This window comes from Lolium perenne, chromosome 6, assembly GCF_019359855.2.
Source record: "Lolium perenne isolate Kyuss_39 chromosome 6, Kyuss_2.0, whole genome shotgun sequence".
Classification (NCBI taxonomy): domain Eukaryota; kingdom Viridiplantae; phylum Streptophyta; class Magnoliopsida; order Poales; family Poaceae; genus Lolium; species Lolium perenne.
This window is the reverse complement of record NC_067249.2, coordinates 51585296-51657384: the sequence shown is the minus strand read 5'-3', so window position 1 is coordinate 51657384 and position 72089 is coordinate 51585296. Positions and strand designations below refer to the sequence as shown.

The following is a 72089-nucleotide window of genomic DNA, read 5'->3' as shown; positions in this document are numbered from 1 at the left end:
TTAAGTGTGTCACCCTACGGTTCGTGAACTATGCGGACATGGTTGAGTACTTACTCCGACTAATAACCAATAGCGGGATCTGGAGATCCATAATGGCTCCCACATATTCAACGATGACTTTAGTGATCGATTGAACCATTCACATACATTACCAATTCCCTTTGTCTCGCGATATTTTACTTGTCCGAGGTTTGATCTTCGGTATCACTCTATACCTTGTTCAACCTCGTCTCCTGACAAGTACTCTTTACTCGTACCGTGGTATGTGGTCTCTTATGAACTCATTCATATGCTTGCAAGACATTAGACGACATTCCACCGAGAGGGCCCAGAGTATATCTATCCGTCATCGGGATGGACAAATCCCACTGTTGATCCATATGCCTCAACTCATACTTTCCGGATACTTAATCCCACCTTTATAACCACCCATTTACGCAGTGGTGTTTGGTGTAATCAAAGTACCTTTCCGGTATAAGTGATTTACATGATCTCATGGTCATAAGGACTAGGTAACTATGTATTGAAAGCTTATAGCAAATAACTTAATGACGAGATCTTATGCTACGCTTAATTGGGTGTGTCCATTATATCATTCATACAATGACATAACCTTGTTATTAATAACATCCAATGTTCATGATTATGAAACTAATCATCCATTAATCAACAAGCTAGTTTAAGAGGCATACTAGGGACTTCTTGTTTGTCTACATATCACACATGTACTAATGTTTCGGTTAATACAATTCTAGCATGATATATAAACATTTATCATAAACATAAAGATATAAATAATAACCACTTTATTATTGCCTCTATGGCATATCTCCTTCAAAAGGGCCACGACAAAGGTATTGGCATCAGTTCTGCTGCCGGAGAATGAGGTTTTGCGGCAAACCTTTGACACGCATCACAGGTACGCACTATGTTTTTTGCATCCTCAATGTCTGTGAGCCAATAAAGCCCTGCTCTGAAAACCTTGGCCGCAATAACTCGACTGCTTGCATGGTGTCCACATACTCCCTCGTGCACATCCTTTAACAGCACCCGACCTTCTTCAGGTGTGACGCATCGCTGCAAGACTCCCGATATACTTTTCTTGTACAGCTCGCCTTTAACCACAGTAAATGCTTTCGATCGTCGAATAACTCGCCTTGCTTCCACTGGATCGTCAAGTATTTGCTGCCTTGAGATATATGAAATATAAGCTTGCATCCACGGTACTTCTACTACCATCACCTCGTGCGATTCTTCCTCATATTCAGCTGCACCTGCCTCCAGGGCTGCCGAAGCTTCCGAGCCTTTCTCGACCTTTTCTTTCTTCTTTGGCTGTTTTCTTGCCCTGGTCGACCTTTCACTTACTTCTTCCCAAAATACTCCGGGTGGTATTGCTAGACACTGCGACCCGATATTTGCCAGAACATCGGCTTCATCATTGCTGAGCCTGCTAACATGGTTTACCTCGCATCCATCGAAAAGCTTCTCGAGTTCATTGTATAACTCTTTGTATGCTACCATGCTATCATTGACTGCGTCACATTGATTAATTACTTGTTGAGCCACCAGCTGGGAGTCGCCGTATATTTTTAATCGGGTCACACCACAGGCCTTCGCCATCTTCATCCCATGTATCAGCGCTTCATTCTCTGCCTCATTGTTAGATGCGTTAGGAAACGTCATCCGTAGCACATACTTTAACTTATCCCCTTGAGGTGAGACCAATATCACGCCTGCTCCTGCTCCTTCTAATCTCTTGGACCCGTCGAAGTTCATGGTCCAGGTTCTCGATAAATCAGGAGGTCCCGTGCTTTGTAGCTCTGTCCACTCTGCAACGAAGTCTGGTAAGATCTGCGACTTTATCGCTTTTCTTTTTTCATAAGTGATGTCCCGAGGGGAAATCTCTATTCCCCAAAGGGAGACATGGCCCGTAGCTTCCGTGTTGTTCAGTATATTTGATAATGGTGCCTCATTGACCACTATTATCGGGTGTGCCGAAAAATAGTGTCGTAGCTTTCTTGCTGTTGTAAATACTCCGTATGCTAGTTTCTGATAATGCGGGTACCTTTGTTTTGAAGGCGATAAAACTTCGCTAATGAAGTATACCGGCCTCTGTACACCATGTAGTTTGCCTTCTTCCTCTCGCTCAACTACAAGTGCCGTGCTGACCACCTGAGGTGTAGCCGCAATGTATAACATGAGAGGCTCCTTTTCCTTGGGTGCCACCAGTATTGGGGGTGTCGATATCGTGCGCTTGAGGTCCTCAAAGGCTCTGTCCGCTTCTTCGTTCCACTCGAACTTTTCTCCTTGCTTGATCAAGGCGTAAAATGGCAACGCCTTTTCTCCTAGCCTGGCAACGAATATGCTCAAAGCTGCGACTCGCCCAGTTAGCTGTTGTATCTCTTTTAACTTTGTTGGTTTCCGCATCGTTACGATAGCCTATATTTTCTCCGGGTTAGCCTCGATCCCTCTTGCTGACACCAGGAACCCGAGAAGTTCTCCTACCGGGACGCCGAAAGAGCACTTTGTCGGGTTTATCTTGAGACAAAATTTGTCGAGGTTGTCGAAAGTTTCTCTGATCGTCGATCAATGTTGATCCTTCCTTTGTTGTTATGACGACATCGTCAATGTATACTTGGACGATTTTGCCAATCTGCGTGGCCAAGCACTTCTGCATCATCCGCTGGTATGTTGCACCCGCATTTTTCAACCCAAAAGGCATTGTTCTGTAACAGAATACGCCATAGGGGGTAATGAAAGCTGTTTTGACTTCATCTTCTTCGTTTAGTCAAATCTGATTGTAACCAGAATATGCGTCCAAGAAGGAAAGACGTTCGCAACCTACCGTGGAGTCGATAATTTGATCGATCCTTGGGAGGGGAAAGTGATCCTTTGGACAATGTTTATTTAAACACGTGAAGTCGACGCACATACGAAGGACCTCTGTATTTTTCTTCGGGACCAGCACTGGGTTCGCTACCTAGGTGGCTTCTGTATGTATCTCTTTAATGAACCCAGCTTCTCTGAGTCGATTGATTTCTGATAGCATAGCTTTGCGGTTTGGCTCCGAAAAACGCCGCAAAGGCTGTCTGATTGGCCCAGCCAATGGATCCAAATTTAGGGGGTGCTCGGCAAGTTCCCTGGGTACTCCTGGCATGTCAGCTGGACACCATGCGAAGATTTCCCAGTGCTCACGGAGGAACTCGACGAGCGCGCTTTCCTATGCGAGGTCCATATTTGTGGCGATGGCTGTCGTTTTCTTAGGATCTGTCGGGTGTATCTGCACTTCCTTTGAGTTCTTGGTAGTATCAAAGGTTGGTTCCTTAAGCGGCCTCCCGATGTCTGGCAACACGTCGTAATCTGTTGTCAGCTTTGACGCCATATACTCTGCTTGCATCCCGAAAGTTTCCGACAGGCGATGGAAATCCTTGTCGCACTTATCCGCTAGCGCAAAACTACCTTTCACTGTAATTGGTCCCTTGGGTCCAGGGAGCCTCCACAACAAGTACGTGTAGTGAGGTACTGCCATGAATCTGGCATATGCGGGTCGTCCCAATAAATCATGGTACTGTGATGGAAAATCCACGACCTCAAATTCCAGCCTCTCGATTCTGTAATTCTCTCGGGTTCCAAACTGAACGTCGAGATTGATCTTCCCAAATGGATAACTTGGCTTATCTGGTGTGATACCATGGAAACGTGTATCCGTTGGTTTTAAGTTCGCCAAGGATATGTTCATCTTCCTCAATGTATCTGCGTACATAAGGTTTAAACTGCTGCCGCCATCTATAAATACTCTCGACACGTCGAATCCCGCAATCACTGCAGGTAAGATTAAGGCTGACTGCCCTGGTCGAGGAACTTGCTGCGGGTGATCCGCTATGGTGAAGCCGATGTCCTGTCCCGACCAATTTAAATACTCTATTGTTGGTGGAGGCATCTTCTCTGCCATGAAAACTTGTCGCGAAATCACTTTCTGAGCTCTGTTGGATGGCCTAGCCTTCTGAATCATCGAGACCGTGCCGTTGGCGTGGGTGTCGATATATGGAGGTGGGTGTGGTGCTGCCGCTATTCTGAGCTGGTGCCGATTTTCGTCCGTAATTGCGGGAGGAGGCGGAAGGTGAACCTCGCTCCTTGGCCCCTGAGGGTATCTGTTTGCTGCCTGTGCATTGGCATGCCCTGCAAATCTGTTCAACGCCTGAAAAGTTCGGCAGTCTTTCTGCAAGTGTCCGGACTGTCTCTTTCCATTGTTGTCGAGATAAAATTGCATTTGGCACGGTCCGTTCATCATATCTTCGGGAGATATGTACGGCCTCTGGAACCTTGGACCATTATTTTGCCTGTTTGAGCGGGGACCATCCCGCTGCTCGTTGCTTTTTTGATAATCATCTCGACTATTTCCTTCATTATTTCCGTGGAAGCCGGCCGATATTTGGCCGGGACCGTTGTGATCTGAGTACTGTCGAGGAAAATGCCGTCTATTTTGGAAGTTTCTGTTACGATCTTCCTCGGGCGACCTATGCCGCTTATTATTGACGGCATCCTCTCCATCTGCCCAACGATTATCTCCATGAGTGTTGCTATTATCTTTGGATTAGTCCTTCCGAGGTCCTCGATGAAGTCCTTCCTTTGGATTCCACCGACAAAAGCATCTATCGCTCTCTCGTCAGATACATTTTCTGCCGAGTTTTTGATAATATTCCACCTCTGTATGTACGCCCTCATCGACTCGTCATACTTCCGTCAACATGCTCTCAACTCCTCTATTGACGCAGGTTTCTTGCATGTGGACAAGAAATTCTTTACGAACAGATCTTCGAAGGTTTCCCAACTGTCGATAGACCCAGGTGGTAACTTCTTGATCCATGATCTAGCTGCGCCACTTAGATACACATGTATGCTTTGCATAGCTGTCGCCTTAGTTCCACCCGTCAGCTTTACTGTCTCAAGGTAATCAACCAACCAATCCTCGGGATCTTGCAATCCGTCGAATTTCTTATAACTATCAGGCAACTTGAATTCTGATGGTACTCGCGTTTTGCGAACTCGTCGTGTGAAACAAGGGAGTCCACACAGATCTTCGTCATCCCCTTCAGGTGAGTGCCAACGTTCTCTCCTTTCTTGCCGCGCCCTGTCAACCCGTGTCTGCGCTACTGTGTCTCTAGCCGATGTTCTTGGGGGTGGTTGGACTGCTCCTGCAGGTCGTGGACTATTTTGTCTTGCGGCACCTTCGGGAGGTGTGCTCGTACTTGCAAACGCAGTTCCCATGACTCCTACTACTGCCAAAGCCATGTTGTACAATGCCTCTCTTGGATCTCCTGCAGGTGGCCTGTTCGCCAGTATGAAGGCCTGTGTCGCCATATATCCTGCTTCCGGGGTTTTTGGGATAATGTTCCCTCTTGTGTCAATCGACATAAAGGACATGTCGAGGTTTTGGATCAAGTTCTCTCTGTCGGCCTCACGTATGTTTTGCAGCCGAGATCTTGCTCTGTTTCGAGCTGCTCTGTCACTATCTCCTGAAGTACCTGATTGTCGGCTCAGCTCTGCCCTTCGCCTGCTTGACTCAGCAGCTGCCTCCCTTCTTCTATTCAGATCAGCTGTCTGTTTTTCTAATTCTCATCCAACACGGGCTAGTCTGTACTGGTATGCTTGGAATTCTTCCGCCGTAGCAGTTGTGGTCAATGGTTCCGTACCATCCATGGCTCTTGCGGCTCTGTCCCATGCTGCTTGTGGGAGTTGAACCCTTAGACGCGGTGTGGGCCCGACATATTTCGTGCCTAAACCTCGTCTGAGATCAGCGGGATCGACATATGGGTTTCCCGCATCGTCGAAAGCCTCCGATGTTTCCGGTTCTGCTCGACTTGCTTCCTCAATGGCATATATTTGGTGATGTGTAGAAGGTTGATTATCGTCGATATCGGTGACACCGTCATATAGATCGGCGAAAACCTCACGAATAGAAGTAGATCTGTCGACGAAATCGAAAACGCCGATGCTGTCGGAGTCGCTGCTTATATCTGAGTCCGCAGACGACCCGACGGATATGTTGCTGAAGATCTTGATGAGTTCGCCGCTTGATGCAATCTTGGTGGAGATTGTCGATGAAATCTCTTCATCGCCAGACTCGAACGATGAAAACGATCCCGATGAACCGGAACCAGCTGCACCCGATCTCGCCGAATCCGATCTTGCGAGACGATGAGATCCTTCCTTCCCGACGCGGAAGTGGAATTTTCCGAACGCCATGTCCATGGGCTCCTCCAGATACGCATATGCATCCATACGGGAGGGTGGGTGAGGAACAAAATCGACTAGAGCGGTTTCGATCTGTTTACCTCGATCCATCGCGTTGCTTGCTACCGAAGATGTTGATGATGTCGAACGTGCCATCGAGATCAGAACCTTGTCGCCTCTAATTCCCACAGACGGCGCCAATTGATAAGGGATTAACTTATCAATGCCTACGGGTTGTAGACTAGGGTTTAGTTGGAAGTAGAGGGCAAGTAGATCTCGAAAGTTTCAGCCGGAAAAGTGCTCGACTGCTATGAAAACTAGGGTTGCGTGGAACAATGAGTCGATCCTTTCTTTGTCCCTCGACTCCCCCTTATATAGAAGGCGGAGCCGAGGGTTTTGTGATGTACAAGTTACAGAGTCCGGGAGGGTTTCGTGAACCGTCCCTCGATATTTACAAGTTGATATTCCTAATACAATTCTATCTTTCCAAACTATGTAAAACTTCGGGTCGTGGGTCTTCAGTAAACCCCGGGTACCTTCTTCGGCAGGCCCATTGGGGATGCCTATGTCACCAGGCGATGACTGATGTCTACGCACACTCCTTTTCCTGTAGACAGTGTTGGGCCTCCAAGAGCAGAGGTTTGTAAAACAGCAGCACGTTTTCCCTTAAGTGGATCACCCAAGGTTTATCGAACTCAGGGAGGAAGAGGTCAAAGATATCCCACTCAAGCAACCCTGCAATCACGATACAAGAAGTCTCTTGTGTCCCCAACACACCCAATACACTTGTCAGATGTATAGGTGCACTAGTTCGGCGAAGAGATAGTGAAATACAAGTGGTATCAATGAATATGAGCAGTAGTAACGGCGGCAGAGAATAGCTTAGTGGCGTGCAGTTGATGGTAGTAATATTGCAGGAAGTAAAGATGCAGCAAAACAGTAAATAAGCGATGATTGCAGTATTTGGAAACAAGGCCTAGGGATCATACTTTCACTAGTGGACACTCTCAACATTGATCACATAATAAAACCACTCTACACTCTCTTGTTGGATGATGAACACCATTAATTGTGTAGGGCTACAAGAGCACCTCAATGCCGGAGTTAACAAGCTCCACAACATTCGATGTTCATATTTAAATAACCTTAGAGTGCATGATAGATCATTGCAATTACACCAAGTACTAACATAGCATGCACACTGTCACCATCACACTATGAAGGAGGAATATCATAGTAATAGTTAACTCCATAATCTACAAGAGATTACAATCATAACCTACGCCAAGTACTACATGATGCACACACTGTGACCGTTACACCATGAAGGAGGAATAGAGTACTTTAATAACATCACTAGAGTAACACATAGATGAATAGTGATACAAAACTCATATGAATCTCAATCATGTAAGGCAGCTCATGAGATCATTGTATTGAAGTACATAGGAGAGAGATTAACCACATAGCTACCGGTACAGCCCTTAGCCTCGGGGGAGAACTACTACCTCCTCATGGGAGACAGCAACGTTGATGAAGATGGCGGTGGTGTCGATGGAGATGCCTTCCGGGGGCACTTCCCCATCCCGGCGGCGTGCCGGAACAGAGACTCCTATCTCCCAGATCTTGGCTTCGCGATGGCGGCGGCTCTGGAAGGTTTCTCGTACCGTGGCTTTTCCGTATCGAAGATTTAGGTCAGGGACCTTTAAATAGGCGAAGAGGCGGAGTCGGAAGGGCTGAAGTGGCCCCACACAATAGGGGGGCGCGCCTGGCTCCTTGGCCACGCCGCCTCCACGTGTGGGCCCCCCAGGGCTCCCCTCTGGTGGCTCTCGGGTGTTCTGGAAGCTTCGTGGAATTCTAAGATGCTGGGCGTTGATTTCGTCCGATTCCGAGAATATTTCCTTACTAGGATTTCTGAAACCAAAAACAGCAGAAAACAACAACTGGCCCTTCAGCATCTCGTCAATAGGTTAGTTCTGGAAAATGCATAATAATGACATATAATGTGTATAAAACATGTGAGTATCATCATAAAAGTAGCATGGAACATAAGAAATTATAGATACGTTTGAGACGTATCAAGCATCCCCAAGCTTAGTTCCTACTCGCCCTCTAGTAGGTAAACGATAACAAAGATAATTTCTTAAGTGACATGCTATCATAATCTTGATCAATACTATTGTAAAGCATATGAGATGAATGCAAAGATTCGAAGCAATGGTGAAGACAATGAGTAAACAACTGAATCATATATCAAAGACTTTTCATGAGTAGTACTTTCAAGACAAGCATCAATAAGACTTGCATAAGAGTTACTCATAAAGCAATAAATTCTTAGTAGAAAGCATTGAAGCAACACAAAGGAAGATATAAGTTTCAGCAGTTGCTTTCAACTTCAACATATTTATCTCATGGATAATTGTCAACACAAAGTAATATAACAAGTGCAGTAGGTAAACATGTAAGAATCAATGCACACAGTTGACACAAGTGTTTGCTTCTAAGATAGAAAGAATAGGTAAACTGACTCAACATAAAGTAAAAGAAAGGCCCTTCGTAGAGGGAAGCAGGGATTAAATCATGTGCTAGAGCTTTTTAAGTTTTGAAATCATATAGAGAGCATAAAAGTAAAGTTTTGAGAGGTGTTTGTTGTTGTCAACGAATGGTAATGGGTACTCTAACTACCTTATCAACCAGACTTTCAAGAGCGGCTCCCATGAAGGACGTTATCTCTACCAGCAAGGTAGATCATCCCTCTTCTCTTTTGTTTACACATGTATTTTAGTTTCATTATTTATGGATGACACTCCTCCCAACCTTTTGCTTACACAAGCCATGGCTAACCGAATCCTCGGGTGCCTTCCAACATTCACATACCATGAAGGAGTGTCTATTTGCAAAATTAAGTTGCTTACTGATGAATCAGGGCAAAACACGTGAAGAGAATTATTAATGCAAGTTAATTAATTGGGGCTGGGAACCCCATTGCCAGCTCTTTTTGCAAAATTATTGGATAAGCGGATGAAGCCACTAGTCCATTGTGAAAGTCTGTCAAAAGTAAATGACAAGATCGAAAGATAAAACACCACATACTTCCTCATGAGCTATAAAACATTGACACAAATAAGAGATAATAGCTTTTGAATTGTTTAAAGGTAGCACATGAAGTACTTGCTTGGAATGGCAGAGAAATACCATGTGGTAGGTAGGTATGGTGGACACAAATGGCATAGTTTTTGGCTCAAGGATTTGGATGCACGAGAAGAATCCCTCTCAATACAAGGCTAGGCTAGCAAGGTTGTTTGAAGCAAACTCAAGTATAAAACGGTGCAGCAAGACTCACATATGAACATATTGTAAGCATTATAAGACTTTACATCGTCTTCCTTGTTGTTCAAACACCTTAACCAGATAATATCTAGACTCTAGAGAAACCAATCATGCAAACCAAATTTTAACAAGCTCTATGTAGTTCTTCATTAATGGGTACAAAGTACATGATGCAAGAGCTTAAACTTGATCTATATGAGCACAACAATTGCCAAGTATCAAATTATTCAAGACATTATACCAATTATCACATGCAGCATTTTCTGTTTCCAACCATATAACAATGAACGAAGCAGTTTCAACCTTCGCCATGAACATTAAGAATAAAGCTAAGAACACATGTGTTCATATGCAACAGCGGAGCGTGTCTCTCTCCCACACAAGCATGATGGATCATATCTTATTCAACCACAAAACAAAAATAAAAGAACACAGACGCTCCAAGTAAAATACATAAGATGTGACCGAATAAAAATATAGTTTCAAGAGAAGAAACCTGATAAATTGTCGATGAAGAAGGGGATGCCTTGGGCATCCCCAAGCTTAGATGCTTGAGTCTTCTTGAAATATGCAGGGATGAACCACCGGGGCATCCCCAAGCTTAGACTTTTCACTCTTCTTGATCATAGTATATCATCCTCCTCTCTTGACCCTTGAAAACTTCCTCCACACCAAACTCAAAACAAACTCATTAGAGGGTTAGTGCATAATCAAAAATTCACATGTTCAGAGGTGACACAATCATTCTTAACACTTCTGGACATTGCACAAAGCTACTGGAAGTTAATGGAACAAAGAAATCCATCAAACATAGCAAAACAGGCAATGCGAAATAAAAGGCAGAATCTGTCAAAACAGAACAGTCCGTAAAGACGAATTTTGTTGAGGCGCCATACTTGCTCAGATAAAAATGCCCAAATTTAATGAAAGTTGCGTACATATCTGAGGATCATGCACGTAAATTGGCAGATTTTTCTGAGTTACCTACAGAGAGGCATATTGAAATTCGTGACAGCAAGAAATCTGTTTCTGCGCAGTAATCCAAATCTAGTATCAACATTACTATCAAAGACTTTACTTGGCACAACAATGCAATAAAATAAAGATAAGGAGAGGTTGCTACAGTAGTAACAACTTACAAGACATAAATATAAAACAAAAGTACTGTAGTAAAATAAAGACATGGTTTATCTCCCAAGAAGTGCTTTCTTTATAGCCATTAAGATGGGCTCAGCAATTTCAATGATGCTCTTGCAAGAAATAAGAGTTGAAGCAAAAGAGAGCATCAAAAAGCAAATTCAAAACATATTTAAGTCTAACCCACTTCCAATGAAAAGGAATCTTGTAAATAAACAAATTCATGAAGCATAATGCAACAAGCATAGGAAAACTAGACAAGCGCAACTTCAAGGTTTTCAGCATATAGAGAGGTGTTTTAGTAACATGAAAACTTCTACAACCATATTTTCCTCCCTCATAATAACTTTCAGTGGCATCATGAACAAATTCAACAATGTAACTATCACATAAAGCATTCTTATTCACATGCATAAAAGTATCATTACTCTCCACATAAGCATAGTCAATTTTATTAGTTGTAGTGGGAGCAAATTCAACAAAGTAGCTATCATTATTATTCTCATCAAGTGTAGGAGGCATAGTATAATCATAATAAAATTTACTCTCCATAGTAGGCGGCACCAAAAGACCACTATCATTTTAATCATCATATATGGGAGGCATATCATAATCAACATAAACTTTCTCCTCAATACCCGGAGGGCTAAAGAGATCATTTTCGTCAAAACCGTCCTCCCCAAGCTTAGAATTTTCTATATCATCATCAATAATGGTGTTCAAAGCGTTCATACTAAAATTACTACTAGCATGCAAATAAGGTTCCATAGGTTTTTTAATTTTCGTATTAAACCATTAATGTCTTGACTCAGGAAATAGTTTAAAAAGCTCACAGATGTTTTCCATTATGCCTTACTAGTGTAAACAAGAAACAAAAAGATGCAATTGCAGGATCTAAAGGAAATAGCTTCGAACACTCACACAATAGCGCTAGAAAAGTACTTAGTTACCTGGGACCGAAGTATGAGTGCCTTTTACCTTTCCTCCCCGGCAACGGCGCCAGAAAAGTGCTTGATGTCTACGCACACTCCTTTTCCTGTAGACAGTGTTGGGCCTCCAAGAGCAGAGGTTTGTAGAACAGCAGCAAGTTTTCCCTTAAGTGGATCACCCAAGGTTTATCGAACTCAGGGAGGAAGAGGTCAAAGATATCCCTCTCAAGCAACCCTGCAATCACGATACAAGAAGTCTCTTGTGTCCCCAACACACCCAATACACTTGTCAGATGTATAGGTGCACTAGTTCGGCGAAGAGATAGTGAAATACAAGTGGTATGAATGAATATAAGCAGTAGTAACGGCGGCAGAGAATAGCTTAGTGGCGTGCAGTTGATGGTAGTAATATTGCAGGAAGTAAAGATGCAGCAAAACAGTAAATAAGCGATGATTGCAGTATTTGGAAACAAGGCCTAGGGATCATACTTTCACTAGTGGACACTCTCAACATTGATCACATAATAAAACCACTCTACACTCTCTTGTTGGATGATGAACACCATTAATTGTGTAGGGCTACAAGAGCACCTCAATGCCGGAGTTAACAAGCTCCACAACATTCGATGTTCATATTTAAATAACCTTAGAGTGCATGATAGATCATTGCAATTACACCAAGTACTAACATAGCATGCACACTGTCACCATCACACTATGAAGGAGGAATAGATCGCATCAATACTATCATAGTAATAGTTAACTCCATAATCTACAAGAGATTACAATCATAACCTACGCCAAGTACTACATGATGCACACACTGTCACCGTTATACCATGAAGGAGGAATAGAGTACTTTAATAATATCACTAGAGTAACACATAGATGAATAGTGATACAAAACTCATATGAATCTCAATCATGTAAGGCAGCTCATGAGATCATTGTATTGAAGTACATAGGAGAGAGATTAACCACATAGCTACCGGTACAGCCCTTAGCCTCGGGGAGAACTACTCCCTCCTCATGGGAGACAGCAGCGTTGATGAAGATGGCGGTGGTGTCGATGGAGATGCCTTCCGGGGGCACTTCCCCGTCCCGGCGGCGTGCCGGAACAGAGACTCCTGTCCCCCAGATCTTGGCTTCGCGATGGCGGCGGCTCTGGAAGGTTTCTCGTACCGTGGCTTTTCCGTATCGAAGATTTAGGTCAGGGACCTTTAAATAGGCGAAGAGGCGGAGTCGGAAGGACTGCGGTGGCCCCACACAATAGGGGGGCGCGCCTGGCTCCTTGGCCGCGCCGCCTCCACGTGTGGGCCCCCCAGGGCTCCCCTCTGGTGGCTCTCGGGTGTTCTGGAAGCTTCGTGGAATTCTAAGATGCTGGGCGTTGATTTCGTCCGATTCCGAGAATATTTCCTTACTAGGATTTCTGAAACCAAAAACAGCAGAAAACAGCAACTGGCCCTTCGGCATCTCGTCAATAGGTTAGTTCCGGAAAATGCATAATAATGACATATAATGTGTATAAAACATGTGAGTATCATCATAAAAGTAGCATGGAACATAAGAAATTATAGATACGTTTGAGACGTATCAATGACCTCGGCAGTGGCCCAACCTGATCAAGTCCCCACTGTGCGAAGGGCCACGCAAGTGGTATCGTCATCAGATCTGTTGCGGGAGCGTGAGGTCTTGGTGCAAAACACTGACAAGGGTCGCACTTCATGACCAGGTCCCGTGCGTCCGATGCTGCCGTTGGCCAGTAAAATCCTGCTTTGAAAGCTTTCGCCACAAGGGCCCTGCTGCCTGCGTGATGCCCGCAGGTTCCTTCATGTATTTCTCGTAGCAGAGTCTTTCCGGCGTTGATGGAGATGCACCTTTGAAAAATACCAGAGATACTACGCTTGTAGAGTTCTCCGTTTACCACAGTGAAGGCTTTTGACCGCCTTACAATTCTCCTGGCTTTCACCGGATCCTCCGGTAGTTGCTGCTCTATCAGGTATGCTAAAAAGGGTTTGGTCCACAGGGGTTCGAGGAGGAGGACCTGCTCTGTAGGTCGAGGCGGAGATTCTTCGACATCTTGCTGCGAGCTAGTCTCTGAATTGCCAGCCGATGGTTTTGGAGGTACCGATGCTTTCTCCTTGCATGGGAAAGAAAAGCAAACGAGCACACAACCCTCACACCTTCCACCAAGAAAAAATAGAGTGAGGGCTAGCTGGGGGTGAGCTGAATATATAGGGCAAAGGGGGGCTTTAGCACCAGTTCGTGACACGAACCAGTGCTAATGTTTACCTTTAACACCGGTTCGTGTCACGTCACCTACCACTAAAAGTAAAGCGTCGATAAATTCTAAAATTAATCCAGATAAATATGAATACCCATGCCAAGTCTAGAACTTAAACCTGGATGAGCTGGTTCCACCACGAGAAATCTAACCACCAGAGGCAAGCTCACTTTGCAGTCGTGTTTCCAGCTTAGTCGCACGTCCCACTAGAGTTGCAGTTGCAGGCCAAGCCTTGACGCTGATTTACGGTTGACATTTGCCTCGACGACCACACGTACCACGTCGCCGTCGGCTAGGCTGCCGTGCGTGTCGCTGTCAAGTCAGAGATTATAATCGTACACGCCGGCTGATAAAGTGATAAAAAAAATCGGATCGTCTATATCAGTTTATTCTTTTTTTGCGGGTACGTCTATATCAGTTCCGGCTGAGTCGCGAAAGACCCTAGACTCTTTGCCTGAAATACGTTAGTTTTCTAGCAGTCAAGATAAATGTTGTTATCCCCAACAAACCTCGAGAATAAAGCGCTCCACGTGTCCAGATATGTGTGGACATTGAAGTCAATGACAACCTAGGTGATAACCTTAAAAAGAAAGGCTCCGGCGAAACGACCTTTATCACCTATATCATCTGGCATAGTGACAGATATGCTGACGCAAAGATTACTGCCAAATGGCTGGATTAGAACCACACCTCGTAGCTGGTGGCTTGAGCAAAACGCGAGGGTTTTTGACGGTGCCGCCAGCAGTGCCACTTCGCTGGCCAACCGCATCATAGACGAGTGGAAGAGCTGGTTGGTTGCCAGGTCCTTAGGTAGGGGTGGTCGGTTAGGGAAATAGGATAGCACGCTCACTCGCCGGCATGCGTTGCCTGCCATGGGTGCTGCTGCAGCCGCTCTTGTAATTTGTGGATCCTTCTTCTTTAATTTTAATACAATGATCGCAAATCTCCTGCGAGTTAAAAAAAGGAATTCTAATTGTGTATCATGACCGCGAGAAAGCTAAGAACTGAAAGTTAGTACTTCCAGCATTCAAGCAACTTTTACGCTTTCAAATTAATTTCTAGAAAAGCAAATTATTCTGTTTTGGAGAAGCTCAAAATGAGGTTTCTCAACGCTCTGAACAATTCGTTTATGAGTAAGGTTAATTTTTCATTAGATGCTTAGACATCCCGATTAACTGTAGGATACTCTCAAGTGCAAATGCCTTGTTGAAAGAGGAGCGCTTCGAAAAGTAGTTGAGCAGCTGGAAAGGCAAAGCTCCTTTCTCCGGTTCTTTCTAAACCAAAAGCTCGAGAAGCGCCCTGCTTTAACTTAATAAAACCATACACCCATAGATTTAAAATTATATGACGAAACAGTTTAGGAAGCCAACAGAGGCTCTACAAATTCGGAACAAATTAGGTAAAGACAAGATACAAGTAGGTACAGAAATGAGATAAATCTGCTTATCCCTAAGGTCGATGAGAAGAGATCGGATCTTGTCAGCCACGGCTCCCAGCGTGTCCTGGTCATTCTGCTTAGCCACATATTTCCATACATCCAAGTAGGACGCCATTTTGTACAACACATGAGAAGCTTGGCTTGGGAAATAAGCTTCAATTGTGAATTTATTTCTAGTGGTCCAAAGCGACCAACACAGAAACACGACACATATCAAGTAAACATGTTTTTAGCTCGGCCTTTGACACGGTTTAGTGATCGGTACACATCATTCACGTTGGGTTCCAAGAACACCCTAGCAGTTCCCTAACTGCGTTCCACATGAAGTGAGCTAAAATACAATTGAAGAAGGTGTGATTTGTGCCCTCCGGATCAACGCACAACGCATATCGGCCGTTGCCCGGGGGCCGTCGATGATGGATGTTATCACTCGAGGTTAGTCATTTGCAAATAATCTGCCACAAGAAGATCTGAAACTTTAGCAGTATTACCATCTGCCACATGTCAACCTTAGAGAAGCTTCAGATAGAGGGATTAGCCCGAGGACCGCCTCGACAGTTCTAAGGCCCAAGACATAACATCTGGCAACTAGTGGAGACTGAATCCCTGAATACACCGCATCAAGTTAGTGAGATCAGTGTGCTCTACTACTGATAATTCACACTGGAAAGGAATGTTTCATATCCCTCCCTACACTGCACTAGCCATTGAGGCCTCCAGCTCCGCAGCAATAGCGAAAAGGGCCCCGAATCTGTCGCGGAGAGGGAAGCTGCCTTGCAACCGGTGTATCCACACCCTTGTGGAGGATCCATTATGAGCCTCGTGCTTTGCCCCCAACCGAAACAAGTGTTGTATTTCTGGATGGCGTTCTAGAATTGAGATCTTGGTAGGTGCTTGTTGATCGAAGATCTTTGTGTTATAGATATTTAGCCTTAAGAATACCCACCCACATGCCATGCGCTCCTGGTTGTAGAGCCTCCAGACCCACTTGAGCATTAAGATGATGCTCATAAGCTTCATGTTAATTAAGACTAGTCCCACGTGGACTTTCGTGCGGCACACCAAAGCGCAGCGTACCATGTGGTATTTTCGCTTCGGACCCGTGACCTCCCAGAAGATGCGGGATGTGAGTTTGCTGAACACGTCGTGAACCCCATCTCCAAGAATATTCACCCCAATTGCACGGAGAGAGGCATATTGGAGATTCATGCATCGTTTAGGGTTAGTCATGATGTCGGTGTAGTGGCACTAGGGGTACCATAGTCCACCTGATGTTGGCCCGTGCGGTGGGCCATCTAAAACCACGAAGGATCTTTGCCTTCATGAGGCCTTCGGCTTCATGAGGAGTATCCCCTTGCGAGGACCCGCTCGCTAGGAAGTTAACACTTGGCTGTTTCAAGGCAAGATAGAAGCCCTCGTGAGGACCCCTTCACGAGGAGTCTGTGCCGAGTGTTCAAGAGGCTCCACGTTGGGCCACAATGCAAGACATGCCATGTGAGTAGGAAGATGAAGATGATGACGAAAGCCATGATGCACGTCGTAGTTGTAGGTGGTCAGGCTCTCCGGTCCGGAAGACACGGGAAGCCTGACACCACCTACACAAAGGCATGTAGCCGTTGCTCCTTTCCCGCAAAGAGCACTGTGGGCGGTGCAACGTAGCATGCAGGGGGTGGCGTCAGTAGTCCACAACTATTCTTGTAGACCATCACCCATTTTGGGGGAATGGACCAAGTCCACTTATACAGTAGGGAACAGCTGGCACCCTCCATCCCCACGCCTGTGGCAATCCCTCTCCCATGTTTCCTTGGGGAGGAGCACGAGTGCCTCTATAAAAGGAGTGGCGGCTGCTCCATATATAGAGGCAGACTCTTTTTCAATCTCTCTTTCGGACTCGAGATTGCCACGAGGCCATCAGGGTCCAATCCATGCCTGCTAGGAAATGCACAACTCCCTCCGAGCATGACAACGATGACGCCACTTCCTCCTATCGTCCCTTGAGGGAGCAGGATGGCTGCCTCTCATACACCGCCACCGCCACATATCACGCAAGCTTGGGAAGTCAGCAAAGCCCGTTGGCGGCGCTCCTCGTGGCACACGAGTTGTTGCGCTACCATCCCACCGATGCCGGCTGCGACGGCTGGCTCCCTCGGCCAAGGCCAAGTCCAAGGATGGGGTTTTTGCACCTCCGGTGTCAGATCATGCATGTGTGCAAGCTAGGTCAATGATTCAAATGTGGTCACTGTAGTCTTACAATGGATTTACCGAACCATGTACATTGTACTAACGGTAAATGTTAGCAATGAACTAGATTCGATAACTCCATCTACGAAACATGTGTGTCCAACAAATGTATGAGGCAGTAAATTTTGACATTGCTTAGCTAATGGATGCTTCTGCAGATGATCACAACTATGAAAACACGTATATCAATAGGATAGTTGCACATTTAACAACTTCTCTCAATCAGGTTACCAAATTGGTTGTGCATGGCATTTGTTAAATGTTCAATTATCTAAATAGACCATGAGCATTGTTGCTATAGTAAATGAATCGTACGCTGCACTTATGAGGCATACATTTTATTCATTGTGTTATTCATATATTAAGCCTGTGATGAAACATGTATTCAAGGGATCCGTGTGACCGAAATTAGAGTTGTGTGCACAAAAAAGTGTGCCTATCTCTTGTTTCACTCACACTATCCCTGTGAATGCTTTCTACCTATATATGAGGCCTTAAATGTTTGCTTCTATAAGGCATTCTTTATTCTTTGTTCTTTGGGCAATGATTAAAATGTGGCACAATGCAAGGCAAGGGATTTTCATGAATCGTAGTCGTATGTGTAAGCACATTGCTTGTACACTAGACTTGGTTTGGGGACAATCCCTTTGCCTTCTGTGTGACCCTTACAAGAGGACTTTTTCGTTCGATCTTTGTTGTGAGCCTATGGTGTAGGTAGATGCTACTTGTTGACCTTGATTGCACCATACGTGCCTGAGAATTTTTTGTTTCTTCTGCAGGCTAAGATCGACCTAGGCGCACCTGTGGAGGTTCCCGACGAGGGTTCTACCAAGAGGCCACGAGGAAGGCCGGACAACATCGGCCACTTCCGTGATGATGTGGGTCTGGAGAACTTTCTCCGTATCATATTCGAGCGGACCTTGGGCATGCTCCCAATACATTCAAAGTTCGTTGTTTTGCACCCATCTGAGGGGAAGATCACCATCCTCACCAGCACATGGTGTAGCTTTGCCGTTGCCCATAAAATGAGGGTTGTCCACTTTCTCACCTTTCACAAGGAAGCCTCGGTATCTACATAGTGGTCATCTTCGACTACACTTGCACTAGGGTCATGACATGTGCCCGGACCACGAATATGCCACTAGGTTGGTCGTGGAGGAAGAATAAGTTTGAAGCCGTCTTACTATGCCTCGCTAGTGTCAATGAACTAAGGTCGATTTAATTGTTTCGGTGATCGTGTTAGTTGTGTCTGAATCTTGTTTGAATTGCAATGTTTTTTTCTTGTGTGTTATTCAGCTATGGCTGGTAACCTCACCATACCAGAGAAGAGGTAACCGAACTCATTTTTGAGGTAGCAACCGAACGGTGGGATCCTGGTATTGGGCTGCTCCATGGCCTTCAAGCCGAGCAACCAAATAACCTCTGCCGAAATCTCTAGTGATTCGAAAAATCTCTTTGGGAGCAACCGAACGAATTGCCAATTCTAACCCGTGGCTCGTTCCGAACGTGCAACGGACCGTGGAGCTTGCCTCAGGGAGCACCAAAACCGGCCTAGGCTACCAAACACGCCCATATAAACCAGATCATGTAACTTGATGAGAAATTAAGGGAACGTTTGATTTGTTCTATCTCGTTCCATGGGTGCCTAAGATACCAAACACTCCCATATAAACTAGATGATGTTTTTAGATAAAGGGAATATATTAATATCAGAAGATTCCAATTACACCCAGCCTCTGCAACAACCCCCACCCTAATGGCAGTACGGATGCACACAGCCAAAAAAGAGTAAAGAATACTAAGAAATAAAAGTCCCGCTACATCCTTCTAGATCTAGCAACAACAATACAACCACCACCGTGACAACACATGAAGTACAGACTCTCCAAAAGCGACGCCTCCAAGAAGGGAACAATGAACCAGCGCCGTCATCGCCCGACCAAAGGTATGAGGTTTTCACCTTGAAGATAGCCCCCACTCTCAAAACAAGGCCTCCCATAAGAACATTGCCAGGCACAACTAGTTAAGGCCAGACCTTGGGTTTTCACCCTAAGAGGTAAGACTCTAAACTTCCCCTGTGTTGCCGCCCCCACATGCATACCACTGCTGCAGAACCCAGAACGCCAAGCAGATCCCTCAACATCACGGAGACTCGAACCTCCTTTAGGCAGTCACCAATCTGGCCTTCATGATATTCCTTTGTCTGACTTCATCATGGAACAAAAAGTCACCTGATGTCAACACAGAATAGAGCTTCGCGCCGCTCCCTCCAGAACCAAATGGCCGAAAGAAAAACATGGGTGCGCGCGACCGAATACCACCCGATCCAGCAAACTGCAGGCGAAAGATGCACTGTTCCATTCGCCAACGGAGCTTTCCGGAACTCATCTCTCCAGCCAGATCAAACCAAACTGACCTCCGGAAGATCTTCATCCTCGCATGCGAGAAACCCGAGGACCGCCACCAAAACAAAGCAAGATCAGCAGCCCCCACGCCGCCAATCCCTTCTGCCGGATCACCAAGGAAGAGGCAGCGACGCGGATCATGCGTACCGCCGCCGAACCGTTACCGGGGACGAAGGACGCCACCACTCCACCGAATCCTCCATGGCTACCGATGGAGAGCCTCAGCCCCCGGCTTCCTCCACTGGCGCTACATCACCTCCCATGGAACGCCGCCGCGGAAACCTTCTTCTCCCCCTCTTTGATTCGACGGAGGGGGTGCTGCCACCACCGCCATAGCCAGGCCGGGACCGGAGCCATGGCCGGGGCCAGGGCCGAGGACAGCGCCGGGGTCGGGGGCGCCGGGTGGCTGTGGGGTGCGGGCGGAGGAGGGGCCTCCGCCGCCGCCCGGGAGGGGGGCGGGAGAGGGAGACGGCGGGTTAGGGTTAGGGGACGGGAGCGTTAGGCTATACAATAAATCTAAACCAGATGATGTAACTTGCTGAGAAATTAAGGGAACGTTTGATTTGTTCTAACTCATCCCATGCGTACATATGTCAGGTCTACTGTAATCTTTTCTTTTTAATTTTGATCCATTCAACACCTTGTACACTAGTCTTTTTTTCTTGTGTTGTAGCCGTGCTCTCTTGTTTTAAAGCAGTGAGGTCTTCCTGAATTTAAGAGAAAATATTCCTGTCCTCACAATGGGTCATGTGCATCTATCTTCATGGCTAGTTTGTTGTATGATTCCGTCGTTGGTGCTGATTGCTTTAGGCTTCGTAACCATCCATGGTCAGCTAGATAGCCATGGTACTTCAATCATGCCGGTTTGAATCATCAACCAGACAAAAATTGTGTGTATTACATCAAACTTTGTTCTGATGTCTCCCAAGGCGACGTCCGCGGCGGCGGCTAAGCCGCCGGCCGAGGCGGTGGAGCCCTGGCGGACTCCGGTACGACTGGCTCGCCGGCGGCCTGGCCATTCTTTCCCTCCGACGGTGTTCCCTTCTCCGTCAAGCGGCCGTTTCGATCCGCTCGATGACCTGGGCATGGAGGATGGGTGTTCGGTGGCGGAGGAGGTGGCGTGGGCTGGCCTTGAAGATGATCCGGAGGTGCTACCGATCGACAAGGATCTAGATCGCGCGGCGCTCCTGGAGGACTTTTGGGTGAAGATCGGCTTCCCTGCGGCAGCGACCAGGTCTTGGGGGAGGAATGCATCGACGGTGGCGGAGGCTGTGCCGCGGGCACGCTCGTCGTCTCCTCCGCGCGTTTCTGCGAAGCTTCGCCGAGCTCTCTCTAGCTCGCCGCCGGGGAGGCGGTTTCCGCGGCAACCGGTGCGCCTAAAAAGCTGGAAAGGCCCGCTTCCCCCCAAGAGGTTCACGCCGCCGGCTGTCTTCGGAGATTTCCTCGACGCAGCCGCCAAGGGAGCGAGGCGGACGCTCGGTGATGCGCACCTGCCGGCGGCGAGCGAGGCGAGTTCTCCGCCTCCGTTTCAAACGGACGCGGCGGGATCTTCGCGCCTTGGGCCGCGGCCGTGTTGGGCCAGATTGGGCCGCGCGCTGGTGGGCCTGCAGCGAGGGGTTAGACGTGGGGGCGTGACGGCATGCGATCATACGATCACACGTCCGTGCTCGCAACGCAGTCACGTCGCCGCCGCCTCGCTCCCATCGTTGCCGCCGCCCCTTCCTCCTGACCCACGTCCGAGCCTCTCGCCGTCGTCTGCCCCCCTGGTGCGCGCTCCGCTTCGTCGCTCTTTCGTCGACGTGGTGGCGTCGGGCGCCTCAGGTCCCATGGCCGGGCCACCCCGCTCCGTTCCACCGGGGACGGCGAATGCTCCTCCGGCGCCGGCTCGCCCGCAGGCGGCGGCTGCTGCGTCGGTCGCCAGAGGGTACCAAGGCCCTCCGGGGTTCCAAGGATGGCCGCAGGGGGCCCTCATGCCACCGGCCCCTGCTGCGCCGCCCCGGCCCCAGGTGGGGTATCGCCCGCCGCAGCCGCGCATGCCGACCGCTCCTTTCATGCCTCTTCAACAGCCGCCGTATCCTCAGCAGCAGCAGTACCCTCAGTACCCGCCGCAGCAGCAGTATGCTCAGTTTCAAGGTCAATTTTTCCCCGCTTCTAATCCAACGCAGCAACCGGTGGTGTCACATTTACCACAGCAGGTTAACCAGCCGGCGCAGCCTGGACAGCAGAAGAAGAGGAGGAAGAAGAAACCTGTCGCAGCGGTGGGGACAGCGGGAGGTGGCAATGTTGTGCCACCGGCTATGCTGCAGGGTCCCATGCAGGACCCGCAACCGGCGGGTATTCCTACGCCAGTGTTGGAGGCGGTTCCTGCACCGCTGCCGATGCCGATTGCTCCACCAGTGGTTACTGCACCTGCGGCGACTGCACCTGTGGTGAAGCCGAAGAAGGCGGGTCGTTGTTGGAAGTGCGCGGTCAACACGCATGCTTCTAAGGACTGTAAGGTTCCTCATTACTGCTTAGTTTGTGACTCTGGGGCACACCCGACTATTCGTTGCCCTGTGCTGAAGACCCCGAGACCTATGAGTTTTTTTGTGGGTTGCGGTAATGACGCCACGCTAGATCTCCAGGTTCCTGACTCAGTTTATAAGCCACAGATGTTATCCAGCGGAGCACCTACAGCTTTGGTACAGGTGTTAGGGGAGGGGACTGTTGCGGCGGCAGATATTCAGAATCTCATGGCTCGCATGTGTCCGGGGAACCCCACTTGGAAGTGGGAGGCGCAGCCTCATGGTAATAACGCTTTCCTGATTGGGATCCCTACCGCTGAGGACTTGTTGAGGATTGACGGTATGCAGATGAGCGTGCTGAAGATTAATGCACAGGCCATGGTTTCTTCTTGGACTCAGCAGGATGTTATGCCAGAGTTTGTGATGGAGCCTGTTTGGGTGCATGTCGAGGGTGTTCCGAATGCTCTACGTCACTTCCTCGGTCTATGGGCTGTTGGTACTTTTATTGGTACTACTATTGATGTGGATTTGTACACCTTGAGGAGTCAAGGGTTAGTTCGTATTGAGGTGGCCATGAGAGATACTTCTGTTCTGGAGAAAGATAAGGCTAAACACGGACCACCATGCTTAGAGGTGCTGGCTCGCTTACAGCTTAATGGATACAGATTCAGATTTCGCCGCGAGTCTTCTGAGTACAAGCCAGACCCTAGGTTTCGTCCTTTCTTTTGGAAGGGTGAAGATGAGGACGATGCGGCTCATGGTGACGATGATGGTTTTGATGATGCCGCGGCAGAGGGGGCACCAGGGGCCTCACATATGGACGTTGATGGCCATGCATCTTTGCCTCCTTCTGGCACAGCTTCGGTACCGGTTACTCAGGTCGCCATGACCCCGTTTAACCACTCGCTGACGACAGACAGGGGCAAGGCGATTGTGGCTAGAGCTTTGTCGGTGTCGCCACACTTGGTGGCAACTCCGCCTCCGTCGCGTGTTCGGACTTTTATGCAGGGGAGGACTCGCCCGGTGTCTTCGTCTTCTACTCCTCTCGGTGGTCCTTTCGTTGCTCCCACTCCGTCTTCTACCACGCCTCAGACGGAGAGGGGGCTTCAGAGGGCTTCTTCTTCGACGGTTGGCTCGTCGGACTCGGGGATGCAGCGCCACGCCGCGGTGGTGGTGGAGCAGCAGCAGCCGGCCTTGGGCTCGGTGCTGCCGTAGCTCCCTGCCGCTGATGCGGCGACGCAGCAGCAGACCCATGGTCCGGTGGGGCTTCAGCAGCTGGCCGGGGGCTCTGCGGCGCAGCAGCAGGTCGTCGGCACGGAGGGGCAGCAGCCACCGCCCCCGGTCTCGATGGCGTTGCAGCAGCCGGCCACAGGCAAGGTGGGACAACACGCAGCCCCTTGCGCGCCTGGGCAGCAGCCGGCCTCTGGCCAGGCTGCTTCGTCGCCACGCGGAGGGCCTGGGGTGGCGCCGTCCTCGCCCCGTGCGCCTCAGGTGGAGGAGCAGGACTGGTTGGGGAGGCGCCCCAGCCGGTCCCCTGTGAGGCGCCACAGCCGGTCCCCGGCGCCCTCTCCGCCTAGGGGGGTTTCGGCGTCGCGGTCGGGTTCGGTGCAGGGGGCTTCATCGCCATCTACCCCTGCATCGAAATCTTCTTCACCAGCGCCTGGACCGCCATCTTCACCGCGCTTGTCTCCGCCTCCGCCAGTTGCCCCCGTCTTGCAACCTCCACCCACTATTCCTCCACCAGTTGCGTAGCCGCCGGTGAGGAGGAGTGGGAGGTTTGCTACGACGGAGGATGGTGTGGAGGCTACGGATGAAGACGTGATGCAGAGGGCTATGCGGCGCAAGGCGGAAAAGAACCTCGACACGTCAGGTACTAGAATTTCATCCAAGTCTTTCACTTCTTTTTCTGATACTAGAATTTCTTCGAATTTGAGTAGTGTAGGTATATCTTTGGGTAGAGGTTCGGATGAGATTTTAGCTTCAGCTCATGTGTTGAGACAGACGGAGCTTGACCGTTTAACGGTTGCTCCAAATGGATCCACTGAGCTGGCTACTTCCACTGTTGACGATGACGAAGATGATGGCATCCTAGATGGTCATCTTCTCTCGGCTTTAGTTGGAAGTGTGACAGAAGTTGATTTAGACCACTCAGAGCTTAGTTCAGTTTATGACCTCTCTGCCTCTGAACGTGGTTCTAGATCATCGGCTGGAAAGAAATCTCGTAGATATGGTAAAAAGTCTAAATCCAAAATAGTTTCTCGATGAACGGCACGTTTCGGAATAGCAGAGGTCTTGGTGACTTGGCTAAGCATTCTCACATTGCCGATGGTTGTAGAGATTATGATTTAGATTTCATTGCTACATCGGAGACGGGTAGGCGAAATTTCACACAAAGTTTTCTCGACCGATTGTCAGGCGGAATTAACTTTCAGTGGTTTTCTCGCCCACCTCGTGGTAGATCTGGTGGCATTTTACTTGGCGTCCATATTGATACCATGACTGTCTTAGCTAGTTCTGATGGAGAGTATCACATTAAGCTCGACATTCAGAATAAAGCAGACGGGTTCAAGTGGAGTCTGGTCGCTGTGTATGGTGCCGCTCAGGATGCGTTTAAGGCTGACTTTTTACGTGAATTGGTAAATCTTACAAAAGATAATCCCTATCCGATTTTAATCGGAGGCGATTTTAATTTGTTGAGATTTCCTCACGAGAAAAGTAAAGGCCACTTTGATGGACATTGGCCTTTTCTATTCAATGCTGTCATTGACAGTCTTGATTTAAGGGAGGTGTTCATGTCTGGTCGACAGTTTACTTGGGCCAACAGCTTGCCTGAACCCACTTACGAGAAGCTAGATCGCGTGTTGATGGACACCGAATGGGAAAATAAATACCCTATGGTGTCTGTCCGTGCACTAGAACGTATTGTAAATCTGTCTGACCATGCCCCCATCCTTCTAACCACTGGGGATCCCCGTCCTGTGTGTATGCGGCCGTTCAAATTTGAACTTGGTTGGCTACATCGAGAGGGTTTTCATGATATGGTTAAGAAGGTTTGGGAGAGACCGGTCGGAGGCAGCTCTCCAATTCTGAGATGGAACAATAAGATGCGGTCAATGCGCAAACATCTCTGTGGTTGGGCTGCCCACACGGCTGGTATCCTTAAAAAAGAGAAGGCTCGCTTATCAAATGTTATTGATGAGCTTGAGGCTTTTGCGGAGGTTAGACCGTTGTCGACGCAGGAGATTGAACTCAAAAATCAATCAAATGTGCAGATGGCGAGTCTTCTTCGTGAGGAGGAACTTAAATGGTACCAGCGATCCAAAGCCCAGTTCATTATAGAGGGAGATTCAAATACGCGATATTTCTATGCTTTAGCCAATGGGAGACATCGGAAAAAACGTATTCATTCTCTCACTCAAGATGAAGGGGTGATTGAAGGCCATGAGCAGCTCAAATCGTACATTACTAATTATTATAAAGGCTTGTTTGGTCTTCCGGAGGAAAGTACTTTCTCTCTTAATGAGGATTTAACAGCCGATATACCCCAAGTTTCCGTTGAGGAAAATGGTCTACTAACCGCACCTTATACTGACGAAGAGGTTCAGAAGGCAGTTTTCCAAATGGAATGCAACAAAGCACCGGGTCCTGATGGTTTCCTAGCTGAGTTTTATCAAACTTTCTGGGACACGATTAAATCGGACCTTCTAGATTTGTTCAGTGACCTACACTCTGGACAACTAGAATTATTTCGTCTAAATTTTGGTGAAGTAATCTTGTTACCGAAAGTTAATGAGGTAGAAAGGATTCAACAATATAGACCTATCTGCCTATTAAATGTAAGTTTCAAGATTTTCACGAAAGTGGCCACCATTAGACTTAATACGGTTGCGGATCATGTAGTCCAGCCATCACAGACGGCCTTTATGCAAGGAAGAAACATCCTTGATGGAGTGGCGGTCTTGCATGAGACGGTACATGAGATGCATTCTAAGAAATTAAATGGGGTTATTTTAAAACTAGATTTTGAAAAGGCGTATGATAAAGTCAAGTGGTCGTTTCTACAGCAAACACTCAGGATGAAAGGTTTTTCTCCAGAGTGGCGCGCTCTGATAAATGATTTTGTGTATGGAGGTAGTGTCGCAATCCGGGTTAATGATGACACCGGTCACTATTTCCAAACACGAAAAGGGTTACGCCAAGGGGATCCGTTATCACCGATGTTGTTTAACATTGTAGCGGATATTCTGGCTATACTCATAGAGCGGGCTAAGGCTGATGGCCAGATTGAAGGAGTGATTCCACATCTAGTTGATGGTGGCTTATCTATACTTCAATATGCCGATGATACAATTCTATTTATGGATCATGATCTTGAAAAAGCTCAAAACTTGAAATTAATCTTGGCGGCTTTTGAGCAATTGTCAGGATTGAAAATCAATTTCCATAAAAGTGAATTGTTCTGTTTCGGTGATGCCCAAAATGATATGGCTCTGTACACAGAGTTGTTTGGTTGCGGGCAAGGCCAATTTCCGATTCGTTATTTGGGTATTCCGATTCATTATCGGAGACTTACAATCGCGGAATGGAAATTAGTGGAAGAAAGACTACAAAAAACGCCTTAGTAGTTGGAAAGGCAAGTTGCTGTCCCTAGGTGGAAGATTGGTACTCATTAATTTGGTACTCACAAATATGGTACTGTATATGTTATCATTTTTCATCCTACCAAAAGGAATTCTGCATAAACTCGATTATTATCGATCCAGATTCTTTTGGCAAGGGGACAGCGAGAAAAAGAAATATCGACTGGTTAAGTGGAGTATAGTTTGTAGTCCCAAAGACCAAGGTGGGCTTGGAGTTCATGATTTGGCAGTCAAGAATTCGGCCCTATTGGGAAAATGGCTGTTTAAGCTCCTCACTGAGGATGGGACTTGGCAGACTATCCTTCGGCGAAAGTATATCGGTTCGAAGACATTATCCCAAGTGGTTTGAAAACCAGGGGATTCTCACTTCAGGGCCGGGCTAATGGCGACAAAAAATGAATTTTTTCGCCATGGCACTTTCACAATCAGAAATGGAGCACAAATACGTTTCTGGGAAGATGCTTGGCTTGACAATGCACCCCTAAGTGAACAGTATCCAGCTCTTTATAGGATTGCTCGTCGTCAAGGTGATACCATTGCTACCGTAATGGCTACCTCACCCCCGAATGTGACGTTCAGACGGGTTTTACTTGGACAAAGACTTGCGGCATGGAATACCTTAATTCAACGGCTCGGGGATATTCAATTATCGGACGAACCGGACGAATTTAGATGGAACCTTCATGCCAATGGTGCTTTCTCTGTGAAATCTTTCTACAACGCGATCCTTCTTTCTGATCTACCAGTTGATAATCATAAAAAGATTTGGAAGATGAAGATACCATTAAAAATTAATTTTTTTGGATGGTATCTTCGTCGAGGGGTAATCCTCACTAAAGACAATCTTGTTAAGCGTAATTGGCATGGGAGTACTCGATGTGTTTTCTGTCATCAGGACGAAACAATCAAGCACTTATTCTTCCAGTGCCAGTTCGCGAGATCTATATGGTCAGTCATTCAAGTAGCATCTACCCTGTATCCTCCGACTAGTGTTGCCAATGTCTTTGGTAATTGGCTTCATGGTGTCGATTCAAGGTTTAAGTTGCTTCTTAGGGTGGGGGCGCTAGCAGTTATCTGGGCGCTTTGGCTATGTAAAAATGACAAGATTTTTAATGATATAAATTGCTCTTTGTTGCAGGTCATCTACAGATGTACAGGTATTCTCTGTTCGTGGTTACCTCTTCAGCGAGTGGAGAACCGAGACCTGTTTACGGAGGTCTGTACACGGTTGGAGGCTACGGCGAGGGATACTTTTTCCCAACATGGGTGGCAGCATAGTCTACGGATAGATGCCCCACCTTCTTCTTAGGCGTTATATGTTTCATCCTGATATGTATCTCGCCTAGTTTTTTGTTTTTATCATTTTCGAACCTGAGACAACATAAACAGCTGTGTGCATCCTGGTTATGCAGAGGCTGGATGTAATTGCTTATAAAAGTAATGAAAACATCCTTTATCGAAAAAAAATGGTAACTAACTCAATTACTCCCTTGATTTGTTTCCATCAGCTACCATGTCTTTGTGCGTATTTGCCAAGTTTGCATCAGTTACCATGTCTTTCTGCAGGTTACATAAGCATCGACTGTGGATATGTGGATACCCAGGAATACACAGATCCAAATAGAGATATAACATATTCAATCGATAAGGGTTTCACTGATGCAGGAAGTATCCACCCTGTCTACGAACAGAATTTGCAGTCTGACCTTGCAGACCGGTACAATAACGTTCGCTACTTTCCCAATGGAGATCGCAACTGCTACACATTGCGGTCCCTAACACCGGGTGGCAAGTACCTTGTTAGGGCTGGATTTGGCTATGGTGACTATGACAAACTAAACAGGCCTCCTACCTTTGATCTCTATCTTGGGGTCAACTAGTGGACGACGGTGACCATTGCTAATTGCAGGACAGCATATGTGTTTGAAATAATTGCTGTGTCCCCTGCCGACTTCCTGCAAGTTTGCTTGGTGAACATAGGGTCGGGAACTCCTTTCATCTCATGGCTTGACCTGAGGCCACTCAAATCAGATCTAGTAGTAGATCTTTATCCGGAGGCTAATGTGACACAATCCCTGGTTTTGCTTAGCTATTTCCGTGACACGGTTGGTTTTGGGCTCAATCGCTACCACTTCGGAACGAATTATGCGCATATTAGGTAAGAACTATTTGGTCATGTAATTTTTCCTTAGCATTGTCTTGAATCATATTATTGTATATAAATGCTTGCTAAGTGTTGTTTCAATTCAAGGTCCCCAGATGATCCCTTTGACCGTATCTGGCAGAGGTATGAAGATGTTCCCAGCTGGACAGACGTACCCAACAAATCCAATGGGTTGATACAAAACTCCACAAGCGATGCATATGATGCACCAGATGCTGTGATGCGTAGTGCATCCACTCCAGTGAACGCTTCAAGAATGGACATATCATGGAGTTCAGATTCATCCATGAGTGTTGGTGTTGACCCCAAGTTCTTTCTTCTACTCTACTTTGCTGAGTTGGAGGACACCCGAGAGTTAAGGCAATTTGATGTCTTTGTGGATGACGACCAGATAGCTACTGCATTCAGTCCAAAGTTCTTGCTGCCAACTGTTCTCTCAAGGATCGTGCAAGGATCTAGCAATCATACCATCTCCCTCGTGGCAACATCAAACTCGGTGCTTCAGCCTCTGATCAGTGCGATGGAGATATACATAGTGCGGCCAGTGAATGAATCTACCACGGACTCTTTAGATGGTATATCAATAACTTCCTGAAGCAATTTTTAAAGTCTAATATGGTAGGATAGAAAAATAGTTACTTAATTCTAGTATACGCATCTAAGGTGATTTACCGATGTTTAAATTTTATCCCTGATTTATACTTGTTTTAGCTTGGAATTCGTTAATTTTCATTCTTTCTTCAGCTTATCTCATGCAAATCCAGGCTTCTGTATTTTTTGTAGCCTCATGTTTCGAGCATTTATAGATGTGATTATTAATGGTTAGGCTTAGTTTTGATGATAACGCTCACAGCGCTCATATCAGAAGTGTTTTGACAAAGGGTTCTTTATTACTCATAAAATAGCATCATGGAAAATACAATTCGAAGGAATTTACACCCAATCTATGGATAGCTAAGATACACACGGCCGCACAAATCCGACAAAAGAACAAAATAAGGCAAAAAATACAAAGCTAAAATAGCTAACGTCTATTGTCTAAGAGCATCTCCAACAGGCGCGGCAAAAGACGCGCGCGGTAGAAAAGCCGTCAGTTTGGCGCGCGCGGGTGCCCGCGCTAACCTCCAGCGGACGCACGAAAAAGAGGCGCGCGCTAAAAAATTTACCGCTCCCGCGCTTTTGCGCTATCCCGCGCGGGAAACTTGGCGTTTCGGCTAGCGCGCTATAAACGCCACGCGGGCGCGCACGCCAACTGCCCGGAGTCTTCAGTTGCGCCCGCGTGTCGCTCCGCCTCTGCCTCCCTCCTCTCGCCGCTCTGCCTCCCACGTCGCGCCCGCGCTGCCGCCCGACGAGATGCCTCCCCGACGCCGCTCCGCCTCCGGCTACCGTGGCGTTTGCGCGCGGCCAAGCGGCCGCTTCGACGCCGAGATCCGCTCCGGCGAGGAGCGCATCCGCCTCGGCACCTTCGACACGGCGCATGAGGCCACGCGCGCCTACGACGCCGTCTCCTGGCGCCTCGGCCGCTCCCGCCGCTAGATGAACTTCCACTATGTGTGGACGCGGGGGCAGGCGGAGCAGCTCGCGCCGCCATCGCCGGCCGTCACGCGCGAGCAGCAACGGCGCCAACGCGAGCTCGAGTAGCGGCTCCTTATCGCGGAGCGCGCCGAGCGCCTCCACCTCGAGTGGGCGCGGCAGTTCCCGGAGGAAGTCGCCGCGATGGAGGCGTTCTACGCACAGAAGGAGGAGCAGAAGGCGGCGGCGGTGAAGAAGAAGGCGGACCGCGAGAAGCGCCGGGCGGAGTCGGCGGCGAGGAAGGCGGCGAGGGCGGAGAAGACGGCGAGGAGGGCGGATGAGAAGAAAAACGGCGCCGAGCCGTCGACGATCGTCCTCTCCTCCTCCTCCTCCTTCGAGTGGACATCTACTCCGGTGTCCGACACTACTCCGAGCACCCACTCGTCGGACTTCGACTGGGACTCGGAGTAGATTTTAGGGTAGTTTTAAATAAAATGTCGCTGTACCGTTGAACTTTTAATATATTTCGTATTTTTAGTTAATTTTTCGTGTTTTGTTTGATTTGTTTCGAACCAAAAAGATCAAAATAACCGTTCGCGCCGCGCTGCGCGCTGCATAATGGCGCGCCCAGTGGAGGAGCAATTTTACCGCCCGAGCACGCGCCGCCAAATGCCGCATCCGGTGGGGCAACTTTCAGCGCAGCGTGCTATCAATTTACAGCGCGGCGGAAGCGAGGTTTAGCGCGCCGATTTTTAGTGCGGAGAAACGTGGAACAATATTTGCAGACCTTTGCATTAACTTGCATAAAGCATGGGGCTGGGAGTGATCTTGAGATCAGAGACATTTCTTTTGTTCTTGTTTGCACATTTAATTAATAGATGTTGAATTCACACAACAAAGATCCTAGAAATATCTAACTTAATAATCATGATTACCACATCACATGAATATTGTTCTGCTGGATTTAGTTTCAGAATGCACGACGTTTGTCATCTTGTTAAGTCTGACTAAACTGTGAATTTGGTATCTGTAGCCAATGCTATGATGGCCATCCAGAAAAATTTCTCCGTGAAACGAAATTGGGTGGGCGATCCATGTGGCCCTATATCTTTGGCATGGGATGGCTTGAACTGCAGTTATACTCCTAGCAGTCCTCCAAGAGTAACTGGCTTGTGAGTTCTAAACCAACAAAATCGCTATATATTGGTGTTGTCACTTATTTTTTATAAACCAGAAACTAGAGACGAAAATCTACACTCCTATGTGCTGATGTGTGATGATTGTTTCCTTTTCATTGCAGAGACATGTCATCCAGCGGATTGGTTGGTGAAATTAATGCTACTTTTCGTCAGCTAACACTGCTCCAGCACTTGTACGTTTGATAGATTGCTAATTTAGTCTACCTCGGATTTAGAAAGTGTTTATGTGTTTGTAGCTAGCCCTTGATTAGGAATCCTTGCATATTTGAACATGCATGTCAATTGACCCCTGAATGCTCCGAGCCTTCCAATATATTTCAGTAAAACAATCAACTTATGATAACTAGACTATCATATTTCTGTTTGAATTTTATCATCAAACTCTATTGCCCTAACCATTTTGAACATAGTATAAAACTTTTGTGAAGTGTATAAGTGGATTGTACTAGCCCTTTACATCAGTTCGAACTTTTGGTTCCGTTGGCTAGTGTATTAAGCTTGATAAAAACATGTTAAATCTCGAGTTCGGTAATTCTAAATGTTCAGTTTCAAGAATCATATATTGCTCCCATAGTTTAAATGTTAAAACATGGCATCTATTCTATAATACTTCACATTTTTTTTTATATATCATCTTACTTTACATTTCCAGGGATCTATCTCACAACAGTTTGTCTGGATCAATACCGGATTTTCTGGGTCAAATGCCATCACTTAAATTTCTGTATGTGTTACTGCATTCCTGCCAATCGGCCTTCCTTTTTTAAAACTTAATAGTATAGAGCCCTTTCAATCTTTAGTTTCTTTGTCTCTGATAGGGACTTGTCGAGCAACAACCTAAGTGGATCGATTCCTTGGAGCCTGCTAGAAAAATCACAGCATGGGTCTTTGACATTAAGGTTTGGACACGTTTGCTGTATATCTGTTGTTCAACATCTTTGTAAATTAATCAACTGAGACATTCTTTGCTCATCAAACTGTTTGACAAATACTTACAAAAAGTTCAATATGCCACGTTTTGCTGCTGTCGTCAAACAAAACTGGAAGGCCAATTTTTTACAATTTGCTTCTGTCCCTAAATTGGTTCCAGTTTCAAGTACGCTGCATTCTTTCACCTGTCAGCATTTCATTTTTCAGGCACGACAATAACCCAAGTCTTTTTGGAAATAATAACTGCAATACAACACAGACTAAAAAAACGAACAAGACAAAACTACTTCAGATTGTTATTCCAATAATTGCTGCAGTAGCACTACTACTTGTGGCTGTATTTGTGCTTGTCATTTGGTCCAGAAGAAATAACAGAGCAGGTAACATATTTGGCAATATACTTCACAAAAGGAGGCATTGCTACGGGAATTATCGTGCTTGCTTGGCATCCACCTTGTATGTATGATTTAACATGGTTCATGATGTATGCTGCCTCCAGATGTGTCTCATTCAGCTAATCTGTTCGAAAACCGGAGGTTCAGTTACAAGGAACTCAAGCGCATCACAAATAACTTCGACACTGTAGTTGGAAGAGGCGGGTTTGGCCTTGTCTATGCTGGCCGTTTGGAAAATGGAGCTTCTGTTGCAGTGAAGATGAGATCAGAAACATCTTCACAAGGGAATACAGAGTTTTTGGCTGAGGTACATGTTCAGTTCAGCAAATTAGAAGTTGTATACTGTGTATCGTGTGAATATTGCAGGCTTATGAGCTATCCAAATTGCAGGCTCAGCACCTGGCCAGGATTCATCACAGGAACTTGGTATCCTTGGTTGGCTATTGCAAAGACAAGAAACATCTAAGCCTTGTCTACCATTACATGGATGGGGGAAACCTACATGACCGTCTCAGAGGTTCGGAAATTTCGCACCACATACATCATAGAATTGGGTTTGATATATTGTGGAGCATGTTATGCTAAAGTAAATTTCAGCTGCTCCATTGTCATTGCATTTTGTATTCAGCAGATTTGATACATGCTCAGGGTAATTCATGACCAAATGAGAGAGCTAATTGCAAAACTCTTTCGAAATGTTAGTTAGGAAAAATATGAAATGCATGATTTCTTACCGTAACATCAACTGAACTCGGTGGGTTGCACCAACCGATTCCCTCAGAAGCTCAGACTGCGCAAAATCGCAAATGTATATGGCCAGCATGTTTGAAAAGGGTTTCATACTTGCATGTGATCTAGTACTCCACCAAATCACCAGATCAACTCTCTACTTGTCTAACTAGACTGACTTAATGATTTACTTATTTCACAGGCCAAGAACCCCTTAATTGGCTGCAGCGCCTTAAGATCGCATTAGATTCTGCCTACGGTAAGCACCATGTTTTGATGTTGCAGATGTTAGCCGTTGTCCATATATACGTATCCAAACATTTCTCTTTGATACTTCAAATATCCAACTTCAGATCATGTAGGTACCACTGTATTATCTATGGATTCTAACTCAAATTATCCATGCACTGCATATATATAGGACTGGAGTACCTGCACAAATCTTGCAGCCCGCCATTGATCCACAGAGATGTGAAAACCGGGAACATCCTTCTCACTGCAAACCTGGAGGCGAAATTATCAGATTTTGGGCTGACAAGGGCTTTCAGCAGTGAAGCGATGACACACACGACCACCCAACCTGCTGGCACCCCCGGATACCTTGACCCAGAGTACGCATCTTCTGACCCCAGCTTCCACATTTCCGTTTGAATATACTTAGTTCTGAGGAGTGTGGTGTGGGAGTTGACCCTCAACAGGTACTACAGGACCTCACATCTGAGCGTTAAGAGTGACGTGTACAGCTTCGGCGTCGTTCTCCTGGTGCTCATCACAGGACAGCCGGCGATCATCGCCGTCAGTGACACGGAAAGAACCAACATCACGCTCTGGGCGAGAGACAGGCTTTCTGAAGGTGACATAGGCAGAATGACTGACCCAACGATTAGAGAAGACTGCGACATCAACTCCGTGCTGAAGGTGGCACAGCTGGCCCTGCAATGCACGGAGCGCCAGATTCGGGACCGCCCAACAATGGGGCAGGTTGTCGAAGGAATCCGCGAGAGCTTGCAGCTGGAGACATCGTCGCGCTCCCTGAGCCTGAGTTCCAGCTCCATCAAGACAGGCAGTTGGGCATCTGCTGACGGTGAGTCTGTTGGTGCGTCTGATGCAGAGCTGTTCAAAGAAACATCATCTCGGTGATATGGAGCCATGGAAGGATTCACCTACACAGCTTCTTTTCATCTACCTGTGAGAGTCTGAGTTATTAACGTTGCAGTATGTGTTGAATTATTAACGATCCAATATGTGTACATACGACATACTACTACGATTGGAGTTTTATTGAGCGAAGGGTTGAGATGAAAGAGAGACACCCCTTGTATGTGGCGCCGCCTGTCTTGCCCTCTGTATGATCGGTAGAGGGTTTTGTGTTAACGATGGGGACTTCCATCGGTTGCATGTTGATTTATATATGCCAACATCGGCAGAGATAGATACACGGAGGGTTACAACAAACGGAGAAAAGAAAGGGATGATCCTGATCTTATAGTTACGATGGGATCACCGCAAATACATTTAAACTTCCGTCTATCTCTAACTGATCTTCCGTACAGGTTCATCTGAACTTCTGTATCATAACAATACTCTAACACCCCTCCTCAATCACAGCCTTCTTAAGGTTGAGGTTGTACTTGAATTCTTCAAACTGTCGAGCTGGTAAAGCTTTTGTGAAGCCATCTGCCACCTGATCTTTTGATGGAATGAATCTAATCTCAAGCTGTTTATTTGCTACTCTTTCTCTTACAAAATGAAAGTCAATTTCAATATGTTTAGTCCTAGCATGAAATATAGGATTGGCAGAAATATATGTGGCACCCATATTATCACACCATAGGCATGAAGTTTCATTTCTTCGGATTCTAAGTTCTTTCAATAAAGACTCAATCCATATGACTTCTGTTGTAGCATTTGCTAGAGATTTGTATTCAGCTTCTGTGTTTGACCTTGACACTGTTGCTTGTTTTCTAGCACTCCAAGAAATTAAATTGGGTCCAAAATATACAACAAAACCTCTGTCATCTACACAACCTGCCCAATCTGCATCTGAGAAGGCACTTACTAGTGTAGAAGAAGATCTCTTAAAGGTTAATCCAAGACTTACTGTACCACTGACATACCTCAATATTCTCTTTATTGACATACCTTGTTTACATAAAAGGCTATATCTAGTCTGGTGAGAGTCAAATACTGTAATGCTCCAACAATACTTCTATACCTTGTACTATCCTCTAGCCCTAGAAGTTCTCCTTCAGTGACAGAAAGCGCTTCTCTGATGTTGATAATGGAGTAGGTAGTGTCTTGCACCCTTTTAATCCAACTCTGTTGAGCAAATCTGAATCATATTTTTCTTGGGTCAATATAATACCTTGATTGATTTTCTTTACCTCAATTCCCAAGAAGAAGTGTAGGTCACCAAGATCCTTTAGTGCAAAAGCTGAACTAAGATCTTGAAGGAGTGCACTGATTGCTTTATTGGAGGAGCTAGTAACAATAATGTCATCAACATATACTAGCACAAAAATGATAATACCTGACTTATTATATATAAAGAGTGATGTATCTGCCTTAGATATCAGAAAACCAAGTTTTTGTAGTTTTGAGCTTAGCTTTGAAAACCATGGTCTTGGTGCTTGTTTCAACCCATAAAGTGACTTATCAAGTTTACACACATGATAGGGTGCATTAGGATTCTCATAACCAGGTGGCTGCTTCATGTATACTACCTCTGTTTCACGGAATAAGGCGCACGCGCATTCCTAGACGAACTTTGACCATAAAAATTGAGCAACAAAATCTTAATTATATTATATGTAATTAACACCGTTGGATTCGTATTGAAAACACTTTCTAATGATGCTAATTTCATACAAATAATCTTTATATATTTGAAATAATTCATGGTCAAATAAAAAGCTCGTAAAACGAGGACGCCTTATTCCTTGAAACAGAGGTAGTACCTCTTCTTCCAGAACACCATGAAGAAACGCATTCTTCACATCTAATTGCCTCATGCTCCATCCTCTTGATACTGAAACAGCTAGAACAAGTCTGATAGTAGCAGCTTTAACAACAGGACTAAAAGTATCTTCATAGTCTATACCATATCGTTGTTTAAAACCTTTTGCTACTAATCTAGCCTTATACCTATCAATAGTACCATGAGCTTTCCTTTTAATTCTATAGACCCATTTATAATCTATTAAATTGGTTCCCTTTTTATGTGGTACTAGATGCCATGTTTTATTTTTCATTAAATCCTTATACTCATCATTCATAGCTTCTTTTCATTTTTTATCAGCTAAAGCTAACTGCAAAGTTTTAGGTTCATTTGCAGAGTAGGATAAGCCATATCTCACAGTTCCATCAGTATAAATTTTGGGTTTAGCATGACCAGTTTTTGATCTTGTTACCCGGGCTGGAGGTGCTTCTGGTTGCGCTGCAGTTTCACCATGCACAGAGGATCCGTGCGTCGCTTGATCCAAGGCTGCAGAACATCCTGTCGGGGACGCGGTCCCGCGCGCTGGACTTGACGTGTGCCACACGGCGTCGTTCTGGTGGTCGCCAGCATGTGGCGATGCAGTTGATGGCGACCGGCCTGCACGCGCGCCAGACGCATGCCTGCGCCTGTGGGGCTCCGCTGCGGGAGCGCGCGACGTGTCGCCCGCGGGCTAGCTTGCCGCGGATCGGGAGGAAGGCGCTGACACATCCCCGGATACCGGCGCAGATTCTTCATTGCTGTCCGAGGTTTCCGTGATCCGAGGCAAATCCTCCTCGTGTCTTGCGCAATTTCGGCCAGCGTCCAAATTTGCTCCGTTTGGCCTCGTTTCTGGTCTGTTTTCGACGAAATTTTCGCATGCGTTCTCCTGTTCCTGCAGAGCACTTGCAACACCAGGAATTACAGAAACATTAGGTGTTAGATCAGTGCAACGTTGGGCCTCCTCTTGAGATAACACCGGTGAGTTTTGGAGTGATTCGGGTAGAAGAATAATTTCTTGACGAAGACGAGCGCCAGCATTGGAGTCAAGGCTAGCAAAGGGAAACACCGTTTCATCAAAAACAACATCACGAGATATATAAACTCGACCAGAAGTGACGTCTATACATTTAACTCCTTTGTGCATGTGACTATAACCAAGAAAACCGCATTATTTGGATCGGAAAGCTAATTTTCTTTGATTAAAGGGACGGAGATTTGGTCAGCATGCACAACCAAAAATGCGAAGAGAAGCATAGTCTGGTGTTTTTTGGAGTATACATTCCATGGGTGTTTCATGGTTAATGACTTTGCTAGGCAACATGTTAATGAGATGTGTCGCGGTTAGGAAGGTTTCATCCCAGAATTTTAGTGGCATTGATGCATTTGCTGTTGGATAACGTTGCATAGAAAACAAAAATTTTCCTACCGCGAACACGAAATCCAAGCCAAGATGCAATCTAGAAGACGGTAGCAACGAGGGGATTATCGAGTCTCACCCTTGAAGAGATTCCAAAGCCTACAAGAGGAGGCTCTTGTTGCTGCGGTAGACGTTCACTTGCCGCTTGCAAAAGCGCGTAGAAGATCTTGATCACGATCGGTTCTGGCGCCACGAACGGGCAGCACCTCCGTACTCGGTCACATGTTCGGTTGTTGATGAAGACGACGTCCACCTCCCCGTTCTAGCGGGCAGCGGAAGTAGTAGCTCCTCTTGAATCCGACAGCACGACGGCGTGGTGTCGGTGGTGGTGGAGAAGTCCGGCGGAGCTTCGCTAAGCGTGCGGGAACTATAGAGGAGAGAGGGGGCGGCTAGGGTTTGGGAGGGGGGCGCCGGCCATCTAGTGGTGCGGCCACCTTGTGGTGCTTGGGGTGGTCGGCCCCCTCCCCTTGGCCCCTCTATATATAGGTGGAACCCAAGTGTTGGTCTCCAAGTCTTCGAATAAGACCCGAACCAAAAACCTTCCATATGGTGGGGAAACCTACCCAAGTTAGGACTCCCACTAGAGGTGGGGTTTCCACCTCCCATATGGGGGGGTGGCCGGCCCCCTAAGGGGGAGTCCACTTGGGACTCCTCCCCCACTAGGGTTGGCCGGCCATGGAGGTGGAGTCCCATGTGGACTCCACCTTCCTTGGTGGTTTCTTCCGGACTTTTCTAGAACCTTCTAGAACCTTCCATAGAACCTTCCGCGACATTTTAATTCACATAAAATGACATCCTATATATGAATCTTATTCTCCGGACCATTCCGGAACTCCTCGTGATGTCCGGGATCTCATCCGGGACTCCGAACAAATATTCGAACTCCATTCCATATTCAAGTTCTACCATTTCAACATCCAACTTTAAGTGTGTCACCCTACGGTTCGTGAACTATGCGGACATGGTTGAGTACTCACTCCGACCAATAACCAATAGCGGGATCTGGAGATCCATAATGGCTCCCACATATTCAACGATGACTTTAGTGATCGAATGAACCATTCACATACGATACCAATTCCCTTTGTCTCGCGATATTTTACTTGTCCGAGGTTTGATCTTCGGTATCACTCTATACCTTGTTCAACCTCGTCTCCTGACAAGTACTCTTTACTCGTACCGTGGTATGTGGTCTCTTATGAACTCATTCATATGCTTGCAAGACATTAGACGACATTCCACCGAGAGGGCCCAGAGTATATCTATCCGTCATCGGGATGGACAAATCCCACTGTTGATCCATATGCCTCAACTCATACTTTCCGGATACTTAATCCCACCTTTATAGCCACCCATTTACGCAGTGGTGTTTGGTGTAATCAAAGTACCTTTCCGGTATAAGTGATTTACATGATCTCATGGTCATAAGGACTAGGTAACTATGTATCGAAAGCTTATAGGAAATAACTTAATGACGAGATCTTATGCTACACTTAATTGGGTGTGTCCATTACATCATTCATATAATGATATAACCTTGTTATTAATAACATCCAATGTTCATGATTATGAAACTAATCATCCATTAATCAACAAGCTAGTTTAAGAGGCATACTAGGGACTTCTTGTTGTCTACATATCACACATGTACTAATGTTTCGGTTAATACAATTATAGCATGATATATAAACATTTATCATAAACATAAAGATATAAATAATAACCACTTTATTATTGCCTCTAGGGCATATCTCCTTCAGTCTCCCACTTGCACTAGAGTCAATAATCTAGATTACATTGTAATATACCTAACACCCATGGCATTCTGGTGTTGGTCATGTTTTGTCCTAGGGAGAGCTTTAGTCAACGGATCTGCTACATTCAGATCAATGTGTACTTTGCAAATCTTTACTTCTCCATCTTCGATGTACTCGCGAATCGAGTGGTAACGCAGCTTGATATGCTTCAGCCTCTTGTGTGACCTTGGTTCTTGTGCATTGGCGATGGCACCCATGTTATCACAGTAAATGATTAATGGGTCCAATGCACTAGGAACCACACCGAGCTCTACAATGAACCTCTTCATCCATACCGCTTCTGATGAAGCCTCTGAAGCCGCTATGTACTCTGATTCTGTTGAAGACTTCGCCACTGTGCACTGCTTCGAGCTTGCCCAGCTTACTGCAGCACCACTCAATATAAACACGTACCCAGATTGTGACTTAGAGTCATCAGGATCAGTGTTCCAACTTGCATCAGTGTAACCATTTACAACGAGCTCTTGGTCACCTCCATAACAAAGAAACATATCCTTAGTTCTTTTCAAGTACTTCAGGATATTCTTGACCGCTGTCCAGTGTTCCATTCCTGGATCACTTTGATATCTGCTAGTCAAACTAACAGCATGTGCTATATCCGGTCTAGTACATAGCATGGCATACATGATAGATCCTACTGCCGAGGCATAGGGGATTTTGCTCATCCTTTCTCTTTCTTCTGTCGTAGCCGGTCCTTGAGTCTTACTCAAGATTTTGCCTGGTAACATAGGTAAGAACCCTTTCTTACTTTCGTCCATTCTAAACTTCTTTAGAATCTTGTCCAGATATGTACTCTGTGATAGCCCTATTAGGCGTCTTGATCTATCTCTATAGATCTTGATGCCTAATATATATGATGCTTCACCAAGGTCTTTCATTTAAAAACTATTATTCAAATAACCTTTAACACTGCTTAATAGTTCTATATCATTCCTGATCAATAATATGTCATCTACATATAATATCAGGAATGCTACAGAGCTCCCACTCACTTTCTTGTAAATACAGGCCTCTCCATGACACTGTATAAACCCGAAGTCTTTGATCACCTTATCAAAGCGTCGGTTCCAACTTCTTGATGCTTGCTTCAGTCCATAAATTGAACGCTGAAGTTTGCATACTTTGTCAGCATTTTTAGGATCGACAAAACCTTTGGGTTGTACCATATACAACTCTTCCTCAATGTCTCCATTAAGGAACGCCATTTTGACATCCATCTGCCAAATCTCATAATCGAAAAATGCAGCTATTGCTAACAAAATCCTCACAGATTTTAGCTTTGCTACAGGTGAGAAAGTCTCATCGTAGTCAACACCTTGAATTTGTCGGAAACCCTTTGCGACAAGTCGAGCTTTATAGACAGTAATATTACCATCAGCATCTGTTTTTCTCTTGAAGATCCATTTATTCTCGACAGCCTTTCGGCTATCAGGTAAGTCTACCAAAGTCCATACTTTGTTATCATACATGGATCCCATTTTGGATTTCATGGCTTCTTGCCATTTGTTGGAATCTGGGCTCATCATCGCTTCTTCATACGTCGCAGGGTCCTCATCATTGTTGTCCACAATCATGACATTTAGACAAGGATCATACCAATCAGGAGTGGCACGTTCCCTTGTCGATCTGCGAGGTTCAGTAGCTATCTCGTTTGAAGTTTCATGATCATTATCATTAGTTTCCTCTGTTGTTGGTGTAGGCGGCATAGGAACAACTTCCTAGATCGCGCTACTCGATCAACTAGTGAAGATTCATCAATCTCATCGAGTTCTACTTTTCTTCCAGTCACTTCTTTAGTGAGAAATTCTTTCTCAAGAAAGGTTCCGTTCTTAGCAACAAAGATCTTGCCTTCGGATCTGTGATAGAAGGTGTACCCTATAGTTTCCTTAGGGTATCCTATGAAGACGCATTTCTCCGCTTTGGGTTCTAGCTTGTCCGGTTGTAACTTCTTTACATAGGCTTCGCAACCCCAAACTTTAAGGAACGACAGCTTAGGTTTCTTATTAAACCATAATTCATACGGCGTCGTTTCAACGGATTTTGATGGTGCTCTATTTAAAGTGAATGCGGCTGTCTCTAATGCATAACTCCAAAATGATACCGGCAAATCAGTAAGAGACATCATAGAACGAACCATATCTAAGAGAGTTCGATTACGACGTTCGGAAACACCGTTTCGTTGTGGTGTTCCCGGCGGTGTCAATTGTGAAAGTATTCCGCATTTCTTTAAATGCATGCCAAACTCATAACTCAGATATTCACCTCCGCGATCAAATCGTAGAAATTTAATCTTCTTGTTACGTTGATTTTCTACTTCACTTTGGAATTCCTTAAACTTCTCAAAAGTCTCGGATTTATGTTTCATGAAATAGATATACCCATATCTACTCAGATCATCTGTGAAGGTTAGAACATAACGATAACCACCGCGCGATGCTACACTCATTGGTCCGCACACATCGGTATGTATGATTTCCAATAAGTCAGTAGCTCGCTCCATAATACCAGAGAATGGAGTCTTAGTCATTTTTCCCATTAGACATGCTTCGCATCTATCAAGTGACTCAAAGTCAAGTGATTCAAGTAATCCATCAGTATGGAGTTTCTTCATGCGTTTCACTCCAATATGACCAAGACGACAGTGCCACATATAAGTAGAATTATCATTCAATTTAATTCGCTTAGCATCAATGTTATGTATATGCGTATCACTACTATCGAGATCTAACAGAAATAAGCCATTCTTCTGTGGTGCTCGACCATAAAAGATATTATTCATAAAAATAGAACAACCATTATTCTCAGACTTGAATGAATAACCGTCTTGCATTAAACAAGATCCAGATATAATGTTCATGCTCAACGCAGGTACATAATAACAATTATTTAGGCTTAAAACTAATCCCGAAGGTAGATGTAGAGGAAGTGTGCCGACTGCGATCACATTGACCTTGGATCCGTTTCCAACGCGCATCGTCACTTCATCTTTCAGCAGTTGTCGTTTATTCTTTAGTTCCTGCTTCGAGTTACAAATATGAGCAACCGAACCAGTATCAAATACCCAGGTACTAGAACGAGAACCAGTGAAATGAACATCTATAACATGTATATCAGATATACCTTATTTCTTATTCTTGACAAGGCCGCTCTTCAGATCCGCCAAATACTTGGAGCAATTACGCTTCCAGTGTCCCTTCTCCTTGCGTGAATAGCACTCGGATCAGGTTTAGGGCCAGTCTTAGGTTTCACAGGAGGCGTAGCAGCTTTCTTGCCACCCTTCTTGAATTTGCCTTTAGACTTGCCCTGTTTCTTGAAACTGGTGGTCTTGTTGACCATCAACACTTGGTGCTCTTTCTTGATCTCAATCTCAGCAGCTTTAAGCATGGAGAAGAGTTCAGGTAACTCTTTGTTCATGTTCTGCATATTGTAGTTCATCACAAAGTTCTTGTAACTAGGTGGCAGTGATTGAAGGATACGATTAATACCCAGTCTGTTAGGAATAACTATTTCCAAGTCACTGAGTTTCTTCGCATGCCCGGTCATAACGAGCATGTGCTCACTAACGGAGCTTCCTTCTTCCATCATGCAACTGAAGAAGTGTTTCGATGCTTCATAGCATTCCACGGCCGCATGAGTCTCAAATATAGTCTTCAACTCATTGATTAACTCATGTGGATCGTGGTGCTCAAAACGTTTTTGAAGATCGGCTTCCAGACTGCATAAGATGGCACACTGAACTTGAGAGTACCGAGTTTTCCGAGTTGCGTAAACAGCTTTTACTTCATCGGTTTTAGTTTCTGCAGGAGGGTCACCTAGCGGTGCATCAAGCACATATTGCAGATTTCCGCCATTGAGGAAAATCCTCACATGACGGAACCAGTCGGTGAAGTTGCTACCGTTGCTCTTAAGCTTTTCTTTCTCTAGGAACTGGTTAAAATTGATTGGGGACGCCAAATCTACAACATATATTTGCAATAGTTTAGACTAAGTTTATGACAAATTGAGTTCAAATTTTAATTCAACTTAATTAAAAACTAGGTGAACTCCCACTCAAAACAATATCCCTCGCATTGTCTTAGTGATCACACGAACCAAATCCACCGCACCTAAACCCGATCATCACGAGAAAAGGTGTGATTTCAATGGCGAACACTCAAAATGTTCATCATATCAACCATATGATTCATGCTCTACCTTTCGGTATCACGTGTTCCGAGACCATGTCTGTACATGCTAGGCTCGTCAAGGCCACCTTAGTATCCGCATGTGCAAAACTATCTTGCACCCGTTGTATGTACTTATTGAATCTATCACACCCGATCATCACGAGATGCTTCGAAACGACAAGACTTGGTAACGGTCCTACTAAGGATGAACACTTTATTATCTTGAGATTTAAGTGAGGGATCATCTTATAATGCTACCGTCGCGATCTAAGCAAAATAAGATGCATAAAAGGATTAACATCACATGCAGTTCATATGTGATATGATATGGCCCTTTTGTCTTTGCGCCTTTGATCTTCATCTCCAAAGCACGGACATGATCTCCATCATCAACGGGCATGATCTCCATCATCGTTGGCGTAGCGACAAGGTCAATGGCGCCGTCTTCATGATTGTCCTCCATGTAGCAACTCTTACAACTACTTTGAAATACTACTCAACATGAATTTTAAAGACAACCATAAGGCTCCTGCCGGTTGCCACAATACAATAATGATCATCTCATACATAGTCATCATCACATTATGGCCATATCACATCACCAAACCCTGCAAAAACAAGTTAGACGTTCTCTAATTTGGTTTGCATATTTTACGTGGTTTAGGGTTTTCGAGTAAGATCCAATCTACCTACGAACATGAACCACAACGGTGATACTAGTGTTGTCAATAGAAGAGTAAATTGAATCTTCACTATAGTAGGAGAGACAGACACCCGCAAAGCCACTTATGCAATACAAGTTGCATGTCGAGCGTGGAGCAAATCTCATGAACGCGGTCATGTAAAGTTAGCCCGAGCCGCTTCATCCCACTATGCCACAAAGATGCAAAGTACTCAACTAAAGATAACAAAAGCATCAACGCCCACAAACCATTGTGTTCTACTCGTGCAACCATCTATCCATAGACACGGCTCTGATACCACTGTTGGATAACGTTGCATAGAAAACAAAAATTTTCCTACCGCGAACACGAAATCCAAGCCAAGATGCAATCTAGAAGACGGTAGCAACGAGGGGATTATCGAGTCTCACCCTTGAAGAGATTCCAAAGCCTACAAGAGGAGGCTCTTGTTGCTGCGGTAGACGTTCACTTGCCGCTTGCAAAAGCGCGTAGAAGATCTTGATCACGATCGGTTCCGGCGCCACGAACGGGCAGCACCTCCGTACTCGGTCACACGTTCGGTTGTTGATGAAGACGACGTCCACCTCCCCATTCCAGCGGGCAGCGGAAGTAGTAGCTCCTCTTGAATCCGACAGCACGACGGCGTGGTGTCGGTGGTGGTGGAGAAGTCCGGCGGAGCTTCGCTAAGCGTGCGGGAACTATAGAGGAGAGAGGGGGCGGCTAGGGTTTGGGAGGGGGGCGCCGGCCATCTAGTGGTGCGGCCACCTTGTGGTGCTTGGGGTGGTCGGCCCCCTCCCCTTGGCCCCTCTATATATAGGTGGAACCCAAGTGTTGGTCTCCAAGTCTTCGAATAAGACCCGAACCAAAAACCTTCCATATGGTGGGGAAACCTACCCAAGTTAGGACTCCTACTAGAGGTGGGGTTTCCACCTCCCATATGGGGGGGTGGCCGGCCCCCTAAGGGGGAGTCCACTTGGGACTCCTCCCCCACTAGGGTTGGCCGGCCATGGAGGTGGAGTCCCATGTGGACTCCACCTTCCTTGGTGGTTTCTTCCGGACTTTTCTAGAACCTTCCATAGAACCTTCCGCGACATTTTAATTCACATAAAATGACATCCTATATATGAATCTTATTCTCTGGACCATTCCGGAACTCCTCGTGATGTCCGGGATCTCATCCGGGACTCCGAACAAATATTCGAACTCCATTCCATATTCAAGTTCTACCATTTCAACATCCAACTTTAAGTGTGTCACCCTACGGTTCGTGAACTATGCGGACATGGTTGAGTACTCACTCCGACCAATAACCAATAGCGGGATCTGGAGATCCATAATGGCTCCCACATATTCAACGATGACTTTAGTGATCGAATGAACCATTCACATACGATACCAATTCCCTTTGTCTCGCGATATTTTACTTGTCCGAGGTTTGATCTTCGGTATCACTCTATACCTTGTTCAACCTCGTCTCCTGACAAGTACTCTTTACTCGTACCGTGGTATGTGGTCTCTTATGAACTCATTCATATGCTTGCAAGACATTAGACGACATTCCACCGAGAGGGCCCAGAGTATATCTATCCGTCATCGGGATGGACAAATCCCACTGTTGATCCATATGCCTCAACTCATACTTTCCGGATACTTAATCCCACCTTTATAGCCACCCATTTACGCAGTGGTGTTTGGTGTAATCAAAGTACCTTTCCGGTATAAGTGATTTACATGATCTCATGGTCATAAGGACTAGGTAACTATGTATCGAAAGCTTATAGCAAATAACTTAATGACGAGATCTTATGCTACGCTTAATTGGGTGTGTCCATTACATCATTCATATAATGATATAACCTTGTTATTAATAACATCCAATGTTCATGATTATGAAACTAATCATCCATTAATCAACAAGCTAGTTTAAGAGGCATACTAGGGACTTCTTGTTGTCTACATATCACACATGTAATAATGTTTCGGTTAATACAATTATAGCATGATATCTAAAAATTTATCATAAACATAAAGATATAAATAATAACCACTTTATTATTGCCTCTAGGGCATATCTCCTTCATTTGCAAGAAGGGCAAGACCTACTTCAACCATGTGGCGATGCTTTCTTTCAGCAGAGCCATTTTTCTGGTGTGCATGGGGACATGACACATGATGCTCAATGCCTATTTTGCGAAAAAAGGAATTCAATTTCTCATATTCACCACCCCAATCAGATTGGATGGTTAGAATTTTCTATCAAATTGGCGTTCAACAAGTTGCTGGAAATTATGGAACACTTGAAAAACATAAGATTTTTTCTTGAGAAGATAAATCCATGAAAATTTACTAAAATCATCGATGAAGCTACATAGTACTCATATTTCCCTACAGACATAGGTGCTGGTCCCCATACATCGGAGAACACAAGTTGCAAGGGATAAGTAGATGCACTAGCTAGTAGACATCATATAAGGGAGTTGGTGGCTTTTGGCTCTTTGGAAAGAGTCACAAACCGACTCAATAATAGATTTATTCGAATAAGGGAGTTCATAATTTCTAAGAACTTGTTGAACAATGCGAAAAGAGGGATGTCCTAAACGACTATGCCATCTAGCAGCTGAAGGCTTGGTGATGCTAAAGGCATGTTTATTCTTGATGGATGATGAAGATATCAATGGGTAGAGGCCACGCACACATCGTCCTTTAAGAAGAATTTTCTTCGTTGCCTGATCCTTGACATAAAAATACCACGGGTGGAATTCAATAAAAACTTGATTATCTCTAGTAAAGCGATGAACTGAGACAAGATTTTTTGTGGTGTGTGGAACATGGAGAACATTTTTAGATGCAAGGATTTAGAGGGGGTATTAACAATTGCATGACCAACATGACTAATGTTCATACCTTGTCCATTGGCCGCATGAATTTGCTCACGACCGGTGAATTTTTCCTTCATGGTGAGCTTGTTGAGCTCGCCAGTGATGTGGTCGGTGGCACCGGTGTCACCATAGCATTTGGTGTCCACACCATATGACGCAACATTGGCGCCCTTCTCTTCTTCTTCTTCATCCTCGGAGTAGCGGTGCCAGCACTTCCAGGCCTCATGGCCTAGTTTGCCGCAAATCTGGCAGGTGACGAGATCGTGGTCCTTGTTGCCGCTCCTATCTCCTCCACGACGGCCACTGCCGCCTCCACGCTGCTGACGACCATGTCCGCGGCTACTGTAGCCACGGCCTCCTCTGCGTCCGCCGCATCCACGTGGCCCTCCTCGTCCGCGCTGTGCCAGGTTGACGGAGGAGCCTCCGCCGATGTCGCCACCGAGAAGCTTGATGCGGTTGTCGTAGGCACAGACCTAGGCGTACAGATCTCCCACAGTGAGGTCTTCTGCCCCATTGACCCCAATGGCGACGAAGAGGGGGTTGTAGAACTCGTCGAGGCTGGCGAGAAGATACTCGACGAGCTCTTCTTCATCGATCGGCCGGTCCCCTGCAGCGAGCTCATCAGCTATGCCCTTCATCTTGGTGAAGAATTGGGCCGTCGTCATGTTCTCCTTTTTGGTTTTGGCGAGGGCGACACGCAGATTGGAGATGCGCGTCTTGGACTGAGAGGCGAACATGGATTTGATCGCGCCCCAGACATCTGTTGTTGTTTCCATCCCAATAACAGAGATGCGAATATCAAGTGAAAGAGTATTTAGCAGGAACGATAGAACCTGCTGATCCATCGCCACCCATGCATCATAGGCTGGGTTGATTTCCTGGGAGGACTTACCGTCCTTGTCGATGGCGATAGTTTCTGGCGGGGGCTCCGTCTTGGCGTCAAGGAATCTCGTCAGACGAGCTCCACGGATCGGCGGGAGGACTTGCGACTGCCATAGTAGGTAGTTCGATCTGGTGAGCTTCTCGCTCACGGCTAAGCCAACTAGGGGATTTGTCATGGCGATGGTGGTTAAGCGGCGAGCATTGTAGACGTTTTTAGGAAGGTTGCTCTGATACCATATGATCGGTAGAGGGTTTTGTGTTAATGATGGGGACTTCCATCGGTTGCATGTTGATTTATATATGCCAACATCGGCAGAGATAGATACACGGAGGGTTGATACGTCTCCGACGTATCGATAATTTCTTATGTTCCATGCCACATTATTGATGATTTCTACATGTTACATGCACATTTTATGTCATATTCGTGCATTTTCTGGAACTAACCTATTAACAAGATGCCGAAGTGCCAGTTCCTGTTTTCTGCTGTTTTTGGTTTCAGAAATCCTAGTAAGGAAATATTCTCGGAATTGGACGAAATCAACGCCCAGGTTCCTATTTTTCCCGGAAGCATCCAGAACACCCGAGAGAGGCTAGAGGGGGGCCACAGGCCCACCAGATGACACCCTGGCGCGGCCAGAGGGGGGGGCGCGCCGCCCTATGGTGTGGTGGCCCCAGGCCCCCTCCGAGGCTGCCCTTCCGCCTATTTAAAGCCTCCGTCGCGAAAACCCTATTACGTTCGACGAAACCCACAGAAACCTTCCAGAGCCGCCGCCATCGCGAAGCCAAGATCTGGGGGACAGGAGTCTCTGTTCCGGCACGCCGCCGGGACGGGGAAGTGCCCCCGGAAGGCTTCTCCATTGACACCACCGCCATCTTCATCAACGCTGCTGTCTCCCATGAGGAGGGAGTAGTTCTCCATCGAGGCTCGGGGCTGTACCGGTAGCTATGTGGTTAATCTCTCTCCTATGTACTTCAATACAATGATCTCATGAGCTGCCTTACATGATTGAGATTCATATGAGTTTTGTATCACAATTCATCTATGTGCTACTCTAGTGATGTTATTAAAGTATTCTATTCCTCCTGCATGGTGTAAAGTGGACAGGGTGTGCATCATGTAGTACTTGGCGTAGTTTATGATCGTGATCTCTTGTAGATTGTGAAGTTAACTATTACTATGATGGTATTGATGTGATCTATTCCTCCTTTCATAGTGTGAAGGTTACGGTGTGCATGCTATGTTAGTACTTGGTTTGGTTCTGTTGATCTATCTTCCACTCTAAGGTTATTTAAATATGAACATTGAATTGTGGAGCTTGTTAACTCCGGCATTGAGGGTTCGTGTAATCCTACGCAATGGTGTTCATCATCCAACAAAAGAGTGTAGAGTATGCATTTATCTATTCTGTTATGTGATCAATGTTGAGAGTGTCCACTAGTGAAAGTCTGATCCCTAGGCCTTGTTCCTAAATACTGCTATCGCTGCTTGTTTACTGTTTTACTGCGTTTCTACTGTCTGCCATATTACCACCATCAACTATACACCAATCCTGGACAGCAAAGCACTTTTCTGGTGCCGTTGCCACTGCTTATTCATACCACCTGTATTTCACTATCTCTTCGCCGAACTAGTGCACCTATTAGGTGTGTTGGGGACACAAGAGACTTCTTGCTTTGTGGTTGCAGGGTTGCATGAGAGGGATATCTTTGACCTCTTCCTCCCTGAGTTCGATAAACCTTGGGTGATCCACTTAAGGGAAAACTTGGTGCTGTTCTACAAACCTCTGCTCTTGGAGGCCCAACACTGTCTACAGGAAAAGGAGGGGGGCGTAGACATCAAGCTATTTTCTGGCGCCGTTGCCGGGGACGAATCAAGACACTCCACCAAGCCCGTCAACCGCCATTAAACCTCCCACGTCAACTACGCGCCAATTGTGGACAGCAAAGCTATTTTCTGGCGCCGTTGCCGGGGAGGAAAGGTAAAAGGTACTCACACTCCGGATCTCGGCTACTAAGCTATTTTCGCCGTTGTAAGTACTCAAAGCTATTTCCTTTAGATCCTGCAATTGCATCTTTTTGTTTCTTGTTTACACTAGTTTGGCATAATGGACAAGAATGAGCTTCTTATTCTATTTCCTGATTTAAAACATGGATTGTTTGATGCGAAAATTAAAAAACCTATGGAATCTTATTTGCATGCTGGTAGTAATATTAGTATGAACGCTTTGAACACCATTGTTGATAATAATATAGAAAGTTCTAAGCTTGGGGAAGCTGGTTTTCATGAACTCTTTAGTCCCCCAAGCATTGAGGAGAAAATTTTCTTTGATGATACTTTGCCTCCTATTTATGATGATTATAATAGTGGTCTTTTGGTACAACCTACTATGGAGAGTAAATTTAATTATGATTATACTATGCCTCCTACACTTGATGAGAATAATAATAATGATAGCTACTTTGTTGAATTTGCTCCCACTACAACTAATAAAACTGATTATGCTTATGTTGGGAGTAGTAATAATTTTATGCATGAGACTCATGATAAGAATGTTTCAGTTGATAGTTATATTGTTGAGTTTGCTCATGATACTACTGAAAGTTATTATGAGAGAGGAAAATATGGTTGTAGAAATTTTCATGTTACTAAAACACCTCTCTATGTGCTGAAATTTTTGAAGCTACACTTGTTTTATCTTCCTATGCTTGTTACTTTGCTCTTCATGAACTTGTTTATTTACAAGATTCCTATGCATAGGAAGCATGTTAGACTTAAATGTGTTTTGGATTTGCCTCTTGATACTCTCTTTTGCTTCAACTACTATTTCTTGCGAGTGCATCATTAAAACTGCTAAGCCCATCTTAATGGCTATAAAGAAAGAACTTCTTGGGAGATAACCCATGTGTTATTTTGCTACAGTACTTTGTTTTATATTTGTGTCTTGGAAGTTGTTTACTACTGTAGCAACCTCTACTTATCTTAGTTTTGTGTTTTGTTGTGCCAAGTAAAGTCTTTGATAGTAAGGTTCATACTAGATTTGGATTACTGCGTAGAAACAGATTTCTTGCTGTCACGAATCTGGGCCTAATTCTCTGTAGGTAACTCAGAAAATTATGCCAATTTACTTGAGTGATCCTCAGATATGTACGCAACTTTCATTCAATTTGAGCATTTTCATCTGAGCAAGTCTGGTGCCATTTTAAAATTCGTCTTTACGGACTGTTCTGTTTTGATAGATTCTGCCTTTTATTTCGCATTGCCTCTTTTGCTATGTGGGATGGATTTCTTTGTTCCATTAACTTCCAGTAGCTTTGGGCAATGTCCAGAAGTGTTAAGAATGATTGTGTCACCTCTGAACATGTGAATTTTTGATTATGCACTAACCCTCTAATGAGTTGTTTCGAGTTTGGTGTGGAGGAAGTTTTCAAGGGTCAAGAGAGGAGGATGATATACTATGATCAAGAAGAGTGAAAGCTCTAAGCTTGGGGATGCCCCGGTGGTTCACCCCTGCATATTTTAAGAAGACTCAAGCTTCTAAGCTTGGGGATGCCCAAGGCATCCCCTTCTTCATCGACAACATTATCAGGTTCCTCCCCTGAAACTATATTTTTATTCCATCACATCTTATGTGCTCTTCTTGGAGCGTCGGTTTGTTTTTGTTTTTGTTTTGTTTGAATAAAATGGATCCTAGCATTCACTTTGTGGGAGAGAGACACGCTCCGCTGTAGCATATGGACAAGTATGTCCTTAGGCTCTACTCATAGTATTCATGGCGAAGTTTCTTCTTCGTTAAATTGTTATATGGTTGGAATTGGAAAATGATACATGTAGTAAATTGCTATAAATGTTTTGGGTAATGTGATACTTGGCAATTGTTGTGCTCATGTTTAAGCTCTTGCATCATATGCTTTGCACCCATTAATGAAGAAATACATAGAGCTTGCTTAAATTTGGTTTGCATATTTGGTCTCTCTAAGGTCTAGATAATTTCTAGTATTTAGTTTTGAACAACAAGGAAGACGGTGTAGATTCTTATAATGTTTACAATGTGTCTTTTATGTGAGTTTTGCTGCACCGGTTCATCCTTGTGTTTGTTTCAAATAAGCCTTGCTAGCCTAAACCTTGTATCGAGAGGGATTACTTCTCATGCATCCAAAATCCTTGAGCCAACCACTATGCCATTTGTGTCCACCATACCTACCTACTACATGGTATTTCTCCGCCATTCCAAAGTAAATTGCTTGAGTGCTACCTTTAAAATTCCATCATTCACCTTACAATATATAGCTCATGGGACAAATAGCTTAAAAACTATTGTGGTATTGAATATGTACTTATGCACTTTATCTCTTATTAAGTTGCTTGTTGTGCGATAACCATGTTTCTGGGGACGCCATCAACTATTCCTTGTTGAATTTCATGTGAGTTGCTATGCATGTTCGTCTTGTCTGAAGTAAGAGAGATCTACCACCTTATGGTTAAGCATGCATATTGTTAGAGAAGAACATTGGGCCGCTAACTAAAGCCATGATCCATGGTGGAAGTTTCAGTTTTGGACATATATCCTCAATCTCATATGAGAAAATTACTAATGGTTGTTACATGCTTATGCATAAAAGGGGAGTCCATTATCTGTTGTCTATGTTGTCCTGGTATGGATGTCTAAGTTGAGAATAATCAATAGCGAGAAATCCAATGCGAGCTTTCTCCTTAGACCTTTGTACAGGCGGCATAGAGGTACCCCTTTGTGACACTTGGTTAAAACATGTGTATTGCGATGATCCGGTAGTCCAAGCTAATTAGGACAAGGTGCGGGCACTATTAGTATACTATGCATGAGGCTTGCAACTTGTAAGATATAATTTACATGTCACATATGCTTTATTACTACCGTTGACAAAATTGTTTCATGTTTTCAAAATAAAAGCTCTAGCACAAATATAGCAATCGATGCTTTCCTCTTTGAAGGACCATTCTTTTACTTTTTATGTTGAGTCAGTTCACCTATCTCTCTCCACCTCAAGAAGCAAACATTTGTATGAACTGTGCATTGATTCTTACATACTTGCTTATTGCACTTATTATATTACTCTATGTTGACAATATCCATGAGATATACATGTTACAAGTTGAAAGCAACCGCTGAAACTTAATCTTCCTTTGTGTTGCTTCAATGCCTTTACTTTGAATTATTGCTTTATGAGTTAACTCTTATGCAAGACTTATTGATGCTTGTCTTGAAGTGCTATTCATGAAAAGTCTTTGCTATATGATTCACTTGTTTACTCATGTCATATACATTGTTTTGATCGCTGCATTCACTACATATGCTTTACAAATAGTATGATCAAGGTTATGATGGCATGTCACTCCAGAAATTATCTTTGTTATCGTTTTACCTGCTCGGGACGAGCAGAACTAAGCTTGGGGATGCTGATACGTCTCCGACGTATCGATAATTTCTTATGTTCCATGCCACATTATTGATGATTTCTACATGTTACATGCACATTTTATGTCATATTCGTGCATTTTCTGAAACTAACCTATTAACAAGATGCCGAAGTGCCAGTTCCTGTTTTCTGCTGTTTTTGGTTTCAGAAATCCTAGTAAGGAAATATTCTCGGAATTGGACGAAATCAACGCCCAGGTTCCTATTTTTCCCGGAAGCATCCAGAACACCCGAGAGAGGCCAGAGGGGGGCCACAGGCCCACCAGATGACACCCTGGCGTGGCCAGAGGGGGGGCCGCGCCGCCCTATGGTGTGGTGGCCCCAGGCCCCCTCCGAGGCTGCCCTTCCGCCTATTTAAAGCCTCCGTCGCGAAAACCCTATTACGTTCGACGAAACCCACAGAAACCTTCCAGAGCCGCCGCCATCGCGAAGCCAAGATCTGGGGGACAGGAGTCTCTGTTCCGGCACGCCGCCGGGACGGGGAAGTGCCCCCGGAAGGCTTCTCCATCGACACCACCGCCATCTTCATCAACGCTGTTGTCTCCCATGAGGAGGGAGTAGTTCTCCATCGAGGCTCGGGGCTGTACCGGTAGCTATGTGGTTAATCTCTCTCCTATGTACTTCAATACAATGATCTCATGAGCTGCCTTACATGATTGAGATTCATATGAGTTTTGTATCACAATTCATCTATGTGCTACTCTAGTGATGTTATTAAAGTATTCTATTCCTCCTGCATGGTGTAAAGTGGACAGGGTGTGCATCATGTAGTACTTGGCGTAGTTTATGATCGTGATCTCTTGTAGATTGTGAAGTTAACTATTACTATGATGGTATTGATGTGATCTATTCCTCCTTTCATAGTGTGAAGGTTACGGTGTGCATGCTATGTTAGTACTTGGTTTGGTTCTGTTGATCTATCTTGCACTCTAAGGTTATTTAAATATGAACATTGAATTGTGGAGCTTGTTAACTCCGGCATTGAGGGTTCGTGTAATCCTACGCAATGGTGTTCATCATCCAACAAAAGAGTGTAGAGTATGCATTTATCTATTCTGTTATGTGATCAATGTTGAGAGTGTCCACTAGTGAAAGTCTGATCCCTAGGCCTTGTTCCTAAATACTGCTATCGCTGCTTGTTTACTGTTTTACTGCGTTTCTACTGTCTGCCATATTACCACCATCAACTATACACCAATCCTGGACAGCAAAGCACTTTTCTGGTGCCGTTGCTACTGCTTATTCATACCACCTGTATTTCACTATCTCTTCGCCGAACTAGTGCACCTATTAGGTGTGTTGGGGACACAAGAGACTTCTTGCTTTGTGGTTGCAGGGTTGCATGAGAGGGAAATCTTTGACCTCTTCCTCCCTGAGTTCGATAAACCTTGGGTGATCCACTTAAGGGAAAACTTGCTGCTGTTCTACAAACCTCTGCTCTTGGAGGCCCAACACTGTCTACAGGAAAAGGAGGGGGGCGTAGACATCAAGCTATTTTCTGGCGCCGTTGCCAGGGACGAATCAAGACACTCCACCAAGCCCGTCAACCGCCATTAAACCTCCCACGTCAACTACGCGCCAATTGTGGACAGCAAGGGTTACAACATACAAAGAAAAGAAAGGGATGATCCTGATCTTATAGTTACGATCGGATCACCGCAAATACATTTGAACTTCCGTGTATCTCTAACTGACCTTCCGTCCAGGTTGATCTGAACTTCTGTATCATAACAGATACTCTAACACTCCGATGGGTCTTATGGTCTTGGAGGTGCGTTGGACCCACAACATCTCGGTGGCGGGAGGGTTTCCATTTTGTTGCTAGTTTCACTTATTCGGGATGGTGTGCGGGAGGCAACATTTTGAAGTCGGAAATAAGGAGTTTCCTACTATCTCCTGAGCTTCTCTTAATCTCTTGTTTTTTTTGCATAATTATAACAACCTCAGAATTTTCAGTAGCACGACAACAATAATTGCGATAGATAATTGAAGAGAAGTCCATTTTATGGTATGCTTTTCTGTCCTGTCTAAATGATGTGAAATAAATAAAAAAACAATAGGACACATGGTCGAGATGCATCTCCAAGCTTAAGCTTCTTGCCTAAATATCTGCACGGTGCGTGAGATGCGGGACCGCCCAACAATTGGACAGGTCGTGGAAGGAATCAGCGAGAGCTTGCAACTGGAGACCTCGTTTCAGCTCCACCAAGATAGGCAGTTCGGCATCTGCTGACAGCGATTTTTTGTGTGTGTGCTTGATGCAGACTGGCCCTATTAATATTGTCGGTGATATGTAAGGATGCAAATATTAAACCCTTAGGTACCCTGACCCTCTAGTTCAACCAAATGAACTATAGAAGGTCACAGGGTACCCCAAATGTTGACAACTTGCATCTCTAGTCATATGGAGCCATGTAGGGATTCGTTTACACCGCTTCTTTTCATTTACTGAAGAGTCTTGATTATTAAGTCCACCACAAAGAAATATGCATATGAATTGTTGTGCTTGCCTCAGTGGTGGCGCTAGGAAGCCAGATTTATATCTATAGTATCCACTTGAATACATACTCCTAAAATTAGCTTACTCATCTATTATTTGTGCTTTCGCTTGAAATCTTAGACAATGTACAGCTTTGCCACTGGCTTGCCTTGCCATGTGATGATACTGATGGCAACTTGGCGGCGCCCACCCTTCCCTGTCAGCGTCGGTCATGGCGTTGTGCTCGCCACGTGCAGTCATCTATTTCACCGGCCATTCGTACTAGATGTTAAGGGCGTGTTTGATTGCCCAGATACAACCCAACCAAGCCTTGGAATGCAAAAAACGAGTGATTGGCTGCCTGTGAGAGTGGTTGGGCATGCATCACATGAACCGTCATGTTTTGTGAAAATCCAGTCATGTTGCAATCCAAGCTCAGCAGGAATGCTGCAATCTAATGTAGTAATGTTCTCTGGGTGAAAATCCAGTCATGTTTTGTGATGTTCTTCTTTAGGGGAAGCACAAGGTGATAATGTTAACCGAAATCAGTGTTCACTTATCCGTGGGTTTTTAACTGTATCGACTAAAAGCAGACACACACACACACGCACGCACGCACGCACGCACACACGCACGCAAACTTGCCTCTGGCAGCAGCAGGGTTTACTGAGGTGCTTGCGTCTCTATCATTGCCAGCATCTCACATGCTGATCCCCAATCTATGGGCAGACTTCACTGGAAACAAGCCTTGTCATAGTGCCAAGCTATCAAAACTGCATTTCGCATGCTGATCAACTTATTACTCCATCCGGGTTTTTTACTCTGAATATTAGGTTTCGTTGTTCATCTACAATTTAAGGCCCCTTGATAAATATAGAGGAAGAATACCAAGTGAATCAGGCATCCATCATAATATCCTAATTTGATTGTACCAACAAGAGTATAACAGCGGAGATGGACGCAATTATAGCACTTGCCTCTGACTAGGCTGTAGTCAACAACAAGGAGTCAATGGACTACTAGAGCACAAGGTTCATATATTTAGAGAAATAGAAGCATCTGCATCAAGCATGTAGATTCAGAAAGTGCAAAAGAAATATGCAGAGATTGACAAAATATATGTGACCTGATTAATATCTCTTTTATATTACCTTGTGCCTAATACAATTCATACTATTCCCTTGTTGGTTTATGGAATTGAGGGACAACAAAAAGAGATGTATTTCACATTGAAAGGCAACATCCCAATCACGGTTACAATTGGCGTAGTTATAATCTGGATTCTAGCATATCTGCCCTTGCGAATCTTTTGCAAGGTTGAACCAAAAGGCAAAAACAGAGCAGACACACAAAATATAACAGAGGTATTTATTAAAGCTAACTGAGCTCATACAACAAAGCGAAATATACATACAGATAAGGTTAATAGAGATTTTATTAAAGCTAAAATGAGTTCAATGACAAAGCAATGGGTAGTACTGCTAGATAAGGCATGTCTTGGCATACATAAGCATAGGGCTTAAGAGTGATACCAGTGGACGGGAGAAATTCATTTTCTTCTAGGTTTACCAATACGCAGACCTACCTCCTCCTTGGTCATATCTGCAAATATGTTCAATGGCATGGGGTCACTCACACCACCAGCACGGTGCACAGCCCTTGCCCTCTCGCTGAATTTCTTGAACCGGCATTCCATCTCATGATGTTCACGAGATATGCCATGATGCTTGCACCAGTGCTCATAAAAGGCCCACATGGCTTCATCCAACTTAAGGGCATTCTCATCAACATAAAGATGTCTTTTGTAGCCTATGGGTCTGGCATCATCTTCTTCTTCTTCTGACTTGGGGCCTCCAGTCGTTCAGTAGGCATGGAGTTACAACTTGATCTGTGGAAAGTAGGATCATTTGTACCATTTCTTAGCAGAGTTAATTTGATTGATTTAGCCTTGCAAGGCAGAGCTAACATAACAAATTATCAGTCGGTATTACTAAATCATTAAAGATCATGCTTGTTAGAAGTGTTTGGTGATTAGAACAACTCCTAAATGAATAGGTTCCAACCCCTCCTGGCATGTTTACTCAAATATATCTACTGATAATAAGAAACTATATATGAAGACAAAGTGAATCAGGCATCCGTCATATAATATCCTAATTTGATTTCATTGTACATATAACAGAGGAGATGTACGCAATAATAGCACAAAGCAGAAAAGACATGCAGAGTACAAGCAGGGGTATGATTCTGCACTTACCTCTGACTAGGCACTTAGGCAGTAGGCAACGAAGGACACTTTTCTTTAGATAAAAGGCAGCAGGCAACGAAGGATACTTTTCTTTAGATAAAAGGCACACAATTTTAAATTAATAAAGCCCCGAGGATTCGGACAAGGTTTTACAACTGCTGCGGCATACAATTTAGCTAAAAAAACTAGCGTAGAAAATGGGGTCGGCCTCCCCTAACAGACCGAACCACAAAACGACCAAGGGCACTAGGCACGATGAGAAACAGATCCAGATGGAGGAGCATCAGGTTGCACGTTTGCAGCGTGAATAGCCTTTAGATCCCTGGCCACCCGCCTTAGACACGGACGGCCCGCTGGTCTTGCCATCGGCTTCCACAGCTGCAGGCAAATCAAAGATTTAAAGATGATGTCATCTGGATGCTTTAAAACCCTAGCTTCAATAATTAGTTTGTTTTGGCATAGCCAAAGGGCCCAAGGATGCGCCATAAAAATGAACCAAACGATGCATCTAAAACTACCTGAGAAGCTAGACACAATTGCAAAGAACTATGCAAAGGAGGTGGGGCACCAACTACACCCAAGTAGTTGGCGAGTAGCACTCTAAGGAAATTTCGCCAGCGAACAGGTGAAAAAGATGTGATTTGCATCTTCCGGCGAGCCATAAAGAGCGCAAGAGCCATTCCCCGGGCTCTGGTGAGCCGTAATATTTAAGCTAGAACACATGGTTCATATATCTATACCTAATAATAAAGGAGGTAATGTTTCTGCCAAAATTTTCGTCCAACATTTTTTTGGACGGATTTGCCCTCCCACCAATTCCCATATAACGCACCTGCCATTGGTACCGGTTCAGTTTATACCGTTTGGTACCAATCAAATCGATCGTTTCCTTCCGTGGGCTGCATGTGGGCCTCTCCACTCTTCGCTCCGCAAATCCCTGGAGGGATCCTAGAGCAGCACGAGAACGCCGCCAGCCCGGAGTCTCTTGTTCGACATGAACTCTGCGCGATCACGCGGCCATGGGTGGCTGACATGGACTCTATTGCTGTTCCGCAAGTCAAAAGGGCCTTTAAAAAGAAGTCTACCTCGACGAATCCTCGGGCAGGGAGACCTCGGCAGATGCGTCACGGCCTCACGGGTGTTCATATCGCTGCTCAAGGCGTGCGTGGCCGCGCTGGCCGGGGAGGAAGGCCGGCAGGTGGGTATACGCCATGGAGCCATCACCGACGGAGTTCAGCGATGTTGATAGTGCGACGCCGGCTGACACCCCGCCAGCAGCCAAGAAGGCTCAGCTCGGATGGATCGACTGGTGGAGTGGCCAAGCTTGCATCCGTGGTGGGTCTGGAAGATAGACAACTCTCAGATCTGCTGAGTTGGGCCTCGATCGGATGATCTTCTGGCCATGGCGAGCAAGTGCGGCAAGATAGTCGGGCTCCTCGGACAGGAGCACATGAGGACGAGATCTACACTCAACATGGCAGTCGCCGGTCTGGCTCTCCGTGAGCGAGCTGGTACAGGACGCGCCCTAAACGGTATGACCGATGAGATCATGCTGTACGCGGGGCTGCTCCTCCTAGGCCTCAGCGCAGCATCAATCTCGACTAAAACCTGACCATGTCTCGTGATTAATTTAGAGATCTCCATGATTTATGCGTCTGAACTCTGAAGGCACAAAATTACTCAACGTGCAGCCCACAGTGCCGGGAAGACGCTGCCGCCCAGAATGCGTACGTAACATGCATGAGTCAACAGGATCGTCTGCTGTAGCCACGTCGGCACCAACGACCTGCTGCCCCAGCTTGTTGCGCTAGCTCATGTTCACCTAGACGCCCCGTACGGCGGACCTGCCAGCTACCTGCAAGCTATTCACCGCCAAGGACACAATGGGTCCGGGAAGTAATAGGGCGCGGCGAGCAGGTGCGCCACATACTCGCCGATCGCGCCACGCCAGGTCTACCGCCTAGCCGTCGTGTCGGCTGCCTCAGGCCATCTGAGGTGCTTGCGCATCATAGGCAAAGAAAAAAATAGCGCGCTATAACAAAATAGCGTGGGTCTAAAAATACATTATTAGCATGCTATAACGTGCTATTAACGCGAATAACACGCTATAGCGCCAAAATAGCGTAGCGTCGGCTCTCCAGATATGCTATAGCGTGCTATTAGCGTTGGAATAGCGCGCTATTTTTTTCCATGTTCATAGGACATGGATAAAGATGTCTATTCCATTTTCAACATCAGAAGAGACAGGTAAGGTACAACCAAGTTGGCATGTTGACTCAATATATAATTCATCTTAGTCTGCTTCACCACCAATTTTCTGCAGTTCCTCGCCGGGAATGATCGGTTTATAAGCTTCTTTGTAAATCTAGGTGATTGATTGATAGCGCAAGATGAACGCACGCCAATAAAGCCAAAACTGATCTGTGTTTATTTATTTATTTAATCACCATTCAGACTAGCTGATGATGTAAAAACATCATTAGCATCTTGCATAATCTGTTGGGCTTTCATTCATATGGTTTAAGTACACAAATGTACAAAACAAGCTGAATCATACTCTTTTCAGAAAATAAGCTGAACACCATGTAGTTTGGTTCGTGAAATATGCAAACTATTTCATGAAAACACACATAATCCACGTTGCTCATGTTCCTATGTATCTGGGTCTTTCTGTAGTAGCAAGCTCCAAGTTTTGGTTCTTGAGATAAACAGGACCAGATTTCGAGTTATAGATCTGAACCTTTTGACTCAAACCGTTTGGTACAATATGGTACTCTTAGCAGAACAACATGCTTCAATTTTGCTCCCAATTGTATATAATCCTTTTAAAAAATATAGTGAATTCGTGTATGGTCACCACAAGAATATAAATAGATTTTTTAAACTTTAAACTAGGAAACATGGGAACCAAAATAATGACTAACTAGATTCACAATCATATTTGGCAGAAGGTGGAGCCGCGGTGATCTCCATGTAGGAGAAGCAAGTAGTATATATTTGTGGCAACAAAATCGTAGATCGCATGTGATGCAGATGTTGCTATATTTTGAGACACACGTTCACATGGACTTTTTTATATTTTAAAATATGGTATTGTAGTTAAGATTGCTGAACCGTAGCAGCGCATGAACCATTTTGACAAAGGGTGTTCCCATGCAATGCACGGGCACTTTTTCTATTCTATACCTAATAATAAACCCAAGTGCTAAAAAGTGCTCGAGTGCTGGTTGTCTCGTCGAGCACTCGCCTCTCGTCCGTCCGATGCGTTCGATCAAGAGGTGTGCGAAGCGCCGTTCCGACAGGCAGCTTCCTGCGCCGCCCCATCAGGTGCTCTTCCTCTCTCTCGAGTCAAATTGACGGGCGCCGCCGCACCTCACCTCGACGGCGTGTCCGCCGCACCTCACCTCGCCGGTGCGTCCGCCGCTGCCCACTCCCCCACACCTCTGGAGCTTCCTCCCGTCCCCAGGCCCCTCCCCCTCCCCCGCTTGGTGCACGAGCATACTCCCCCATCAGATCGACCGTCGCCGCTCTCTCCCTACACCCGGTCGACCCGCCACCGGCGGCTTCACCCACCACCAATACGTCTTCCAGCCCGCTGCCACACGCGCAGCCTCACAGGTGGCCCGAGCCAACCTAGGCAGTGCGCCATGGAGCTCAGCGGGGTTGGAGGCCCGATCTGTAGCGTCGGCTTTCCCCGAGCTCCTGGTGCTGGCGTCCACCCGAAGATGCTCCTGCCGGCGTCTTCCCGGAGCCATGCCGCTGCGGCTGGCTTGCTCGCCGGAGCGATTGAGCGTTGCGCGCGGCTCCGTCAAGTTCAAGTTCGCCAGTCCGTGCCTCGGTTATGGACGAGGGAGTGGTGCTGCACGCACGCAGGCATTTCAAGCCAGCCACGGCGAAGCTGGCTCAGTTGGTTACTTCATCCAACTTGGTTGCTTTTTCATTTTTCTACTTAGGTTTGTTTATATTGTTCTCTAGCACTACCATTATTTTAGTTGTATACTGATTACATTAAGTTGCAGTGTTCAATATAGCTAATTTGGGTATTGGAATCCACCATAGTTGTATTTTTAGTTGAATTTAAATTCTAGTTAAGTTCATATATTTTTCTTCAGCACTACCCCTTTTTAAATTGCACACTAATTTTCATTAAATTGTCTTATTCAACATAGCTAAGTTGGTCACTTAATCCAACATAGTTGATTTTTCATTTAATAATTCCTAGTTAGGTTTATTTATATTTTTCTACAGCACTACCCCTTTTTTTAGTTGCATAATAATTTACATTAAGTTGTAGTGTTCAATATAGCTAAGTTGGGTACTGGAATCCACCATAGTTGTATTTTTAGTTGTGCGTGAGCGCCGCCGCCGACTCGGCCGCTGCCCGCCAAGCGCGTCCGCACGCCGCGCATGCCTCCAGCCGCTCCCAGCGCTTCGCCGCTCCCCTCATGGCCGCCTCACTCCACCCCGCACGTGAGCGCCGCCGCTAGATCCACGAGGAGCCCCTGTCTGTGGTTTTGGCTTCCTCGTCTCCGGTGACCGCAATAGCTCATGTGCTCGTGTGTTGCAGATGGCACGCTGCCAAGGCCTCCTCGCGCCTCCATCTCGCCCTTGACGCGCGGCTGCCACTCCTCGCCGCGACCCCGGAGATCCGAGCGCGTGTGGTGGTGCTTGGCGCGACCTAAGTTGCTTTTTATCCCAAGTTACATCTATTTACCAACTGAAATGTAGCTGAAACAAGAAAAGTTTAGGCCATGTCATCGGGGGTGTACGATAAATTAGTTCTTCACATTTGTGCTAAGTCGAATTTTTTGGGCAGTATTTTTGGTAGCATAGGCAAGCTAAGTCTTATTTTACACGCGATAAATCGTTCACTAACATGTTTCCTAACTCGTGTTTTTAAGCAGTTAATTGTTATTACACACATGTGCTAAGTTGCATACCCATTATTGCTAAACTATATACTCATTAGTGTTAGGTTGCATACCCACTAGTATTAAGTTATATACTCAGTAGTGTTAAGTTGCATACTTACTGGTGTTAAGTTGCATACCTCCTATTGCGAAGTTTCATGCCCATTATTGCTAAGTTGTATTCCGTTGTGCTTAGTTGCACATTTATTATTGCTAAGATGTATACCTCTTAGTGCTAAGTTTCATACCTACAATTGCTAAGTTGTGTACTTCTAATGTAAAGTTGCGTATCCCATATGTGGAGTTGCATCTCTCGTACTTTGCCTACAATGGGGATGTCTACCACTATGTTAAGTTGTATCTCACGTGACAACACACCTAAGTTGCCCACCGCTAATTGGGCTCCATTATCGTGAACTTGCATATCATCGTGTCTAAGTTACCTACTGCTAGTACTAAATCAGCTAGCATCATTGTTTGTCAAAATGGTGTACCGTTATACTGAAGTTGCATATCGATGTACCAAAGTTGCGGACTGTTTGATATGAAGTTGTATTTTCGTTGCTACTAAGTTGTGCACATAGAAAATCAAGTTACTAACAATACTAGAAAGTATGATTGGCAACAAGTAGAGCAAAGTTGATGTCTCAATACTGAAGTTGATGGCAGTTGTTGCTAACCAAGTATCATAGAAATTAAGTTGGCACAAAATATTCAAAAAAAGTAGTGTAACCAACTCTTTGTATGAAGTTGCTTTACAACAATACTAGAGTTGATTTTTCGCAGCAACTGAGTTGGTTTTCGAAAAATAAATTTGTCAAAATATATACAAATGGGATCTATTTTCGAAGATCTCGTCGTAAGAGGTCCAACGATGAAAACGGATCACAATTTCGACAAATAGTTTAAAAGTTATGACTTTTTGAAAAAAATCACATGACAATAAATGCACGTATTATGCTAAACTTTCTATTTTTAGGGAGAGTGCTTGGGTGAACAAACGAGCATCCGAGTGCTCCCTAGCCGTGTCCAATAATAAATGAGCTAAGGTTTGTGCTAAAATTTTCGTCAACAACATTGTTTAGACGATTTTACCCTCCCACCAAACCGCATAATACAACATACCGTTTCGTTTTTTCTGTTCTTTTTTGCCTTCTCTCCTTTCCTCGTCCCGCCGCTGGCCGAACGACACTCTCACCCCGTGGCGGAGCAGGTGCTTCGGTTTGGGGTCCCGTAACGTCCTCGCGCCCGATAAACAGAAGATGGACAACGTCATCGTAGGCTATGTTCGGCAGGAGAGGTCGCGCCCGATAAACAGAAGATGGACGGCGCCCTCGCAGGCTATGTTCGGCAAGAGAGGTGAAGCTCGCCCGGAAACAGAAAGGATTTGGTCGGATTTTATTCCCTCTGATTCTCTTCTCGGCTTGCACGGCGAGAGCGGCACCGTGGACCGCGACCTAGGCGATAATCCCAGCGGCGCGACCATCCAATTTGTTCCGAAGGGCAGTGGCCCACGGACGATGAGGCGGCGCTCTACAACGCGCCATCTCAGACCACTTCGCTTCGGGTCGCAACCCAACTCCCCTGCCTCGAACTTCCCTGCACGCCACCCAGCTCGGCCCCCGGCAGCTTCCACCACACGATGCGGACGCGCGGTGTCTGAATCCCGTCTAGAGCCATGAGAGGCCTGCCCGGATTTGGTCCAGACCATCGTGGCATCAAGGAGAAGTAGGGGGCGGATCTGGCAGCTGCCGGCGCAAGCGTAGTGCCTATCGCACGGATTTCTGCTCAGGAGAGGAGAGATGGGAATGATTTCTGAGCAGATCGGGCAAGGAGATGATGACAGGATGTCATCGTTTTTTTTTAGGACGTTGTAGCACACGACGATGAAAATAGGTATAGTACTAGCCACACATGGGCCAATAAAAGGTAAAGAAGTGGGCCTCCGTCCAACAAATTGGCCCGTCCGGAGAAAACTACCCCGGCTCTGTACGATTGAACAAATCTCTACCGGTTCATATACGTTGGTATGTTGCAAATCAACAAGCAACACCACAGATTAGAATTAAACTCCAATCATTAGCTTCATGAAGGAGTTAAAGTCATCCATGTGCATGAAATTTGAACTCGCCGGAGGGCCTTGGGAGGAGCAGGCCACGAGCGGGCCTATCGGAGGTAGAGCAGGTCAATGACGGAGCCCCGCCTTGCTACAACGATGCTCCTCAACGGACGGCAATGGGAGGGGGAGGCGGACAAAGAAAGTACTAATAACAGAGAGAAAACTAAAAGTTAAATCTTTATTTTATTTTTCAGAAGAATTGTTTATTTTTAAGAGAAGTGTCATCACCAATGATTCAGCATTTAAGTTTTTTTTCCCGGTGCAACGCACGGGCACTTTTGCTAGTCTCCACTAATATATATATATATATATATATATATATATATATATATATATATATATATATATATATATATATATATATATATATATATATATATATATATATATATATACTAGCATTGAACCCGTGCGTTGCTACGGCAGCACATTAAATAAAACTGATCCCTTTGTTCCAAAATATATTTTCATATGTAGACAAAGTTAAGCAAATGATTTTGGGTGGAGTAATTATTTTAAATCTGTATGTCAGTCGAAATCAAATGACATTGAGTTCTTGATCAACCTGTGTTTTGTACAATGCAATGGAGAAATTCACATGGCATCAATTTGAAACATGTAATAGTGAAAATCGTACGGCGATTTAATTCAAATAACAGTGAAAATCACGTGAAAGCAGAACAGATCATAAGCCGCAAGAAATGCTTTAGCATATAATTCTAACTAAGTTCACATAAAAAGAGAGAAAAGGACGTTGAATCATAGCATGCAACAATTCAGTCGTAGTTCATGATTTCATCTATACACATGAGAAATGTGTAGCCCTAGTAGTGCAGTAGATAATGTATAGTGAAGCAATTATATAATTTATGAGGTAACTGAATTAGCAAGGTGAAATTCAATTTTATACCTCTGATTTGAGTGAAAATATTATTGTACTTAGTCGCCTTTTCTGCCTCCATTCTTGATCACCTTGTATAGCTCATCCCTTGGTATTCTATATCACAACTTATTTCCTGGTTGCTAAGCCCCTGTTCTAGTCGCCCATCATACCAAAGTTGCCAGATTCAAGTTATACATGATCAGAACTATGTGAGATGCCAAACTTCAGAGGTAACCAACTATTAATTTGGAAAGAAAAGCCAAGTGAAGTACCCTCATGTACAGCCCCAAACTTTTTTCCTTCTTGGCATTTTGAAATGCTTGCCATCGGAAAAGATCAGATTAGTAAACGATACAAATTTCCATCTTAGTTCATATTTAACATATACTGAAACTTGAAAAGTAGTAAAATGCCGAAAAAACAAATACACTGAAATTTAAAGCCTGAAACGTATATCTATATAACCAAATAGCTGGAAACTTGTTTCCAGGTTGTTACAAGTATACTACATTTTAAAGGCTATCAGATAACCAGCTAGCCAACAATCATTAGCAGAACACATGCACACGAGAGTCACGCACGCAAAAGCAGAGGAGGCACTTGCGTACTGCTTGAGCTCCACGCATGGAGCCGCTCGCGTCTGCCCTCCGTCTCGAGGTTCCTCGACCTCACTTGCCCTCCACCTGACACCACACAACCCATCCATCTCCCTTCCGGGATAGATGGGAGGCGCGAGAGGCCACGGTGCAGGCCCGTTCCGACGGAGCGTGGGGTACTGCACGCTAATGCTGGTTTTATTGTCTTCAGATTTTAGACTGGGCCGTTCCCTTGTGAACTGGGCTCAATTCTATATTGAGTGGGCTCTATTGGGTTGACTGTGATGTTCCGTTTCTACAGCGATCTCAATCGATCATGCAAGTTTTACGTACACGTACAAACGCCGAATAGCAATTTAATAGTAAAGATATATATAAAGGGAGAGAGGGTGGTGATCCAACTAAACTTGACCTTGCAACAATATGATCAACGTTCAGGATGAAATTGTCCGTCAGGCGGACTGGCGGACTCCGCTCGCTCGATGTGTCCCGACTCCCGAGTCCCCGAGCCTCCACGTCTGTAGCAGTTTTCTGTAGACGAAGATGAGTCCTCCAAATCACCAACCGCCGCCGCGCTGCTCCCGCTCCAAAATCTGCGACGGTCGCCGGTTGCCCTGCGCCCCGTCCCAGACGCCGCCCGATGCGAGGACGCCCTCCCCTCACTGGAGCGCCGCCCTAAACCACGAGTGGCCTTGCATCCCCAACGCCGCCGCCCGAGGACGCTGGCCTGCTCCTTATGCATCCCCGACATCTGCTCCGCATCCCCAAGGCCGCGCCGCCCGTCCCCCTGACGCGTCGCTGCCTGAATCGTGGGAGTCGCAGTCGCGCACATCTTTGGCGGCTTGCCCCAGTGTCGCCGTCTTCCCAGTCATCGTCCGCACGCCGCATTGTTGCCCTCCGCTACACCCGTCGAGGACACAGTTAAGGTCCTCCAACACGCCACCGTCCACGCCCCGTCGTCGTGCACCAACATACCGCATTCCTACCGTCCTCTTCTGCGGACTCGCACTCTGCAGGTCGCCTCTGCCCCGGCTGCTACGGATACTGAAACTACTGCTCTGCTGTTGTCTTACAGTTTTCAGACACACGGGTAATGCCCCTTGTCTTCCCATGCGTTTTATGCGTATGCAATAAGCAACGCAATGTTACTTCTGTTAGAGATTCAGATTAGATAGATTTGAAAATAGAGTGAAAGAGTCCACGGTGCCTTTGGGCTAAAAATATTATTGACATCCAAGGTTTCCTGTATGTTACTCTGAAAGGCCAGGTAGAACCATCTCTGCTAGGAGAGTACTCCATTCTGTTCTAATATTAGTGCAATGCAAAATTACTTCCTCATCTGGTTGTGACTAGATCAAACAAAAAATATTTAGCATGGGAGATGCATGATGTGTATTGAATTTTTGGGAATATCTCACGGGTCTGACATATCATCAATTAGTCTAAAAATATATTATGACGAAAATAATAATTGGAACATTAGCTTTTATAGAATCTTCTTTATTTATTGTTCCACTTTAATAGCTTGTTTGTGCCGTGATGTGTGTGTTTGCTGACACTTGCTCGGTCCGGAAAGTTCAAGACTTTATATTGCTACCTTTTTTCCAAGGTAACATTGGTCCAAAGTTTACTTTTTTTCTTAGTTTAGATTCCCAGGTTATTGCTTATGCAACCCTACATCTGTTTAATTCTTCTGACATGGAGGCACCTAATATATGTTTTCTCCATGTAGACTTGGTTTTTCAGTATATATATTGTTTCTATTTGGTTCTTGGAACTTTCATTTCATGCACGTATTATTATTTCAAATAGATGCATTTTGTCATTATGACTTTCCTGGAACTTTCATGCGCTCGCATGAATTTGTGCTCAATAGGTTTGTCTCTGCCACTAAAGCAGTTCGGATATTTATAAATATTGTTTCAGTCAAATTAGAATCCTTATGGGGGTGCATCCTGACCTATAACCCAGATCCCAGACCATAGATGTGTTCCTGTCAACGACAGAAACACCAATCAGTTTTTCCAAATCGACAAGCTTCGTAGAATAACCTGTTGATGAGATAGCTAGCAGTTTTGTTTTCTTCTGAACATCAACGATTTCTTTTAAGTGAACTTAGTTTGTTCTTTCTCTTGTCAGCAATGATTGCACCGAAATCCCAAGAAACCACTGCCTTACAATTATATTTGTTCTCGGTTCACTTTTTCTTATCTTGTGAGCAGCGATTCCACACAAAATCCCCTAGCAAAAAGGTATATGTATACGTCCATTAGTTAATTATACTCTATATAAAAGACAATCAATCTACCGCATCTCACATTCACTGATGCACTGTAGATAAGCTATTTATCTCTTCTTCATCAATTCATTCCGTGACGCGTGGAGTTCTTTCTTTGTATTTGATCGATTGGATGGTAAATTAAAATTCGTTGTCCTTTTTTCTAAGCTGGAAGGCTACCGGCTACCGGTTACTAGACCTGCTTCTGGTGACCCTCCGTCAACTCCACACGACACGTGCATCCTCTTTCTAGACTTTTCCCCAGATCTCCTTTCCTCCCCACCTCCCTCCCTGACCTCCATCTCCACCGGCCTCCCCCTGGTACCCTGGCCGAGATCCGTCAATAGTCATCATCAACAGCTCACCTCTGGTCGTCACCCATTGTCGCCACGCCTAGGAGCTGCGCAAGGAGGCCAGCCACATGGGGGAGTAGGGATGCGGAGGATGACGGGCACCTTAGATTTCTCCGGCAGTCATGCATAGAAGCAAAACGGCGTCGTCGCGGTGGTGAATCGGCGGACGAGACCGGCGTCGTGATCTTCCGATGACCAACTGCGCGGGAGGAATTCGGAGCTCGCCGGAGTCGTGATGACGGCGACCGCCTCAGAGGGGAATCAGCGAGGACACCGGCGCGGTGCCGCCAGCGTGCAGCAGCGAAGGAGAGGAGGTCCGAGATGGTTGGATTCGTGTCGCAGGGGACCTCCATTGTGGGCGGCGACCGTGAAGTGGGTCGGTTCATTCGCCGGCGTTGCAGCCATCGCTGAGATACTCCGGCTTTGTCGTCACAAATGTTCACTTGACGGCAACGATGCAGTAAGATGCTTCTCCCCGTGTATCCTTCCTTTCTTAATGCAGATCGGAATTAAAGAAGTAGCAGCACTGATGCATGCACAGGGAGCAGCGGCAACGGAAAATAATAAGCTTCCTACGTCGGGTCTGACAGCATGGAGGCTGCTGCAGTTGGCGTGCGAGGGCGCGTGCAAGGCCGGCAACCTTTTTCCTGCATCCAGGATCTCATCACCAGGTGCGCCCATCGCTGAATCCTTCCTTTTTCATCACATTTTTTGTGATCAGTAAACAACCTCTTCATTTGCCTCTCACATTAATTAACTGCTCTTTACCTATTGTCCACAAACTGATTAAGACCGTATTTTATCACTGATTTAATGTTTTGGCAACTGAAACTTGGTCTTCTGTTCTTCACATGAAACATGCTAAAATCTTATCTATACAGTAAAAACTTCGAACATTGTGTGCAACAAATCTATTGTGATAACTGGCAGCAAAAAAACATTGCATACTGATTAGCATTAACCTGTTGAACACACGCTTATGTCCGTTAAGCTTATTTTACCGTGTCCTGAATTATATCTGAAAGAGCATGACTGAGAGATACTGTTTGGTACCAGAATGCACATCGGAGATTGAGACCACTTGCTGATAAATTGAGCAGGTATAGTGCCTTGAAACCTCTTGGATTTCGTTTGGATTGCGATGTTTTTCCCTTTTCTGTATCTTGGATGTGAACTTAATTAGAAGAATCGCCATATTCATTTTTTGGTTCCTGGCCTGCATCTCTTTATAGCTGTCACTTCGTGGATTGTGATATGCGGAGTTCAATTTTTATATATTCATTCACAAGACATCAGAAATGATATATGCTCATTCACCTGTACCTCCCAATGAATATTTCTGCATACTCATGTACAGTAACATGATCAATTCATATTCAGATAATTTGCTTATCTTTTATTATTTCATAGCCCATAGGGCCATAGGTCAGTCAAGCAGATACAATTGAACAAACCTTATACTACATGCCCAAGATTGTCATCATCCATACGGTCATCGCACTTATGGTAATTGTTTCCATACACAATCCAGTAGGTATTTGCACTACAGAACTGCAGGCAGAACTGACAGAACATGTTGCTGCATCTATGTCCTTGTGCTATGTCGCAACAGGTGATCATTATGACAAAATGCGTGCAATATTCCAATAAGAAACAATATAGGCTGGGCAATGTGTCTGACAGACATTTGCAGGTTCATTTTGTGATCATCAGCGACAGTGCCAGGTCAACGTTTCCAATATCGTCATGGCTGTCAAGGTGCCAATTGCCTTGAATTGTTCATGAAGCTCCTCTACTACATACCTATGGTGGTGCTAGCGTCCATCATTCTGTCAGCGCTTCCCAGACTGATTAACATCGGAGGAGCTTGCAGCA

At 45.4% G+C, this 72089-nt stretch overlaps 1 long non-coding RNA gene and 1 pseudogene across 16 annotated transcripts in view; both read left to right on the top strand.

Annotated features, from left to right (window-relative positions):
- Nucleotides 1–24323: 24323 nt before the first annotated feature.
- LOC127310477 (probable LRR receptor-like serine/threonine-protein kinase At1g05700) lies at nt 24324–35211 on the top strand (annotated as a pseudogene).
- A 32890-nt stretch (nt 35212–68101) lies between these two features.
- The window catches only part of LOC127307968 (uncharacterized), a 5324-nt gene continuing 1336 nt past the window's right edge, over nt 68102–72089 (top strand). For 4 of the 16 annotated variants that reach the window (XR_007856101.2, XR_007856102.2, XR_007856099.2 and 1 more), the window contains exons 1-3: nt 68104–70674; nt 70756–70885; nt 71271–72089. The exon at nt 71271–72089 is cut by the window's right edge. This is a non-coding gene — a long non-coding RNA (uncharacterized lncRNA). Of the gene's footprint in view, nt 70675–70738; nt 70886–71270 lie in introns of all 16 variants that reach the window. The other 12 variants (XR_007856098.2, XR_007856097.2, XR_007856106.2 and 9 more) reach the window with 7 other exon arrangements.